General features: G+C 34.7%; 1 pseudogene; it reads right to left on the bottom strand.

Moving 5' to 3' along the window:
- Nucleotides 1-30753: 30753 nt before the first annotated feature.
- Nucleotides 30754-38559, bottom strand: LOC139901047 (scarecrow-like protein 3; annotated as a pseudogene).
- Between the last annotated feature and the right edge of the window lie 33530 nt (nucleotides 38560-72089).

Below are 72089 nucleotides of genomic sequence, written 5' to 3'. Positions count from 1 at the left end.
TATTTTGTCAAATGTTTTCTTCATTATGCCACTTGTTGGATTCTGAGAAGTCAAAATCCAAATATGAAATTGAATAAAAAATGTTATTCTGTGGTGAACGGATTCGTATATCAGTGGTTGTAAATAGGATAGTAAATGATTGTTGAATCAGATTCGAAGAATGTACAATGTAAATTATTAATATGAAATCTAAATATTCCTCGGGTATTACCTACCCGTTAAAATATTTTCACCATTAACAGTTTGTACAATAAAATTTTTAATTACAATCTTTATGAAAATATATATACATATATATTTTCTTCAGACGTAATCATGGATTTAATGAGTCAATGTGATATTAAACTCATCAGATTTACGGCTAGAACTAGAGTACATAATCTCTAAAACATTAGAGATTACATAATCGCCATGAAGGACGAAGATAGTTTATGTAGAACGATTCGTAGAACGATGATTATGCTCGAGGTATAGATTGCGATATTGAGGCATGTGATGTTGGTGGTATTGGTGGTGTTGGTGCTGATGCTGGTAGTGCTGTTGATATCGGTGATGTTGCTGAAGCTGGTAATTTTTGCACCACGTTTTCCAAATTAATTACTCGAGCGTGAAGTTCGTTGACTTCTTTGATTACTCCGGAATGATTGTGGGTAAGAACGAATGAATAAATAAGGTTGGGGATTTTAGATATCATATAATCATTGCTAGATATCCTGGAAATGAGGGTAAATATGATGTTTCGGACTGGTTCGCTAATAAGTGCTTCAGGTTCATTGTCAATAGGTAAATTCGGTTGGTGAAAAGGATCGCCTTCTTCGCGTCTCCATTGATTAAGTCAACTATGAACTCATCAAATGAATTGGGGATGGATGATTGGTTGATTCATTCTGATGACACCGCTTTCGGGGCTTAGGTGAATATCCATGTCGGAATAGCTGTCGGAATAACTATCGGCATAGCTATCGTAATCTGAGGGACTCGAACTGGTTGAGGGATTCATCTCGTACGATCAGATGAAGGATTTTCGATAAGAAATAGATTATAGGATGTAGATTAGTACCCTGCAATACATAATTTACATATGCATATATAATACTAAAATCCCATAAGTTACGGAGGAATCTACGGAAACTATTAGGCAAAGGTAACAATAATAGATACGCTAAGATATGAATTTATCTATACACTGTCTATGCAATAGAGGCATTAAGACGTGTCTAGACTAAGAATGATAAGCAGATAATTTTCGACACAAAATGATAAGCAAAACTTTTTGACATGCAGACCAGGTCGAAGTCCAGACTCACTAATGCATCCTAACGACTACTAGTTAGACACACTAATGCAAGACCTGGTTCGCTACGACTGCCGCTCTGATACCAACTGAAAGTACCTGTCCTAATCCATCCGGAAGAAGTCCATATCAATTATAAATGATTCACAACAGTTGATTACATCGCGAGGTACTTGACCTCTATATGATACATTTTACAAACATTGCATTCGTTTTTAAAAAGACAATCTTTCATTACATTGAAAGTTGACGACGTGCATACCCTTTCATAATATATCTAACTATAATTGACTTAATAATAATCTTGATGAACTCAACGAATCGAATGCAACGTCTTTTGAAATATGTCATGAATGACTCCAAGTAATATCTCAAAGATGAGCAAATGCACATCGGAAGATTTCTTTCATACCTGAGAATAAACATGCTTTAAAGTGTCAACCAAAAGGTTGGTGAGTTCATTAGTTTAACATAAATAATCATATCATAATTTTAATAGACCACAAGATTTCATATTTCCATTTCTCATAAACATACGTCCCATGCATAGAGACAAAAATATCATTCATATGGATTGAACACCTGGTAATCGACATTCACAATATGTATATAAGAATATCCCCATCATTCCGGGATCCTCCTTCGGACATGATATAAATTTCAAAGTACTAAAGCATCCGGTACTTTGGATGGGGCTTGTTGGGCCTGATAGATCTATCTTTAGAGTTCGCGTCAATTAGGGTGTCTGTTCCCTAATTCTTAGATTACCAGACTTAATAAAAAAGGGCATATTCGATTTCGATCATTCAACCATATAATGTAGTTTTGATTACTTGTGTCTATTTCGTAAAACAGTTGTAAAAGTTGCGCATGTATTCTCAGCCCAAAACTATAAAAGGTAAAAAGTAAATGAAACTCACCTAATGTAATTTGTAGTAAAAATACATATGACGACATTAAACAACTGAACAATGTAGGGTTGGCCTCGGATTCACGAACCTATATCATTTATATGTATATTAATACATATAATTGAAATCGAACAAGTTTATATATTATATCTTAAATTATATACTATATTTAATTAGTTTGTGTATATATTCATAATGATTAATATTTATATAGTTACATTAATATATACATATTTATATATATAATTATTTAATGTTATATTTAAAAATCGATATTTTGTTATTTGTATGTATTTTATATGCAATTAATATTAATAGGTTTGATATATATAGTTATGTAAAAATTTTAATATAATCATAGTATATGTAACTAGCATATTTCATGTACAAAATATTTATCAGTTAAAAAAGAAGTTTTTTTTTATATTAATAATGATAATATTAATACTCATATTACATAATAATAATACTTATTTTGATAATGATATTAGTAATAACAATAATAATAATAATAGTAATAATACCTTAAATGATAAAATTACCAATACTAACTATATTAATAATATTTGTAAGACTAATAATAATAATAATAATAATAGTCATGGTAATATTACTTATTAATAACTAAAATAATAATAATGGTAATCGTACAATAATTCTAATATAGTACCTACAACAATTAAAATAACAATAACATTTATAATAACAAATACAGTGACAACAACAACAACAACAACAACAACATAATAATAATAATAATAATAATAATAATAATAATAATAATAATAATAATAATAATAATAATAATAATAATAATAATAATAATAATAATAATAATAATAATGAGTGAAAAGCTACCTCACAAGATTTTTCCCAAAAAGAATAAAACTGTCCACTCCCAGACTCGAACCCCCGACCTCCCGTTCATGCACAATCACACTAACCAACTGAGCCGTCCAGCCTTTCTGCTTTAAACCCCATCCGACATCTTTTTAACCCTTATTTATTTCTGTTTCTTTTACCTTCTTCACCATTTTAATCGACCAAAACAGTTTTGAATTTCCAACAATGATTCAGATATTTTAAAAAAAACTTAAATAATCAAAAGTAGTTGTTTGTATTAAGAGGAAAACGTAAAAGAAATAAAAAAAATTAAAACTGCTACTGCAGTCTCGACACAAAAACAAAAAAAATAAATTTTGATATTGAATTAGAGATCGTTTTAACTAAAACTTAATTCATGAAATAAGTTTCAAAACTCCATTAGAAACTATATGTGCACTCAATTGAATCTGAAACATTAAAATAACAGCGAATTTCGCGAAGAACACAAGGGTTGACTTTTTTTTTACAGAAAATTTGACTCACAAATTGGAACACGATAGGAAAAATTGAACCTTTAAACTTTCCAGAAAGTTTTAATGGAAGATTTATGACAACACTGCATTAACACAATTTAAATTTGATTACGAATTTGTTGATTTTGAAATATGAACAAGGAATAGGGCAGGGCCTGTTTTATTCTTACTTTTAATTAAATTTTCGGATGTTTGAAAGCTGTAAAAGGGTAGTCGTAATTTTTAATTGATAAGATGGGTTTGTTGTTAATTCGTAACACTGAATTTCCTCACTTAAGTAATCCAAATTGCTCGACAATTTTATTATTAAAGTCAGAGACAGAAAAAAAATAATAAAAAAATATAAAAGGTGAAATAGATTGTTAACTGCTTTTGGATATATATGATATGGGAATCATTCTATTACAGATTCTAAAGACAGAATCCAAATTTACCTATAGAATGACAATGATATTAATGGAGTACGAATTCATTTATTTATTTATATATTTTTTTTATAAAACATAATTATATATATACTGTATTTATTTATATAATTTGTATATCTGTTTTCTATATTTATATATCTGAAATTTGTATATGTTGATGTATATATCTGGTTATATATATATAAAGCAGATTTTATGTACATGTATATATTTATTTTTCTGTATATTACTTAATCTTATTAATTAGCAATTTTAACTATAATAATAATAATACTATTAATATAATAATAATATTAATAAAATTGATAATAATAAATATTATAAAATTTATCATAATAAGATTATTAGTAATTATAATAATGCTAATGGTATTAATAATAATATATATATTAAATTTCATATATAACAAAATACAAATGATGATACTAATATTGAAAGTGGTAATAATATTACCTTAGTATCTATGTTTTAAATTTATAATTCAAACTAATATCTTAATTATGTAATCTGATATATTGTATAACACATATACTGAATATTTAATATTTACACATTCTATACGTATATTAGTATATAACAGTGTTTGCTTATTAGTTATATTATGTAAATATGAATACATTAATAATGTTCTATATATATAATTATTATATATCTAGTTACTATATTATATTATTTCGTAATAAAAGTAAGTATTATAGATTTTAACACATATCATTTATATCTCATATATATATATATATATATATATATATATATATATATATATATATATATATATATATATATAATAATTATGTATAGAAATCGTATATGTTTATATATATAGATTCTTCTTAATAATAACCTTATTATATTATATTATTTTTCATATTTAATTCTACTGTTTAATTTATATTTAATTTATTTAACATTATTATTTATACACATATACTTATATTTATATATACATATTTATTAACAACAATTGTTCGTGAATCGACGAGATTAGTCAAAGGTCAATAGTATACATGAACACATTTCAAAGTTTTTGAGACATCAATATTACAGACTTTGCTTATCGTGTCAGAACATATATAAGACTAAGTTTAAATTTGGTCGGAAATTCTCGGGTCATCACAGAAGCGGAGCAGGCCATCCAGTCCATCTCGATCCCCTTAATAGACGCTTTCGCTGCGGATCCCAATATGCCAATTGATGGGTTCCTCAAGGAGGATTTTTAGGTTTCGCTTGTAACCGTTTGCGCCGTAAGTCCTATGCTTAGGCAGGCAATTGTAAATACAATATTTGGGCCCTAAGTCCCATGTTGGGCAGGCACTTGAAACGATTTATTTGTAATAACTTAGTTTATATTATATATTATTGTGTTATGCATGCGTTATTTTATTAATTGTTTATATATCGCGAATCAAAACAAAAGATGAACCGCATGCCCATGCGCATAGTTAACCAAAATTCAAGCGCGTACGCAGGTACTGCGTAAAATAAACCAACATTTTAGCAATTTTACCTTTAACAGTTTAGACTCAAAAGCTACTGCGTTATTACTTTGTTATGTGCTAGAGGTGCACTTTAGCTGTATGGTAAGCAACGCAACTAAAAACAAACCAATGCTTTTACACTAAAGAGTTCCTCAAGCAAACCAATGCGAGAGTAATTACGCACAAGTAAACCAATGCTTGTATTTGTAAGTCGACTTGGCAGCCATCTAGTCTGAGTGGCGCTTGGCTAAGGGAAAGACAATTCCCTTCGCCTGCCGTTAATGTCTAGCCTTGTAACCAAACAGGCTTCTGCCGCACGGGGGCTAGAGGTCACCCCTTAAGTAGGCAGGAACCGCATACAAAAAAGAGAAATACACAACAAAAGTATGCGCGAGTAAATATTTTACTTAGTATTAATCATGATTACAACCGCGACACATCCAAACGGACGGAAAATACGTAGAAAAAATAATGTGCTAAAATAAATTGGAGTGATCAGGTCCATCCAGCTACATATAACATTTTTTTAACAACGTCGCGTGCCAAGTGCGTTTCACAGGTTTTCCATCTAATGTCTCGAGATGGTATGCCCCGGTGTTGCTTGCTTTTGCTACCTTGTATGGACCTTCCCAACGGGGGCCCAGTTTCCCAGTATCCTCCACATGACTTGCGTCATTCTGACGCTAAACTAAGTCCCCGCACTTATAAGAGCGTGAACGCACGTGCTGATTGTAGTATTTTGCAATTTTCTGCTTATTATTGGCTTCGTTCACTGCAGCAGAGAGTCTGCGTTCTTCAAGCAGATTAAGATTTTCACGTAAAGCTTCTGAGTTATTTTGCTCGTCTAAATTCTGTATGCGGAACGTTGGCACACTAATTTCTGCGGGTACAACAGCTTCTGATCCATAGACCAAACTGAACGGAGTCTCACCAGTGTCGCTTTGGGTGTTGTTCTATGCGCCCACAAATCCTTTGGTAGTTCGTCCACCCAACCAATGCGACCATGACCCAATCTAGCTTTAATTCCAGCTACTATATCCCGGTTGGTGACTTCGCACTGGCCATTCGCCTGCTGATGCGCAACGGAAGTAAAAGTTTGCTTAATATTAAGCTCCGCACACTAACTACGAAAAGGATCCCCCGCAAACTGCGTACCGTTATCACTAACGATTTCATTTGGTATGCTGAATCTACAAACAATGTCTTCCCATACAAAATTTCGTACCCTTTTTCCTGAAATTGTTGCCATTGGTCGTGCTTCAACCCACTTCGTGAAATAGTCAATTGCAACAATCAAAAATTTGATATTTCTAGCGTGAGCAGAGTATGCGTAAGATACTGATGTAAATAGCATATGGTATATGTGACGACCCGGAAATTTCCGATCAAATTTAAACTAAATCTTTGTATGATTTCGACACGATAAGCAAAGCCTGTTAGGTTTAGTCTCAAAAACTTTGAACTGATTCATCTATTCATTTGACCTTCGACTGCTCTCGACGATTTACGAACCATTATTTGTAATATATATATATATATATATATATATATATATATATATATATATATATATATATATATATATATATATATATATATATAAGTAAATATAAATAATTATGCATAAGAATATTAATAAACTATTATTTACAATATACAATTTGTTATAAATAAATAAATAAGTAAATTAATATAAGATATATTAAAATTATTATAAGAGTGAATATATAAAGTATGTTGTATATATATAAGAAATTTTGAAGTTATTTAGCAAACGATCATTGGTCATTTAATTGATAGTAAACGAATTAAAAAGGAACTTATATTATTTTAAAATAAACGGTGATACGAAAATGAGTTCTATAAATTTTAGGCTTACTAAAATTATATTTATGACCTAGTTATTAAATTTGAACACTTTTTATTTTTCACCCATAAATGAGAGGGACAGTTGAGGTAATTTCTCTTTAACAAGTTAATGATTGAATTTTATACCATAATGACCCAAATAAATAAAGATATTTAATGTAAAAATTTGGGATTTTTCTGAAAACTTTTATCCGCCACTAATTTCGCACGATACACAATCCGTTAAAACTGATAGAAATTAAAATCACGTACTTAATAATTCGCAACATAATTGAGATTTGTTGTGATTTTTGGACCCACACATCTTAACTTCTACACAAACATAATCTATGAATGATCATCTCACTTTATAACTTATAGTGCTCGTTTTCCTCAAACTAACTACCAACTCCACTAAATCACGAATCAAATACATAATTTCAATGCTTACTATTCTATTTCCTTTCACAAGTTTATACTTCTTATTGATATTATATTTAACTTTACTTCATCAATCAAACCAACTGATCGATATAGGTAGACATATATACATACTGAGATGTACAACTAGAAAACAAACCCATTTATATTTCATTTCTATTTTTAACCAACACCCACAAACACTTATCGTTCTCTCTATTATCAATATGCTTGAAACACCATTCCATGTAAAACTATAGTCTTCACCACCTTGTTCACCTACAAACCGTGGGCACCTTCCACCCTTGCTTCGGCAACCATGGCCACCATTCACTAACCAAGTCACCTCTTTCAAATTCCATCACCATCACCTAGAATCACCAAGACTACCACAACCACCACACCTTGATAACTCTTGCTATATTTTTTCTTTGTTTGTCATGAACACCATGGAAAACTCGTCATTTTGGAACCCATCATTTAACTACTTCTCCTACTCCTTCTTTCTTTCTCTTTTCGTGAACTCAACATCATACCCATCATAATTGCTGTGTATTTAACAGCTACATTGTGCTTGTCTTCTGTTAGATCGAGACTTAAACCATACCATGAAACTTCTGATTTGCTGCTACGTTTACTTCTCTTTCTAAAACGCGAAAGTAATAATAGAGGAGATGATGAACAGCATTTAACGGATACTGCTACGTTTTTTTTTGTTTTAGTCCCGTACAAACAAAACCCAACATCACACAAATAACCAAACTCCATCGGAGAAAAAGGATGCTACAACTTCATTTTTTTTCTTTTGTTTTTCGTTCACTGTTACGAAGTGTATGAATTGAAGATGGGATGAAATGAATGAATGATGATGAGGATCATACGTGTTACAGTAGAAAGACGATGATGAAAATGATGGCGGATAATGATGGTAACGAGGATGATATTGCTCGACGATGAAAATCTTTGATGATGACCGTTGATGGCGGTTATGAATGTAAGTATGATTATGATTTTGATTATGATAATTATAATAATAGATGATGATGATGATGATGATGATGTTAACGTATGATGATAGAAGAGAGTAGGAATGATGATAGGTAAAGATGATGATGGAAAGATAATTTTGGGTTTTAGGAAGGGGAATATAGAGTAAGTGGTTAAGTAAATTTTATGTTTGAGTTAAAACAGGAAACAGATGGCAGAGCAGTGGTTTATAGTGTTGGATTTAACCTAGAGGTCCTGGGTTCGAACCCAGGCCACAACAATTTTTTTTATAAAAAAAAGTATCAAGAGAAGCTATGGGCCGTGATCTGTTATGATTGCTGGGCCGTATATAGTGTGATGATTGGGCCGAGACTAGAAATTCTGTTGGGCCGAGAGGATCCATGTAGTTGTTGGGCCAAAATAAAAGGAAATTGGGTTAAATATAGAACAGGTGTAATTAAATTCAGGAAATCCGAAATGGAGAAATGGGTTGAGGGTGTTTGCGTTATTCGAGAGATCTTGGGTTCGAGTCTCGTTTGAAGCACTTCTTTTTACTAAATGCTTTTGAGGGTATACACATTTTATTATTATTTATCATTTATTTAATTTTTATTATGATTATTGTTATTATTATTTTTATTACAAAAATAACACAAAATATTATTATTATCATTAATATTAGTATTAGTATCAAGTTATTATTATTATTATTATTATTATTATTATTATTATTATTATTATTATTATTATTATTATTATTATTATTATTATTATTATTATCATTATCATTATCATTATTATTATTGTTATTATTAATAAAAATTTATATCATAATCGTTAGTATTATCATTAAACGTTACTAGTATCATAATTACAAACATTAGTATTATTATTATTATCTTTATCATTAATATTAAAAATTATCATTATTATTATTAATGTTAGAATTATCATAATTATTATCATAATTAGAATTATTTTTATCATTATTATTAATAGTATTATTAATATATCAAATGAAGATTTTTCTATATAAAATATATTTATGACATAAATCCTAATCATATTAATACTTTCGTAATAAATATTAATTATCTATATAAGGATAAATATATCTAATTATGTTATTAATAAAACACATAATATAAATAACAAATAAAATCACTAATAATATATATAATTGTTCGATTACCATTACATGTATTAATATACATGATTGAATATAGGTTCGTGAATCCGAGATCAACCCTACAATTGTTCAATGTCGTATTATGTATTTTTACTACAAAATACAATATGTGAGTTCATTTGATTCCCTTCAACTCTTTACATTTTTGGGACTGAGAATACATGCGCTACTTTTACAACTGCTTTATTAAATGCTTTTGAAATACATTTTGAACTGGGAATACATGAAATGCTTTTATAAATGTTTGACAAGATAGACACAAGCAAAACATTCCTCGAATGAATTATGTGGACATGATAATTGCCACCATTGAATTATGTGGACGTGATAATTGCCACAATTGATATGAATATTTTCCACTGATTATTATTGCTTGGTAACCTAAGAATTAGAATCGGGTATGGCCCTAATTCACGCGAATCCTAAAGGTAGCTACCGGGTTTAACACCCCCACCCAGAATGTTCACTAGACGGAAGGGCTAGTGGGCGTGGTGTTTAGTACTTCGAAGTTTATATGATTATTATACAGATGAGATGTTCTGTTTTGGGGATATTATTTATGCGCATTATATGTTAAGGTCAATTACCAAGCCAAGCTATGAAAGAAAAGTGAATGTTATGTATCGAGAGAATGATTTTTATACACAGGTTATGTGTATTATATTTTGTACACGAGATATGTGTTCGGTTACAAAGATTTATGAAAAAGGATTTCGTACACGTGAAAGGTGTACTGTATTTAAAAGATATTGCATGTACATTACAGGTGGGATAGGATTCGGGCCCATTTGTACGATGCAGCACTTAAATCTTGTGGTCTATCAAAATGATGAATTTTATTGTTTTATGATAAACTTATGAACTCACCAACCTTTTGGTTGACACTTTAAAGCATGTTTATTCTCAGGTATTAAAAGAAATATTTCGCTGTGAATTTGCTCATATTATATGGAGTCGTTCATGGCATATAGAGGTCAGAACCTCACAATGGTACCAACTGTTGAAGACTTCGTCCAGATGGATTGGGACGGGGCATTTCAGTATACAATAAATGATAATATTACCTCGGCCTTTTGGAAATGGTCCAACTATGTCAATTGCCCATTTGCAGAATGGCCATGGTAAGGAGACTGGTATCATTGGATGCGCAGGTGCCCTGCTGATAGGTGCATGTATTTGGCAAGATTCGCATTGCTTAACTATGCGCGCGGTATATGCGTACATAGTGGGCCAATAATAACCTAGCCGCATAATTTTTGACACAATAGACCTGTGCCCCGAATGAAGAGCGCATGCACCTTCCTGCACCTCGCGTATAACATCCTCTGCCTCTTTCAGACCTATGCACCTTAAGTGCGGCCCTAAATAATTTTTTCGATATAGGACGTCACCCTCAAGGGCGTATAGTGGTGCCTTGGTGCGGACTTTCTTTGCATCAACGGAATCCGCAGGTGAGGTGCCATCCCGCAGGAAAGTAAGAATAGGTGTCATCCATGTTGAGCTGGATTCCTCAACAGGTGCCACTAAAGGCATCATAACAATGGATTTCGCATGCAGTTCTTCTATAAGAATTTTCTTCCCCAGATGATCATAGGCCAAAGAAGCCAATTTGCTGAGTGTATCCGCCTTCTTATTTTGCCCCCGCATGACGTGGGAGATTTGAAAAGCCTCAAACTGGTCAGCGAGGTTATGAACAAGCGATAAATACTGCTGCATGGCTATGTCATGCGCTTCAAAGTCTCCACTGACTTGACTGCATACCAGCTTTGAATCCACATAAGCGTGCAGAATTTTAACATTTAATTTATGCGCAATACGCATACCTGCTAACAAAGCCTCGTATTTTGCTTCGTTGTTCGTAACAGCAAAATTAAACCGCAGCGCATATGTATGCTCTTCGCCATCTGGCCAGTTAAAATTACACCTGCACCCGCACCAGCTGCGCTGCAGGCACTATCGGTGTATAATTCCCATGGTGACAAAGGTGGCACAGGCGTATCCTGATGCTCTGCTGATGCCTCAACATCCGCAGGTAACTCTGCTAGGTAATCCGCAAGTATTTGACCCTTAACCGCGCTTCGCGAAGAAAAATTTATTTCTTGTTCTCCTAACTCAACTGCCCATTTAGCCATTCGGCCAGAAATCTCAGGCTTGTATAACACCTGAAAGAAAAATGATTGCGTTAGTCAATGCGGTAGCCCCGGACATTGTCGCAAATTAGACATTTACCAACCTGCTTGATCGGTTGATCAGTTAGAACCACAATTGGATATGCTTGAAAGTACCGGCGCAGACGCCGCGTCGTGTGAACTAGCGCATACACTAGCTTTTCTATTGGTGAATAGTTTACTTCGCATGATATCAGCCTCTTGCTAACGAAGTAGACCGGCATTTGCGTCTGAGAAAACCTCAGCGTTATGTTTCTGCGAAATAAATAATGCATGTAAATAAAAGTGGATTACCTTTCCGCGATCTGCGATAAGAACCGAGCTGATAGCCTCTTTCGATGCCGCAAGGTACAGCGTAAGCATTTCTCCTGATACTGGCCCGGTGAGTGTTGGTAGTTCAGCGAGCACCTTCTTCATCTCCTGAAAGGCTGATTCTGCTTCCTGAGTCCATACGAAGTCCTTTTTCTTCAAGCAATTCTTCAAAGTATTGAAGAATGGCAACTGTCATTCTGCAGCTTTTGATAAAAACCGCGTGATTGCCGCAAGTTTTCCAGTTAGACTCTGCACATCTTTCTTTGTCCTTGGAGATGGTAAACTATCAATGGCCTCAATCTTTTTGGGATTCGCCTTGATTCCTCGCGCCGTTACTACATGACCTAGAAACTTGCCCTCCTCTTCCCCAAAACTGCATTTGAGCGGGTTAAGCTTCATGTTAATCCTGCGTAGAGACGCAAACATTTCTAGGATGTCCGCAAGCATTTCTTATTCGGTGTTACTTTTAATTACCAAGTCGTCGACGTATGCTTCAAGATTTCTACCAATTTGGTGCTTGAAGGCTGCGTCAATTACGCGTTGATAAGTTGCCCCTGCATTCTTTAATTCGAAAGGCATCTTCATATAACAATAAATACCCTGCAGCGTATGAAAAGCAGTTTTGTCTTCATCTTTCACAGCCATTAAAATTTGGTGATAACCCTTGTATGCATCTAGAAAACACTTTTACCGGAAACTTGACAACAACTCCACCTTCCAGTCTATCTCCGGGAGAGGGTAGTTGTCCTTGGGACATGCTTTATTAATGTCTTTAAAATCAACACACATCCGCCAATTACCGTCAGCCTTTTTCACCAACACTGGATTAGCGACCCATGTCTGATACCACATTTCCCGCAGAATGTTGGCTTTGACAAGGTTATCTACTTCTGCGCATAACCAATCACTGTGCTCAAGAGCCATATGTCGCTTCTTTTGTCTAACGGGTGTGAGTGATGGATTAACATTCAACTTATGTTCCGCAATATCATGCGGAACCCCAGTCATGTCTGATTCTTGCCATGCGAAAACATCTGCATTTGCGGATAATATTCCATGTAACTTATGAAATGTCCCGTTCTTATTGATTAAAAACGTTCCATATTAATTGATTTCGTTGCGAGGTTTTGACCTCTATATGAGACGTTTTTCAAAGACTGCATTCATTTTTAAAACAAACCATAACCTTTATTTCATAAATAAAGGTTTAAAAAGCTTTACGTAGATTATCAAATAATGATAATCTAAAATATCCTGTTTACACACGACCATTACATAATGGTTTACAATACAAATATGTTACATCGAAATCAGTTTCTTGAATGCAGTTTTTACACAATATCATACAAACATGGACTCCAAATCTTGTCCTTATTTTAGTATGCAACAGCGGAAGCTCTTAATATTCACCTGAGAATAAACATGCTTTAAACGTCAACAAAAATGTTGGTGAGTTATAGGTTTAACCTATATATATCAAATCGTAACAATAGACCACAAGATTTCATATTTCAATACACATCCCATACATAGAGATAAAAATCATTCATATGGTGAACACCTGGTAACCGACAATAACAAGATGCATATATAAGAATATCCCCATCATTCCGGGACACCCTTCGGATATGATATAAATTTCGAAGTACTAAAGCATCCGGTACTTTGGATGGGGTTTGTTAGGCCCAATAGATCTATCTTTAGGATTCGCGTCAATTAGGGTGTCTGTTCCCTAATTCTTAGATTACCAGACTTAATAAAAAGGGGCATATTCGATTTCGATAATTCAACCATAGAATGTAGTTTCACGTACTTGTGTCTATTTTGTAAATCATTTATAAAACCTGCATGTATTCTCATCCCAAAAATATTAGATTTTAAAAGTGGGACTATAACTCACTTTCACAGATTTTTACTTCGTCGGGAAGTAAGACTTGGCCACTGTTGATTCACGAACCTATAACAATATATACATATATATTAAAGTATGTTCAAAATATATTTACAACACTTTTAATATATTTTGATGTTTTAAGTTTATTAAGTCAGCTGTCCTCGTTAGTAACCTATAACTAGTTGTCCACAGTTAGATGTACAGAAATAAATCTATAAATATTATCTTGAATCAATCCACAACCCAGTGTATACGTATCTCAGTATTGATCACAACTCAAACTATATATATTTTGGAATCAACCTCAACCCTGTATAGCTAACTCCAACATTCACATATAGAGTGTCTATGGTTGTTCCGAAATATATATAGATGTGTCGACATGATAGGTCGAAACATTGTATACGTGTCTATGGTATCTCAAGATTACATAATATACAATACAAGTTGATTAAGTTATGGTTGGAATAGATTTGTTACCAATTTTCACGTAGCTAAAATGAGAAAAATTATCCAATCTTGTTTTACCCATAACTTCTTCATTTTAAATCCGTTTTGAGTGAATCAAATTGCTATGATTTCATATTGAACTCTATTTTATGAATCTAAACAGAAAAAGTATAGGTTTATAGTCGGAAAAATAAGTTACAAGTCGTTTTTGTAAAGGTAGTCATTTCAGTCGAAAGAACGACGTCTAGATGACCATTTTAGAAAACATACTTCCACTTTGAGTTTAACCATAATTTTTGGATATAGTTTCATGTTCATAATAAAAATCATTTTCTCAGAATAACAACTTTTAAATCAAAGTTTATCATAGTTTTTAATTAACTAACCCAAAACAGCCCGCGGTGTTACTACGACGGCGTAAATCCGGTTTTACGGTGTTTTTCGTGTTTCCAGGTTTTAAATCATTAAGTTAGCATATCATATAGATATAGAACATGTGTTTAGTTGATTTTAAAAGTCAAGTTAGAAGGATTAACTTTTGTTTGCGAACAAGTTTAGAATTAACTAAACTATGTTCTAGTGATTACAAGTTTAAACCTTCGAATAAGATAGCTTTATATGTATGAATCGAATGATGTTATGAACATCATTACTACCTTAATTTCCTTGGATAAACCTACTGGAAAAGAGAAAAATGGATCTAGCTTCAATGGATCCTTGGATGGCTCGAAGTTCTTGAAGCAGAATCATGACACGAAAACAAGTTCAAGTAAGATCATCACTTGAAATAAGATTGTTATAGTTATAGAAATTGAACCAAAGTTTGAATATGATTATTACCTTGTATTAGAATGATAACCTACTATAATAAACAAAGATTTCTTGAGGTTGGATGATCACCTTACAAGATTGGAAGTGAGCTAGCAAACTTGAAAGTATTCTTGATTTTATGAAACTAGAACTTTTGGAATTTATGAAGAACACTTAAAACTTGAAGATAGAACTTGAGAGAGATCAATTAGATGAAGAAAATTGAAGAATGAAAGTGTTTGTAGGTGTTTTTGGTCGTTGGTGTATGGATTAGATATAAAGGATATGTAATTTTGTTTTCATGTAAATAAGTCATGAATGATTACTCATATTTTTGTAATTTTATGAGATATTTCATGCTAGTTGCCAAATGATGGTTCCCACATGTGTTAGGTGACTCACATGGGCTGCTAAGAGCTGATCATTGGAGTGTATATACCAATAGTACATACATCTAAAAGCTGTGTATTGTACGAGTACGAATACGGGTGCATACGAGTAGAATTGTTGATGAAACTGAACGAGGATGTAATTGTAAGCATTTTTGTTAAGTAGAAGTATTTTGATAAGTGTATTGAAGTCTTTCAAAAGTGTATAAATACATATTAAAACACTACATGTATATACATTTTAACTGAGTCGTTAAGTCATCGTTAGTCGTTACATGTAAGTGTTGTTTTGAAACCTTTAGGTTAACGATCTTGTTAAATGTTGTTAACCCAATGTTTATAATATCAAATGAGATTTTAAATTATTATATTATCATGATATTATCATGTATGAATATCTCTTAATATGATATATATACATTAAATGTCTTTACAACGATAATCGTTACATATATGTCTCGTTTAAAAATCATTAAGTTAGTAGTCTTGTTTTTACATATGTAGTTCATTGTTAATATACTTTATGATATGTTTTCTTATCATAGTATCATGTTAACTATATATATATATATATCCATATATATGTCATCATATAGTTTTTACAAGTTTTAACGTTCGTGAATCACCGATCAACTTGGGTGGTCAATTGTCTATATGAAACATATTTCAATTAATCAAGTCTTAACAAGTTTGATTGCTTAACATGTTGGAAACATTTAATCATGTAAATATCAATCTCAATTAATATATATAAACATGGAAAAGTTCGGGTCACTACAGTACCTACCCGTTAAATAAATTTCGTCCCGAAATTTTAAGCTGTTGAAGGTGTTGACGAATCTTCTGGAAATAGATGCGGGTATTTCTTCTTCATCTGATCTTCACGCTCCCAGGTGAACTCGGGTCCTCTACGAGCATTCCATCGAACCTTAACAATTGGTATCTTGTTTTGCTTAAGTCTTTTAACCTCACGATCCATTATTTCGACGGGTTCTTCGATGAATTGAAGTTTTTCGTTGATTTGGATTTCATCTAACGGAATAGTGAGATCTTCTTTAGCAAAACATTTCTTTAAATTCGAGACGTGGAAAGTGTTATGTACAGCCGCGAGTTGTTGAGGTAACTCTAGTCGGTAAGCTACTGGTCCGACACGATCAATAATCTTGAATGGTCCAATATACCTTGGATTTAATTTCCCTCGTTTACCAAATCGAACAACGCCTTTCCAAGGTGCAACTTTAAGCATGACCATCTCTCCAATTTCAAATTCTATATCTTTTCTTTTAATGTCAGCGTAGCTCTTTTGTCGACTTTGGGCGGTTTTCAACCGTTGTTGAATTTGGATGATCTTCTCGGTAGTTTCTTGTATAATCTCCGGACCCGTAATCTGTCTATCCCCCACTTCACTCCAACAAATCGGAGACCTGCACTTTCTACCATAAAGTGCTTCAAACGGCGCCATCTCAATGCTTGAATGGTAGCTGTTGTTGTAGGAAAATTCTGCTAACGGTAGATGTCGATCCCAACTGTTTCCGAAATCAATAACACATGCTCGTAGCATGTCTTCAAGCATTTGTATCGTCCTTTCGCTCTGCCCATCAGTTTGTGGATGATAGGCAGTACTCATGTCTAGACAAGTTCCTAATGCTTGCTGTAATGTCTGCCAGAATCTTGAAATAAATCTGCCATCCCTATCAGAGATAATAGAGATTGGTATTCCATGTCTGGAGACGACTTCCTTCAAATACAGTCGTGCTAACTTCTCCATCTTGTCATCTTCTCTTATTGGTAGGAAGTGTGCTGATTTGGTGAGACGATCAACTATTACCCAAATAGTATCAAAACCACTTGCAGTCCTTGGCAATTTAGTGATGAAATCCATGGTAATGTTTTTCCATTTCCATTCTGGGATTTCGGGTTGTTGAAGTAGACCTGATGGTTTCTGATGCTCAGCTTTGACCTTAGAACACGTCAAACATTCTCCTACGTATTTAGCAACATCCGCTTTCATACCCGGCCACCAAAAATGTTTCTTGAGATCCTTGTACATCTTCCCCGTTCCAGGATGTATTGAGTATCTGGTTTTATGAGCTTCTCTAAGTACCATTTCTCTCATATCTCCAAATTTTGGTACCCAAATCCTTTCAGCCCTATACCGGGTTCCGTCTTCCCGAATATTAAGATGCTTCTCCGATCCTTTGGGTATTTCATCCTTTAAATTTCCCTCTTTTAAAACTCCTCGTTGCGCCTCCTTTATTTGAGTAGTAATGTTATTATGAATCATTATATTCATAGATTTTACTCGAATGGGTTCTCTGTCCTTCCTGCTCAAGGCATCGGCTACCACATTTGCCTTCCCCGGGTGGTAACGAATCTCAAAGTCGTAATCATTCAATAATTCAATCCACCTACGCTGCCTCATATTCAGTTGTTTCTGATTAAATATGTGTTGAAGACTTTTGTGGTCGGTATATATAATACTTTTGACCCCATATAAGTAGTGCCTCCAAGTCTTTAATGCAAAAACAACCGCGCCTAATTCCAAATCATGCGTCGTATAATTTTGTTCGTGAATCTTCAATTGTCTAGACGCATAAGCAATCACCTTCGTTCGTTGCATTAATACACAACCGAGACCTTGCTTTGATGCATCACAATAAATCACAAAATCATCATTCCCTTCAGGCAATGACAATATAGGTGCCGTAGTTAGCTTTTTCTTCAATAACTGAAACGCTTTCTCTTGTTCATCATTCCATTCAAATTTCTTCCCTTTATGCGTTAATGCAGTCAAGGGTTTTGCTATTCTGGAAAAGTCTTGGATGAACCTTCTGTAGTAACCAGCTAGTCCTAAAAACTGGCGTATGTGTTTTGGAGTTTTCGGGGTTTCCCACTTTTCAACAGTTTCTATCTTTGCCGGATCCACCTTAATACCTTCTTTGTTCACTATGTGACCGAGGAATTGAACTTCTTCCAACCAAAATGCACACTTTGAAAACTTAGCGTACAATTCTTCCTTCCTCAATACTTCTAACACCTTTCTCAAATGTTCACCGTGTTCTTGGTCATTCTTTGAGTAAATAAGTATGTCATCAATGAAAACAATGACAAACTTGTCAAGGTATGGTCCACACACTCGGTTCATAAGGTCCATGAACACAGCTGGTGCATTAGTTAAACCAAACGGCATGACCATAAACTCGTAATGACCGTAACGTGTTCTGAAAGCAGTCTTTGGAATATCATCTTCTTTCACCCGCATTTGATGATACCCGGAACGTAAGTCAATCTTTGAATAAACAGACGAGCCTTGTAGTTGATCAAATAAGTCGTCGATTCTCGGTAGTGGGTAGCGGTTCTTGATGGTAAGTTTGTTCAACTCTCGGTAGTCGATACACAACCTGAATGTACCATCTTTCTTCTTGACAAACAAAACAGGAGCTCCCCACGGTGATGTGCTTGGTCGAATGAAACCACGCTCTAAAAGTTCTTGTAATTGGCTTTGCAGTTCTTTCATCTCGCTGGGTGCGAGTCTGTAAGGAGCACGAGCTATTGGTGCAGCTCCTGGTACAAGATCTATTTGAAATTCAACGGATCGATGTGGGGGTAATCCCGGTAATTCTTTCGGAAATACATCGGGAAATTCTTTTGCAATGGGAACATCATTGATGCTCTTTTATTCAGTTTGTACTTTCTCGACGTGTGCTAGAACAGCATAGCAACCTTTTCTTATTAGTTTTTGTGCCTTCAAATTACTAATAAGATGTAGCTTTGTGTTGCCCTTTTCTCCGTACACCATTAAGGGTTTTCCTTTTTCTCGTATAATGCGAATTGCATTTTTGTAACAAACGATCTCCGCTTTCACTTCTTTCAACCAGTCCATACCGATTATCACATCAAAACTCCCTAACTCTACTGGTATCAAATCAATCTTAAATGTTTCGCTAACCAGTTTAATTTCTCGATTCTGACATATATTATCTGCTGAAATTAATTTACCATTTGCTAATTCGAGTAAAAATTTACTATCCAAAGGCGTCAATGGACAACTTAATTTAGCACAAAAATCTCTACTCATATAGCTTCTATCCGCACCCGAATCAAATAAAACGTAAGCAGATTTATTGTCAATAAGAAACGTACCCGTAACAAGCTCCGGGTCTTCCTATGCCTCTACCGCATTAATATTGAAAACTCTTCCACGGCCTTGTCCATTCGTGTTCTCCTGGTTCGGGCAATTTCTAATAATGTGGCCTGGTTTTCCACATTTATAACAAACTACATTGGCATAACTTGCTCCGACACTACTTGCTCCGCCATTACTCGTTCCGACACCATTTGTTCCTTTCGTTCTATTAACCCCTGGTCCGTAGACCTCACACTTCGCCGCGCTATGACCATTTCTTTTACACTTGTTGTAAAATTTGGTGCAGAACCCCGAGTGATTCTTTTCACACCTTTGGCATAGCTGCTTCTGATTGTTGTTGTTGTTGCGGTTATTATTGTTGTTGGGATGATTGCTGTAGTTGCTGTTGTTGTTGTTGTTGTTGTTGTTGTTGTTGTTGGGCCGTTTGTTGTAGTTGCGATTGATGTTGCGATTGTTGGGATAATTGTTGCGATTATTGTTGTAATTGCTGTTGTTGTTGTATTGGTGATTCTTATCACCGTTTTCCTCCCACTTTCTTTTGACTTGCTTCACATTGGCCTCTTCGGCAGTCTGTTCTTTAATTCTTTCTTCAATCTGGTTCACTAGTTTGTGAGCCATTCTACATGCCTGTTGTATGGAGGCGGGCTCGTGTGAACTTATATCTTCTTGGATTCTTTCCGGTAATCCTTTCACAAACGCGTCGATCTTCTCTTCCTCATCTTCGAATGCTCCCGGACACAATAGGCACAATTCTGTGAATCGTCTTTCGTACGTGGTAATATCAAATCCTTGGGTTCGTAACCCTCTAAGTTCTGTCTTGAGCTTATTGACCTCGGTTCTGGGACGGTACTTCTCGTTCATCAAGTGCTTGAATGCTGACCACGGTAGTGCGTACGCATCATCTTGTCCCACTTGCTCTAGATAGGTATTCCACCATGTTAACGCAGAACCTGTGAAGGTATGCGTAGCGTACTTCACTTTGTCCTCTTCAGTACACTTACTTATGGCAAACACCGATTCAACCTTCTCGGTCCACCGTTTCAATCCGATCGGTCCTTCGGTTCCATCAAATTCCAAAGGTTTGCAGGCAGTGAATTCTTTGTAGGTGCATCCTACACGATTTCCTGTACTGCTAGATCCAAGGTTATTGTTGGTATGTAGCGCAGCCTGTACTGCGGCTATGTTTGAAGCTAGAAAAGTACGGAATTCCTCTTCATTCATATTCACGGTGTGTCGAGTAGTCGGTGCCATTTCCTTCAAAATAGTTAAATGGAACAAGTTAATCATACAGAATATTAAGAGTAGTTAATAGTATTTCGTAGCATAATATGAACTCATTTATAAAAGCTTTTTCTTCATATTAGCGTTTTATAAGTTTAAATTCGGGTAGTACCTACCCGTTAAGTTCATACTTAGTAGCTAATATACAATTCAACTACTACAATTCTATATGAAAAACTGATTGTAATAATATTTCGCGTTCAAACTTTTATACAATATTTTACAAACTTACAATACCGTTTATTTTACATAAAGCATGAAATATAGCACACAATAACTTTGATACAAGATAGTTGTGAAGACAATTCTAGCTAGTACACAAGTCGTTCGGCAAAGGCAATAAAGACACGTAATTCATACGTCCAGAAACAAGTCATGCATTCTGGTTTTACTAGGACTACTTCCCATCCTTGGACTTGTGCAACATAACCGTTATGGCCGTTGATAAGACAGCGTGTTGTAACGTCATCAAAGGGACGAGGGTTACGTAATGTCCAACAGTCCCGTAATAATCTAAAAACCTCATTTCTTACCCCAATTACCGACTCCGTCACTTGTGGAAACGTTTTGTTTAATAGTTGTAGCCCGATGTTCTTGTTCTCACTTTGGTGAGAAGCGAACATTACTAATCCGTAAGCATAACATGCTTCTTTATGTTGCATGTTAGCCGCTTTTTCTAAATCACGAAGTCCAATATTCGGATATATTGAGTCAAAATAATTTCTTAACCCGTTGCGTAAAATAGCATTTGGGTTCCCCGCAATATATGCGTCAAAGTAAACACATCGTAACTTATGGGTTTCCCAATGTGATATCCCCCATCTTTCAAACGAAAGTCTCTTATAAACCAAGACATTCTTGGAACGTTCTTCGAATGTCTTACAAACTGATCTCGCCTTAAATAGTTGTGCCGAAGAATTCTGGCCGACTCTAGACAAGATTTCATCAATCATGTCTCCGGGTAGGTCTCTTAAAATATTGGGTTGTCTATCCATTTTGTGTTTTTAAACTGTAAAATAGACAAGAGTTAGTTTCATAAAAAAATACTTATTAATACAAGCAATTTTTACATATATCATAAAGCATAAGAACACTATATTACATATATTACACCACACGAATACAACTATCTTATTCCGACTCGCTCGTTTCTCCTTCTTCAGTTTTGGTTCGTTTTGCCAAGTTTCTAGGGATATATGATGTTCCCCTAATACGAGCCGTCGTTGTCCACATTGGTTTAGAAAAACCTGGTGGTTTAGAGGTTCCCGGGTCATTGTTACAACTTAAGGACTTCGGGGGTTGACGATACATATAGAGTTCATCGGGGTTGGAATTAGATTTCTCTATTTTTATGCCCTTTCCCTTATTATTTTCTTTTGCCTTTTTAAATTCAGTTGGGGTAATTTCTATAACATCATCGGAATTCTCGTCGGAATCCGATTCATCGGAGAATTGGTAATCCACCCAATATTTTGCTTCCTTGGCGGAAACACCATTGACCATAATTAACTTTGGTCGGTTGGTTGAGGATTTTCTTTAACCGTTTTATTATTTCCCCCACCGGTTCTATTTCTTCATCCGGTTCCGATTCTTCTTCCGGTTCCGATTCTTCTTCCGGTTCCGACTCTTCTTCCGGTTCCTCTTCGGGAACTTGTGAATCAGTCCACAAATCATTCCAATTTACATTTGACTCTTCATTATTATTAGGTGAGTCAATGGGACTTGTTCTAGAGGTAGACATCTATCACATAATATCAAACACGTTAAGAGATTAATATATCACATAATATTCATATGTTAAAAATATATAGTTTCCAACAAAAATGTTAAGCAATCATTTTTAAAGAAAACACGGTCGAAGTCCAGACTCACTAATGCATCCTAACAAACTCGATAAGACACACTAATGCAAATTTTCTGGTTCTCTAAGACCAACGCTCTGATACCAACTGAAATGTCCCGTTCTTATTGATTAAAAACGTTCCATATTAATTGATTTCGTTGTGAGGTTTTGACCTCTATATGAGACGTTTTTCAAAGACTGCATTCATTTTTAAAACAAACCATAACCTTTATTTCATAAATAAAGGTTTAAAAAGCTTTACGTAGATTATCAAATAATGATAATCTAAAATATCCTGTTTACACACGACCATTACATAATGGTTTACAATACAAATATGTTACATCGAAATCAGTTTCTTGAATGCAGTTTTTACACAATATCATACAAACATGGACTCCAAATCTTGTCCTTATTTTAGTATGCAACAGCGGAAGCTCTTAATATTCACCTGAGAATAAACATGCTTTAAACGTCAACAAAAATGTTGGTGAGTTATAGGTTTAACCTATATATATCAAATCGTAACAATAGACCACAAGATTTCATATTTCAATACACATCCCATACATAGAGATAAAAATCATTCATATGGTGAACACCTGGTAACCGACAATAACAAGATGCATATATAAGAATATCCCCATCATTCCGGGACACCCTTCGGATATGATATAAATTTCGAAGTACTAAAGCATCCGGTACTTTGGATGGGGTTTGTTAGGCCCAATAGATCTATCTTTAGGATTCGCGTGAATTAGGGTGTCTGTTCCCTAATTCTTAGATTACCAGACTTAATAAAAAGGGGCATATTCGATTTCGATAATTCAACCATAGAATGTAGTTTCACGTACTTGTGTCTATTTTGTAAATCATTTATAAAACCTGCATGTATTCTCATCCCAAAAATATTAGATTTTAAAAGTGGGACTATAACTCACTTTCACAGATTTTTACTTCGTTGGGAAGTAAGACTTGGCCACTGTTGATTCACGAACCTATAACAATATATACATATATATTAAAGTATGTTCAAAATATATTTACAACACTTTTAATATATTTTGATGTTTTAAGTTTATTAAGTCAGCTGTCCTCGTTAGTAACCTATAACTAGTTGTCCACAGTTAGATGTACAGAAATAAATCGATAAATATTATCTTGAATCAATCCACGACCCAGTGTATACGTATCTCAGTATTGATCACAACTCAAACTATATATATTTTGGAATCAACCTCAACCCTGTATAGCTAACTCCAACATTCACATATAGAGTGTCTATGGTTGTTCCGAAATATATATAGATGTGTCGACATGATAGGTCGAAACATTGTATACGTGTCTATGGTATCTCAAGATTACATAATATACAATACAAGTTGATTAAGTTATGGTTGGAATAGATTTGTTACCAATTTTCACGTAGCTAAAATGAGAAAAATTATCCAATCTTGTTTTACCCATAACTTCTTCATTTTAAATCCGTTTTGAGTGAATCAAATTGCTATGATTTCATATTGAACTCTATTTTATGAATCTAAACAGAAAAAGTATAGGTTTATAGTCGGAAAAATAAGTTACAAGTCGTTTTTGTAAAGGTAGTCATTTCAGTCGAAAGAACGACGTCTAGATGACCATTTTAGAAAATATACTTCCACTTTGAGTTTAACCATAATTTTTGGATATAGTTTCATGTTCATAATAAAAATCATTTTCTCAGAATAACAACTTTTAAATCAAAGTTTATCATAGTTTTTAATTAACTAACCCAAAACAGCCCGCGGTGTTACTACGACGGCGTAAATCCGGTTTTACGGTGTTTTTCGTGTTTCCAGGTTTTAAATCATTAAGTTAGCATATCATATAGATATAGAATATGTTTTTAGTTGATTTTAAAAGTCAAGTTAGAAGGATTAACTTTTGTTTGCGAACAAATTTAGAATTAACTAAACTATGTTCTAGTGATTACAAGTTTAAACCTTCGAATAAGATAGCTTTATATGTATGAATCGAATGATGTTATGAACATCATTACTACCTTAATTTCCTTGGATAAACCTACTGGAAAAGAGAAAAATGGATCTAGCTTCAATGGATCCTTGGATGGCTCGAAGTTCTTGAAGCAGAATCATGACACGAAAACAAGTTCAAGTAAGATCATCACTTGAAATAAGATTGTTATAGTTATAGAAATTGAACCAAAGTTTGAATATGATTATTACCTTGTATTAGAATGATAACCTACTGTAAGAAACAAAGATTTCTTGAGGTTGGATGATCACCTTACAAGATTGGAAGTGAGCTAGCAAACTTGAAAGTATTCTTGATTTTATGAAACTAGAACTTTTGGAATTTATGAAGAACACTTAGAACTTGAAGATAGAACTTGAGAGAGATCAATTAGATGAAGAAAATTGAAGAATTAAAGTGTTTGTAGGTGTTTTTGGTCGTTGGTGTATGGATTAGATATAAAGGATATGTAATTTTGTTTTCATGTAAATAAGTCATGAATGATTACTCATATTTTTGTAATTTTATGAGATATTTCATGCTAGTTGCCAAATGATGGTTCCCACATGTGTTAGGTGACTCACATGGGCTGCTAAGAGCTGATCATTGGAGTGTATATACCAATAGTACATACATCTAAAAGCTGTGTATTGTACGAGTACGAATACGGGTGCATACGAGTAGAATTGTTGATGAAACTGAACGAGGATGTAATTGTAAGCATTTTTGTTAAGTAGAAGTATTTTGATAAGTGTATTGAAGTCTTTCAAAAGTGTATAAATACATATTAAAACACTACATGTATATACATTTTAACTGAGTCGTTAAGTCATCGTTAGTCGTTACATGTAAGTGTTGTTTTGAAACCTTTAGGTTAACGATCTTGTTAAATGTTGTTAACCCAATGTTTATAATATCAAATGAGATTTTAAATTATTATATTATCATGATATTATCATGTATGAATATCTCTTAATATGATATATATACATTAAATGTCTTTACAACGATAATCGTTACATATATGTCTCGTTTAAAAATCATTAAGTTAGTAGTCTTGTTTTTACATATGTAGTTCATTGTTAATATACTTTATGATATGTTTTCTTATCATAGTATCATGTTAACTATATATATATATATATCCATATATATGTCATCATATAGTTTTTACAAGTTTTAACGTTCGTGAATCACCGATCAACTTGGGTGGTCAATTGTCTATATGAAACATATTTCAATTAATCAAGTCTTAACAAGTTTGATTGCTTAACATGTTGGAAACATTTAATCATGTAAATATCAATCTCAATTAATATATATAAACATGGAAAAGTTCGGGTCACTACAACTTAGCCTTGGTTTCAGCTAAAAAGCCTGCGCCGATTTTGATACGCTTGTCCGGATGCAATTGATTAGCTATGACCGCACTGCTTGCAAGTTATTCTCCCATGCTGGGAATGTCTACGGGCACAACTAAACCACACAACCCTGTTGTTTGATGTGACGCAATTGTGGCAACCCCTCCCTTCGTAGGAGACTTAATCAAGCCATGCACCACCGATGGTATAATGTTAAAACGTCGTATGAAATTTCTCCCAAGCAGCGCATTGTACCGTGAAGTTGAACGAACTACATAAAAGTCAACTAACTCCTGTCTGATTAACTGCGGATTCTTATCATCTGCGAGCTCTACTATTAGCTCTATCCGGCCTAGCGGCCATGAGCTTTCTTCGAAGAACCCAGATAACGTAATATCAGACTGGCGTAACTGCGCTTTAACTTCTGCAGGGAGGAAACGATTGCAATGCTCGTACATAATGTCAACGCCACTCCCGGTGTCAACATGCATGCATTTAATTTGTACTCCGCAAGTAGGGATGCGACACTTAATGATAATGGGCTCGTTAACTGTGTCGATTGACATTACAGGAGGAAATGTGATTGGGAGAAGTTCCCAGTCCTGGTGATCATTGTACTTTCTCCGCTGGCTAACTTTCTCTGCGTCGACCATATTAATGGTTAAGTCAGCGTTTTTTGTTTTATCAACTTTTTGCCATGCGAAAGTTTTAGCCTTCGACCCCTCCTCTGCGGATTTTCCCTTGTCCTTCTTAGGTGGTTTTAGGTGATCCAATTTACCTGCGCGCAGTGCCTCAAGCACTCGTTCCATCAAGTTTTTACATCGATTAGTGTCATGACCGTAATCATCATGGAATTCACAATACTTTGTTTTATCCCGCTTACCAAATTCTGCAAGCGGAGTTGGAACCGCAAAGGTCACGCACACTGGTTCAGTTGCCAAAATTTCCTTTAGTGTTTTAGACAAACTTTTTAGTAGCGCATAGTTCTGATTATTGATGTCGTGCTGGTTACTGTTTCGATAATTGCCACTTGATTTTACTTTATCATTTCTGATAGGACCATCGCTAGGATACCTTCCGCGAGAGTTACTTCCGCGGTTTTGATCGCACGATCGATCATCATCGTCTTTCCTTTCATTGCGCGAGCTGGTAGTGGGAATATTGTTATCTTCTCCACTCCGCATATAATCATGGCATTCTTTAAGTGCTTCAGCATAAGTTGTTGGAACCGTATGGCCCAAACGCTTGACCAACGTTGGGTGACGATCTGAGTTTATACCATGTATGAGTCCGAAAATCTGTTGCTCTGGCTTAAGATCTGGTATACGCAGACACTCATTAGTATATCTTGTGAGAAATTCACCCAAAGATTCCTTGGATTTCTGCACAATATCATGACATTCGATATGAGTGCATTTGCGTGGCCTCTGATTCTGATATTGCAGCAAGAACTTCGTCCGCAGATCCATGAACCCGGATATGCTACCTGATGGGAGTTTATTAAACCATTCGCGAGCAATGCCCTGCAGCGTCATGGGAAATATCTGACATGCAACCTGATCTACCCAACCTTGGGTGCGCATTGCGCCTTCAAAACGCTACAGGAAGTCATCTGGATCAGTTAAACCATTATAAGTACCCAGCGTGTGAGGTATCTTTGTCGCTGATGGAAACGAATATGAAGTTATATGCGGAGGAAACTTATCAAAAGTAGTTGGTAGCTCAAAAGGTGGTTTAACAGGGTCACCTTTGAGCCCTGCGAAGAAATGCTTCATCATATCCTGAACAAAATCAGGTTGCGAAAATAGGTGGACCATGTCAGGAGGTGCCGCCTGCATAAATTGGCTTGCAAGATTCGCCCGCCCCTGAATATTTTGCTAAGGTTGCCCCAGCGTTTGCGGATATAACCAAGGCTGATGCGTTGGAAAAGAAGGCAGGCTTGCCAGCGCGGAGTATACGGGTAGCTGAAAAGGTGCCGAAACCTGTGGCGCAGATACCTGCGAGACCTGAGGATATGATATTATAAGTCCAACTATATGCGCAGTGCTTTGCTGTTCTGCGGTTATCGGCGTCTAATGAGAATTGGCATCTGGAATGACACCGAACCCCCAACTATTAAGTAATGCCTGCGCATCCGTAGGAGTCAAAAACTGTGAAATTGGACGCGGTGGTTGCCAAGGTTGCAACAGTGTAAACGATGAATTCTGCTGAATACTCTGTGTCTGCAGAGGGATTGAAACCTTGGTACTATAAATAGGTACCTGGCTGCAGCATACCACGTGCGGGCCTACTGTTTCACCGCTAGTGCCTACCAAGATGACCCTTAGATCCACCGAGGAAAAATCCAACCGGGTCGTTTTAACTGGCGAGTTTGTCTTTGGCGGTGTAATCCCATCTGGATATATCGGCTTATACCTCTGAAAAGGCTCGCCGGATACAGGTGGAGGATATGGCGCGTATCCCGACCCCGTAGTCATAGCTTGTGTCTGCTGATTACCAGACGGCGTGTTTTGATTATCTGTTTGAGTACGCTCCGATGAGTCCCCGGAAGTCATGATACTGTTAAAGAAAAAATTCAGAAAATTTATGAATAATAAGCCTTATAATTCAAAACTTTAAAAGAAAAAACAATTAAACACATCTTGAACGAGTTTGACTCTCAATGAAAGCACCACTTGATCATGCATATTTTTACCACAGGGTTAATATGCCTGTTCAATACGTAAAGGGGGGTTTAAGGATCTTAGAACAAGGCTCTCCAGTCCGGCTACCGTGAATAACCCTGGCCGACATGATGATGACGGCGGGGTAGCCAAGTGATTAAGTCCACCTACGATAACGGTCGTTGATCGGAAGGCCCCATATAAGGCTGTAGGTGCTAGCCACCAAATGACTAACCTGTTAACCTTGAGAAGACGAGAGATGATGTTGGTTACGTAAGATGTGTGGTTAATGATTGTTACGTAACATGGTTGTCCCTTAGAATGATAATTAGGGTTTGTATATATAGGCAAACCCTAATTCTAGAACCATCCGAGATAATGGTAATCCCTTCCATAACCAACTCCCCGAATCACGGATATAATTATGGAAAAGATACTTGAGGACCAAGTAGCCGCCGTACCGGGAACAAAGGCATTCGATACGAATCTGCATGCCGCATACCGCATACAAAGTATACGCATACGCATGCGCGCTAGTGCCCGCATACGTATGTATTGCGCATGTGGGTTGCGGTATCATTAATTTCGAACAACTTAGATCAAACCGGATAACTCCTTGAACTTGCATCGGTTGATCATGAATTCAGTAAGTTGTTTAAGTAGACTACGACTATGACCATCTTTTTCTTTGTTGTTATTTCTTCTTTGTACGTCTCACACCGAACACTAGATACATCCTAAGATAGTTTATTGACCTCATAAGAGGTCCCATTTTTCAAAATTCAATAGAAGTTGAATCCTAGGTGGTGAGGAAAATAGAAGTTGAATCCTAGGTGGTGAAGAAAACGGTCGAAAACGGTTACAAAACAACCTTACATTTTAATAAAAATATGTGTCATCCCTAACATCTTATTAGGGAACACCTTATATGCTCATCCTATCTATTAGGTTTCCAGTTTCTGGACATTACATATAGTTTTTCGGAATTCCACACTTGCAAAGTTAGAACTGGTAAAAATCTATATATCCTTTGATGCAATTTTCCCTTTAATACCAATGTAGATTTTTAATTTTAATAGCTTGTAGTATAAACACACTAATAATAATAATGACTCCCCCAGAGAATTTTTATCTGCCTATTCCTGTGACAAAAACAAATTTCACAAAGGTCAAGCGGGTTCGCCCGTAACTTTTTCATTTTATCTTCCAAACACAATACAATCCAACAGAATCATATATGCGATATGTTCATGTGCCATTCTTGAAGCATTGAGCTTTTCCCAATTTTTTTAAATAAAACTTCTTTGCTGCATCAAAGAAACAACAGATATGTTTGATACTTATAGACGCGAAATAACTCATTTTGTTAAGTAAAATGCTAGAAGAATTAGATTCAATATATAAAACCAACAACTGTTAAATTATCCTCCATGCACCAAAAACCAAAGGAAACATCAACTAACAAAAAGGGGAACTTGAATCTAAAACATTATGATAACACATATAATTTTACCTTCGACACTTCCATGCAGAAACCGAGAAAAGCGGACGATCTTGCCAACATATGACGACACACCTGTTTTCTTCTTTAATCTGACAACCATCACAACTATACCCTTGAAGCAATCTTCGTGCTTGCAATAAAGCATAATAGCTCAAAGGCACACACCCAAATCCAGCCAAATCGAGTATCCGAACCCATTTTTCAAGTTTTTCGTGTCTCTCTTTTCTTTCACCACCTTCGCAAGAGATAATGTTCTTGATTTCTTCACTGAATAACTTTTTTTCTATCTTCAGTCTCTCCATTGAAGTTCTTGGTAATGTGGATTCCAAACAGTCAAACAGCGCAGCGTAAAAATATAACGATTCCGAAAGTCTTTCCATTAGAGCCGAGTTGTTGTGGTTAGAATCTTATTCGGCTACCACCATAACCTTTGGTGATAATCCCCGTAAGACGTAGAGAAATTGTTCTATTTTTGTTGTTGAAGTTATATTAACACTAGATAAAGGGGAAGATGAGGCCGTATCATGACTTGATACATTGAACAGATCTTTTTGAAGAACCCTTTGCAATTGAACAACCCTATTTGAAGTCTTTTTGGATTTAACAAATTCATCAGCATGAGGTGCTAACAATGAATGAAACTGTAAAACCGAGCTAACTGCTAATGCCTCCCCTTTCGATCTTTCTCGGCTCGGTAGGAAACATCTCGGGGCACAAGGTAGAATGCTCCAGAAAACGGTTAGTGCAGCTCTCAATGTCGGTACCCTTAACTTTGAGTTCCCAGAACTCAGCTTCAAGCTTTTGAACGTGACTTCTAGGACAGAACTTATTAACCATCATGCTTTTAAGTTCATCCCATGGGATTGCATTAGCATTATCGATTCCCATAGACTTAGCCTGAGAGGTCCACCAAGTCAAAGCATTGCCAGCTAATGAACTAGTGGCATACTTAACTCGGTCATTGTCCCCGCAATTGTAGACACGGAATATGGACTCTAGTTTCTCGAACCATCGGACCAATTCAACGGCCTCTTCACTTCCCTTGAAAGCGGGAGGGTTGCAGTTTGTAAAGTCCTTGTAAGAACAAGGTTTCGGTTAATTATTAGCATGATTAGGTTGGACGTTGCCTTGGGCGGCAGCGAGTAACTGTTGAAATTGCTCAGTGGTCAACACAATGTTGTTAACGGTAGGTGCAGATGGACGAACCATGATGTCACTACATAAAAGTGAACATAATTTTGATAAGTTGACAAGTTATAAGTTTGAGCAATTACAAGTATGAATAAAGTATTGATATCACATGATATAAATGAAACACTTTATATTATTAGAACGAGGCATTAAATAAGCCTTTATTACACGAGTTGGAAATAGGAATAGTTTAGACAAAGCCTTTACATAGATAAGAAATTGGAAAAATAACTAAGAAATATTAAGATTGAAGTAGTCTTCATATTTCTTCTTCTCGTCCTCAACCTTCTTCATAAACTCCTCAACTTTCTCGTTCTTCGCCTTTTGTTTCTCATGCAGGAACTCGAGATTATCATAGAGATTAGTAACCCTACTATTGACTACATTGCATTCGTAGCCCCTTAGAGCAAGTTGGTGTTTCACATGGTTTTCCTCCACCTTCAATCTAGAGTCGACATTTTCTTTCAAATGAGCGAGAGATTGCTTCCCCCATCGGGCACTTCTTTCACTTTCATACTTCACCAACTTTATCTCTTTCTTTAACTCAGCATTTTCCTCCAAAAGTTTCTTGATCACTAGGTCTTTTTCATCTATTCGAGCCTCGACCCTTGCAACATGGCGAAGCAAACCATCAAAGTTCTTCTCGGTAGTTGTTCGCAGATTCATGATTTCACACATGGCGTTATGGTTATCGTAAGAAGGAGATCGAGCTCTTTTCTTAGACGGGCCATCTTCTTTAAAATCAGCAGGGCATTTCCCCTTGTCTTCAATTCTTGGGGTCGGGTAGTATTCGGGAGACTTAGGTAAAGTATCCGGACTATAGTTTGGTGAGGGAGTACCACCAAAGCCATAAGGTGGGCTTTGGACTGGTTTTTCAGTGGAAGAGTATCCAGTACCTACTTCGATGGTAGGTTTAAAGCGAGCCATTTCTTCAGATGATTTGAAGAGAGTCATTTTGTTTGGTTGATTAACGCTTGAGCTTGACATCCTAACATTAGTAAAGAGACTTTGATTAGCATTTTAAGCCAAGATTATCAAAGCAAAGTTGTTAAGATTATAAGGAAATCCTAAGTGCTTTAAGTCTAAGCCAGGAAAGGTTATAGTTTCCTAGATTGATAAGGCACCCTAGCTAGCAAGTAAGGCACATATAAAGATGCAATCCTGGTTCTCTATAACAGCCTGGTTATACTCTGATAACAATCTATCACACCCCCAGTTAGGGCCTGGGTGAAATGTGACTTAATATCAAATAAACCAACATATTATAATATAAGAACACTACTATATGATAAAACAAACTTTATTGAGTACGCAGCGGAAAATGAAATGTCATTACAAGAATTGAAATTACAATAAAGTAAATGTTTCAAATGCAAGAATAATAAATGCGATAGTTCTTGATCCTAAGTCCAAGTAGCATCACATAAGCAGTAGGTAAGTAAACTTGATCAATCAGCACCCGAGACAAAACATGCTAAAGTGTCAACCAAAAATGGTTGAGTGAAATCATAGGTTTAACAATTATGTTTGACCGTTGTTTTAGACCACAAGATTTTTGTTTATAAAGTTGATCTCGCAGATCAAAAAGTTATGCCATTTCGTGATATTTAGACTAAACGTTTAAGTTTGCCCCAATGACAAGTTGTTCTGTCCTTTTGAGTTTAATTTCATTATTAAGTAATACAAAGACTTAGTCAAATATATCGGGGACGTTACTCCCGATAGGCCTACCCCCAATAATTAAGAATGCATTTAACGAGCAATTAAAAATATCACTGTAGGGACTTGGTTGGACATAGCCAGGTATAGCATAGTTTAACAGTTGGTACTTGTGTCTAAATTGTAAATAGTAAAAGTAGCATGTGTCTCACTCCAAAAAGTTAAATAAATTGCATGCAATAAAAAGTGGGGCTATGAGTTCACCTTAGTAAGTAGAAAGAGATTGTTATTCCTTGGAATAGAAGAGTTGGATGAATTGAGGAGAAAGTCAACCTAATGACATTTGAGAGTAGTTAAATGTTTTCCCCAAATTTAAGATTAAGTTTGCAAGTGTTTAAGTGTAGTTCGTTTTACTAAGTTTCTATTTTAAGTAAGTTTCCACTTTTAGTAAGTTAGTGTTGAACACTAGCGAGTTGTCCTTAATAAGTCTACCACTTATTAAGTGTGAAAGTAACTAAGTGTATGATTACTATAGTCGGGTTTGACATTGTGCACCATACCTAAACATCTATTCCATCGCCGAGTCACCAGAATGACCAATTGTTACCGGTTGGCCCAGGATTTCTTGACCAAAATCTAAGTTTGGCATTTGAGATCCACAAGCGTCCCATAGTGGTACCAAGGATCACCCTAGGCCTTAAGTAGCGTTAACGTTCGATTAATCCTCATGTTATCGTGAATGACTATTGTAATCGCATGTTATACTATAAGTAGTATATTATAAGTGTTAGTAATAGTGTAAGTGTTAAGTAGTAGTATAAGTGTATAAGTGTTAAGTAGTAGTATAAGTAGTATTAGGGTTTTAATTAATTAGAGTAGTTAAGTTTTAATAATAAATAAATCATTAGGGTTTAAGTAATAAATGTTTAATAGTATTAAAGTAGTATTAGGTTTAGGGTTTAGTAAAGTAATGATTAGGTAATGATTATTAGGGTTTAATAAATTAGGGTTAGGTAAATTAGGGTTTTATGTATTTAATATGTATATATGTATATGTATCGTGTATATATATATATATATATATATATATATATATATATATATATATATATAGTTTTTATTATTATTATTATTATTTTATATATATATATGTGTTGATGTATATATATATATATATATATATATATAGTATATATATATATTTTTTCTTTTTACATATATGTATGGTGTATCTATATTTAGTATGTATATATCTTGTTACCTTTTTAAACACTAACAAAATCTTTAACAAATCTCTAGGGTTTTGAAGATCTAACAAAAATCTTTTTTTAAAAAAAAAAATTTCGGCCATATATATATATATATATATATATATATATATATATATATATATATATATATATATATATATATATATATATATATATATATATATTATTTTTTTTACATATATACATGGTGTACCTATTTATAGCATGTATATATGTTGTTTCCCTTTTTAAACATTAACAAATCTTTGATAATCTTTTAGGGTTTTTAAGATCAAACCAAATTTTTTTTTTTTTTACAATCGTGTATGTATATGCATATATATATATATATATATATATATATATATATATATATATATATATATATATATATATATATATATATATATATATATATTTACATGAACAATATGAATATGATTATGAATAAGATCAAGAACATGAATATGATTATGAACATAAACATGAATCAAAAGATAGAATTTAAAAGATTTGGATCTAGGGTTTTTACCTTAATGAATGATGATGAAGATTAACAAGAAAAGATGATGATGACTTGAAGATGATCAAATCAACCCGAATAACAAGAACACCTTGAAGATCCTGATGACCACGAAGAACAAGCTTGAAGATCACTTGAAAACTTTGAAGATGGTGGTGGTGTGATGTCTTGGCCGAAAATCTAAGAGAGAGGAGAGGGAGAGATTGATTTTTGAGAGAGGATAATAGAATGATTTGGTACAAGAATTGCATTAGCCTAGGTCCCTATTTATAGGTGAGGTTAGAAAATTCTAGAATTAGGGTTTAGGTTAAGAGTACTTAAGGAACAAGTTAGGGTTTGTATGGGAGGTGATGGTGGCCGAATTTTTGAGGGCAAAAGGGTCAATTTACCCTTTAAATTTTTGGCTAGGGTTTCATGGAAAGAGTTTGGAACTTTTTCATTTTAGTCCTTGTACTTTAGATTAGCTTAAATGATTCTAAAGTTGTTTAGGATTAATTAGTTACATATATTAAGTTTTACATTTTGTTCATGGAAGTTAATTAACTTAATATTTTTTTTATCTTTTATTAACTTGTCAATTATTGCACAAAGTTAATTAATATGTTTTATAATTCTTATTACTTAACAATTATTGATTAAAGTTTAATTATTAAGTTGTAATTATATTGTTTGGGCATTTAATATTGAAAATATATAGAATTGAAAAATGAGGGTCATTATAAAACTTAACAATTATCACATACTTACAGGCAGCTATAACCCGATCATGCAGTAATCAATAAGTAAATTGACCAGTTCGTTCCACAGAGAGCAGTTTAATCGAGATCTTAAAACTAGTAATTATTCTAGAGATTTAATAAAGATTTGGTTTGTATTTTGGTTCATGCAATCACGTGAAATGGATAAAACGAATTAACAATAAAGATAAAACAGTATCCACTTGAATGATTCACTATTAATATGGATTGTTTTTGCGATTATTACCGATTATTATGTTTCTAATATAGTTGTATGACTTTTCACAAAGTTCTAATCAATCAAAGTTAGTAAACTCACATAAACTCGCTTCAAGAGATTAAACTATATTTGACAGAAACTATTGAGACTCGATTTAGACTAAACTCACATAAAGTCCTAATTATCGCAATCACTTGCGAAAATTTCACTATCATGCAATTCACAAGTCTTTCATTTACCAATTAAATTAATGACACAATCACTTGAAGTCACTTCTCTAATTGTCTAGATCACCTAAATGTTGAAGCATAGATTGCATCTCAAATTTAACTCACATTAAACGATTATCAATCCATGTAATTGAATTAAGAACATAGAACATGAATAAGAGTGGATCTTTAATCAAACAAAATTAATTTCAATCAAAAACATTAAATCCTTAAGATAGAACAATCCAATATTTATAGTTTCACATTCAAGCAAACACTAAACTAATTTAGCCCAGCATATTAAAATAGTAAGAAACGAATAAACAGTAAAAACTAATAGTATTCATGATCACAATGATAAACTGATAATAAAAAAGAGTACCAAACGTTATGATCAACTGATTAGAAGCAAAGAATAAGCAAGCCTTCAATAGTAGGGTTTAGGTCTTCAAAAACCCTTTTGATTCGTAGCTGGAAAACTGCACTCCATTTAGGGTTAAAAACCTCGAATATTTATAGCTGCACAAAAAGTCACTAGTACGAGCCCGCATCGCGACCGCGATAGCCTTATCGCGACCGGGATCCAGCAACAGCATCACGACCGCGATGATCCTGTTACGACCGTGATTCACCAATTATCGAATTCTGTCAATCCCTGCCAACTTATTACGATCGGGACACCTTCTATCACGACAGTGATTCGCTCCAGACTCAGTAAAACTTCATTTTCTCACATCCAAACGTACTTTAAGCTCAAATATCACCATTACTTAGCAAGAAACAACCAAAACATTAACCTGAAGACCTATAGAGCTATATTTATCATTTTAACTCAATTAATCACCAAAGTCTTCATATTTCTTCAAATAAACAACAATAAAGAACCAATATCGTAATGTAAAATATGTATAAGTTGAGCGATATCAAATCCCCCACACTTGAACCTTGCTTGTCCTCAAGCAAGTTTATCTTTAGATAATATAACTAATGTAGAAATAAACAAACTTGGACAAGTCTTCAACAATTAAGAAATCAAGACGTACCGATATCATTCTTCCGAAGCAATAATTCCATATCATGTAGTCTTCAACATAGCAAGCACAAGGTTCAAGTCATTCAACACCGAGTCTATCATAAATAAGGTATACGCCTTCAAAAAATGTGGCCCTCTACTCAACCAACAATGTTATCCCTTTTCCATCTCCATGCCCCCAAAACACCAATAATCCGTTAATTCCAAAATAATCGTCAATTCCAACTTTGGGTTAAGGTGGGTGAGCCAAAGCGTAGGGGACTGGTTACCCCTATCTTTATGGTTAATCCGGGCATAGGATAACCGGCACTCATCAAGCTTTCTATCACAACTCTATGGTTTCTCTCATAGGAGGGCGAAAGCATTGACGGAGGTTCATGAAATTAGGGCCCCACATGGCTAAATAAGAGGTCTATCAATTCCAAAATTTTTGCTCAAAAGGCGGTGTACATACAATCCTTCCTGATTATGGGACAGCCGCATGGGTAGCTACACTGAAGCGAACTACCTTGGGTATAAATTTTTCAGTGGGTCTATTGCACGAAACCTGAAAGACTTTACTTTCAAGCAATAGTATTTTGAAACTCAAATTAACTTGCAAGACTTTACTTACAAGTTTCAGAAGACTTTACTTCCTAGGATCAACATGGGAGGACTCGGTTCTCCCAGAAGTGTTTAAACACTTATTTAATTTATTTACAGTCCTTAGACCCCACTTCCCACGCATCTAGCTTTTATGCTAGTTTTAAGAAAATGTAGGAAGCAGATACTACATTCTCGTATTTTAAAGGGTACCATGGCTTTTGGCCATGTCGTGCGTTACCCTGGTTGGGATGAGTAGGCCCACCACTTCACCACTTCACTTTCACTTAGGCCCGGGCCAAGTCAGTGGGGGGGACCCTGTCGGGCTCCTTCCCCCCAAAAAGAAACTCTACGTGAGAGTTTCCCTTCATACGGCTCGAATCATTCTCAGATGCCCCGAGAGACATCCTTTCCTTGTTTGTTGGGTAGGTTCACGCGCGCGCAAACGAACACCGGCCGCAACAGCAAGAAACTATGACCAATAGAGTCAGACACTTAGCTACATCCGCACGCAAAAGGAATGTGGTTCTGGTTGAGGCTTTCTTTTCCTTATTAGTAAAGGGCGCTAGGGACGTTCACGGAGTCCATGCCTTCCGTAGCACCGAAGGTCATTCTTGGGCGGATCCTGCTCCTAAACATAAGGGATATGGGTCCTGGGGCCGGGCCTACCATATCAAAAGGGTCCTAGAAAAAGAACCCGGACACCTATTTCATTCGACGTTTCGGGGCAGGGGCCCGACCGATTTGACTTACTTTTGCTTTTGGATAACAAGAAGGTGATCTTCTCTGATTTGATCAAATCAAAAGCCTAGTCAGCCACTAACTCAGTGCAGGTCACGTGACCTACAGCTCGGCCTTTGATTTTTGAGGCTTCCTCTACCCACATACAAAGCCATTACTCTTACATAAAAAGACAGCACCGTTGAAGCTCAAGGCTACTCTTCCCACAGTACGATAAATCGATGAAATATATCGTGAAATGAAGTATTAACCAATATCAATATGAAATGATGTAGATTAGGAAGTCTCCTACACAAAATAAGACGGGCATTCAGAAGACTTGACTTCCTTTATGGATGCACTTGAATCATCCTACGATTTGGATTTTTGAAATCCTGGAAGACTTGCTCCCTTATTTTTGACAAAAACCATTCAGAAAGTTCATAAAGTTTTTTAAATTGGTAACAAATGTTCGCGAGGATTTATCTCTCCCTCCATACTTAAGATCATGTAATTCCCTCATTTACATGAAATCAGATAACCAAAGATAAATTCGAGAGAACAATAGTGAAAAGGGGAAAAAAAGAAACCCGGATTTTTAGATCCGAAGATCATGAAGAGATGGTGTACGATGACGCTGAACTTACCGCCAACATAAGAACATCGGCATCCACTCGAACATCAATCACACAATTATCATCTAATGCAATATAAGTCGCTGAACTTAATGACAGTCTTTGAAAATAACAGCATGTGAATCATCATAACCTGCAAATGACATAACAAACCACGCATGTAAGGATAGGGTGGTACCACCACGGTACCGAAATGCCCCATCAAAATAACCAAGTACATAGTGTAAAAATACCAAATACAGTCATCCAAAACAAAAACAAAATAAAAATTAAAATTGTCTTAACAACCACACACGCGCACATGCACACTCGCCATCCACATAAAAAATACTTTAAAATAACCCCCAGAAGGATCCATCACTTGGTCCAGGGTTTTGCGGATCTTGCTACTGTTGAGGCTGCTGCTATTGCTACATTGAAAGCTGGTGGGCGGCTTGAGCCTAGGCAAGAGCTGCATCATAGTCATAAGAAGGGCAAGGTGAGCCTGGGCCTCCTCCGTCAGTCCATCCCGGAGCAACTGGTCGGATGAAGTTCTGTGGGTCATGGCGATAAAGATCGAACGAATGTTGATTCCATTGCACATTTGCCCGGATACTTGCTTGATTATACCAAGTCTGCTCAAAAACCTGGTCAACATGATGACTAAGCAACCTGATCTGCTCATCATAGTACACCCGATCATCCTGACTATGATCATCAACATAACCTCTCATATCCGTAAACTGCCCCTCAGTATGAAGTCTCATCCCACTTAACTGGGTTGTAATGAAATAACAAGTCAACCCAGCACCACTAGAACTATCGCCCTCTGTCATCTCTACATCAGCAGCTGAAGGCACATCCTCCTCCACATCCAGATCAGTGACATCTGCCTCAGACTGAGCATGCTTACCTGTATACTTACAAATCTTCTTCTTCTTTCTCACCAACACCTTACAACCTTCATAAACCTGGGTACCCTGTGCCTTTGTATCCTCATTCTCAATCTTAGTAGGCTGAATATGCCTAACATGAAAAGGTGTCAAAGAAAGACCTAGAAATTCAGCATCAAGGTAACATAAACTCCACCACTTAATGGACTGTTCGGCTTAAGATTGTGACCCTGCCCGCAAAGAGACTTAGCAACACCATAAGGAATATTGACAATCTCTTCATCCCGCAAACAACTAAGATAAAACAAATCAGCGGCGCAAACTTCCTCGGTATTCTGCCATCTCTGATTAATGGTATTCGAAATAAACCGCCGAATGATGCGAAGACGATTGTCTTTGATCAAAGTATAGGAGCTACTACTTGGTTTGTAACTGTGCTTATGAGTCATATTGTACCAAGCTACCTCATGCTGAAATGAATTAGTGAACCGCTTACACCTAGTAAGATAATAACCCAAAGTATCCTCATCCACCTCGGCATCTTCATAAATGGTAAGTGCATTAGCCATGTTCATGATAGTCATGGTGCGCATTTGACCACCCAACTGAAAACTTAACAATACATCATCATATCGAATAACAGTTGGAACAAAATTATCTGTTGAAAAAACTCTAAGCACCACACTTTGTAAATCGGACGATCAAGATGGAAAAACTCATACCAATCATTAAACCCAATACATTCCCCAGGACCTATAATATACTATTGAACCAACATTTCAAGAACCTCCGCAGCTATACCAACCTTCTCAGGAGGTTCCCAATCAGGGTAACGTGTAGACAAGAACTTACGATCCTCAATCTCAATCAAACCATCCATCCATTCTGTATAATTTTCATTAGTACAATCCCAAACCAAATAAGGGTGCAAATCCTTAGGAAGCCGGTGAGCTCTTGGATGAACGGGTGCCATTGGCACACTTTGTGAAGCACTAGTTCATTTAGTTCCCTACAAAATAGCCAACATACAAAAGAAAACAAAATGGGAAAAGAAAAGTGTTAGCGTTAGTTAAAACAAAATGACAGTTCAATTTCCACATTTGCTTTCATGATCACTAGTGTTCTTCATGCTCAAAAACTAAATCAACCCAAAAATCTATATCATCTCATAAACGCACAAAAAATCTATTTCCATAATGCCAATACAATCTTTCATGCACTCATAGAATTAAATAAATCAACGGATAATACATGATATAGCACATTACAATCTCATCATTCAATCTCAATTCAAAAGTCAAACTGAGTCAAACCCAGTCAACTAGCCTAAAATTACCCAAATTGACATGAACCCTAAATATAGAAATCGAGCAATCGAATAATTCATGACAATTAACAACTAACAAACTTAATAACTAGCATAACTAACACCAATTCATAACAAATAACCATCAAAATCAAAATCAAGGCCAAATTCCACATACTCAAGAACCCTAGAATTAAAACTAGCAATTAAAGAACAATAAGCATATGAAACTAGATTCTAGCATGTTATAGAATCATCATACAAAGCAAACTCGGCCTAAATCAAAGCAACTAACACCCCCACACTTGATTTCAACAAAACCCATATGAACACCCAATTAAAATTCAAAATTAGAAGTAATAACACTTAGAAACGATGTTAAAATCATCACCTTAGTCTTAGGAGGCATGATTAAAGATGGATTTGATGTTGATTTAAGTGAAAAATCGATTAGGGTTTAGTGTGGGAGCTCAAAACTTTCGGCGGGTGTGTATGTGTGTGTATTTTTGAAAACAAAACAGCAAATAAAAAGAAAAACGAATTTGGGCTGGGACCCGTATCGCGATCGCGATGGGGTATATCCCGGTCATGATACACCAATACCTGGTACCAGTTTTTCAGACAACCCAAATCGCGGTCGCGATTCAATGTCTTCCGATCGCGATAGACCGTGTATCTGACAACTCAATTTTTGTTAACTAACTGCGGTCGCGATGGGTTTTATCTCGGTCGCGATTAGACGCCCAGCTTCTTTTTTTTCAAAATTTTTTTTACCTTTTATGGTTTTTTCTGTTTTAAAAAATGCATGAAATAAAATAAAAACAAACTTACAAAAATTAATGCATGCAATAGTACATGAACACAAAGTACAAGTGTGATAATTTATTAAAGAGTCTAGCACGTGACTCGTACTCGCGTTGGTTAACTCTTCGGGTATAGAATGATGTCATCATACTTGTCAATAATGACCCCATCAAAATAGAGTTTTAGACGATGACCATTCACCTTAAATGTATTGCAATTCCCGATTAACTCAACATAACCTGTCGGAAATGCTTTCTTTTCCTCATAAGGCCCCGTCCAGCTGGACTTCAACTTCCCGGGAGAAAATTTAAAACGCGAATTGAAAATAAGGACCTTATCCCCCGGGACAAACTCCTTCCTACCTCTTAAACGGGCATCATGCCACCGCGTAGTTTTCTCTTTATATGAGACCAAACTCTCATATGCATCCTGTGACGACCCGAAAATTTCTGACAAAATTTAAACTTAATCTTATTATGATATTCGACACGATAAGCAAAGTCTATATAGTTGTATCTCAAAAGTTTTGAATTGTTTGCATATATTCAATTACCCTTCCACTGCTCTTGACGATTCACGAACCACTATTTATAAATAGAAATGTATACATTTAAATATATATATATATATATATATATATATATATATATATATATATATATATATATATATATATATATATATATATGTGTGTGTGTGTGTGTGTGTGTGTGTGAAATAATAAATTGAAATACTAAGATGATTTAATTGTTGGAGTTATTATTATCAAATAAATTGATACATATAATAATTAGTAAGTAAACATATTTATAAAAATAAATAAAGTATATTAAAAATAAATATTAAATGATTGTAATACTCGTTTAATGTTCCGATTTATATTAAGCAAATTAAATTCAAACTTATGTAATTTTAAAATAAACGGTGACCCAAAAATGACTTATTAAAAATGTATTTAAGAGCTATTTGTTAAATTTTAGAACTTTTTATATTTTACCCAGGATTGGGAGTGGATAGTGAGTTAATTCTTTTTTAATAATTAATGAACAAATTTTATACCATAATGACTTAAATAAATAAAGAAATTTAATTTAAAAATTTGAAATTTATTCGAAGACTTTTATTTGCCACTGATTATCAACGGAGTACAAAATAATACCTTAAATCTGATGTCGACTGGAAATGGACAAATGTCTAATGGCTTTACTGTATGGACACATGTTAATTGAATCTTACACACTACTGTTTTTAAAGTTCCATTATCTCACTTGTGATTTGATTCTTTTGTAAATGGGTTTACTATTGCTTTTGGTTTTATTCTCAACCGAATCTTTACAGATATACATATATATAATATACATAGCATATATTTTTTTTATAAGCATCTGCATATGATATATGCTCACACACCTTTGCAACTCACACATACAAATACACAGAAACCACCACTTCGAACTCAAACACCATTATTAACCAACGGGAATTAGGACTGCCACCATTGTGTTATTTCTTCATGGTTCTTTAGAAGAACACCTCCCTACCATCTCTCTATATATCTCTCTCCTTGAACCATAAGTTACTAATATGATGCATCTACTTTCCGTTTCCTGTTTTCTGTTACAAACAAACGCAAACAAACCACCAAAAGCTTGCTGCAACACAATACATTTACTTTTGTTTTCTTATTACTTGAACGGTACCCAAAATAGTAAACCACCTTCGTGAACCTAACTGCAAATCGCCACCACCACCTACGAACAACCACCAACACCACTTTGATTACCGCCAACCCATCACCCTCCTTCTTCATGATCGAACCAACCTTTCGTTGTTGTTTTTTTGTGGAGCAAAACCATCAAGACATTCACCACAACTCCAAACTATACCCTCCAATTCATGTTTGACTGCTGCTGCAATTTCTTTTCTGTTTCTGGGTCACGCTTGAACACACACACACACACCATGAAACCGACTGTTAGTTACCTTATATTTATTATTATTGTTCGAAGGTGCTGTTAGTTATTCTATTTCTTCTACTTTTTCGTGAAACCACCATATGCACCAACATTAAAAACCTGCCACCGTTGGTCCGATTTGTTGCTCGATTAAAACTCAAGAACACCTCAACGCTACTACTGTTGTATTATTTTTCTGTTTTGTTCTATTAAATAAAAGAAGAAAAATGATTAAGGAGGATACAGTGAAAAATGATTGATGGTGATAGCCACGATATTTTGTTTTCCTGCTGCTTGTCTGTTTCTTTTAACCAAAGACCTCATCCCCACACATCTATCGTTAAATAAAAATAACACATGTTTTTCGGTTTGTGTAAAGTGGGCTTAAGAAGTTGTTGTTGGACTGATTAAATATTGGGTTTAGTTATTTTTACTTGGGCTAGTATGGGATTGGGCTGAGGTGTTGGCCCATCTCACTTACTAAATAAGAATCGATGATAATGATAATTATGGGTATACGATTAGGAGATATGGATATATAAAACTGAGAATGAATGAGGGAGATAATGTTGTAATATTGTTGAATGATGAGTATGATTTAGTTGATGACGATTTACTTTTATGATTATGATGATGGTTTAGTTATGATATTAATGAAGATGACGATAATCAATGTTGATGATTGAGAAGATGAGATGACGTTGATTATGAATGTGAGGATGGTGATGTACGAAGATGAGGATAATCTAGTTATGATGTTAGTTACATGAAGCTTGATGAAATTCGGTGATGATGAAGATGATATGATGTTTGATGATGGTGATGTTACTCACTTCTGTTCCTGTTTTTCTGCTACACCTGTTCGTGATCTGATACACTCCCACATACGATGATGGTGATGAATATGATGATGATAGATAAGATGATGATAAGCGTGAGTTAGTGATGATAATAGATGATGATGTCGATAGGGTTGTAGAAGGCAACAGGTATATACGGGTTAAAATAGTTAATCTTAAGGATTAAATCAAAAACGAATTTACAGTCGAGTGGTTGGGCTTGTGTTCGTTAAGTGAGAGGTCGAGGGTTCGAACCTGGGCAGTAACAGTTTATTTTCTTTTTATGGAAGCTTGCTTATCTCTTAAGGTATTATTATTATTATTATTATTATTATTATTATTATTATTATTATTATTATTATTATTATTATTATTATTATTATTATTATTATTATTATTATTATTATTAACATTTTTAATGTAACTAGTATTATTGAAACTAAATTTTTATAAAAATTATCATATTTATTATTAGAACTATTATTATTATTATTATTATTATTATTATTATTCTCATTATTATTATTATTATTATTATTATTATTATTATTATTATTATTATTATTATTATTATTATTATTATTATTATTATTATTATTATTATTATTATTTTTATTATAATTATCATCATTTTTATCATTATTATTTTTATTAACATTTTTATTATTTCTAACACTAATATTATTATTTTTATCATTATTATTATTAGTATTATTAATATATCAAATAGAGATTTTCTATATAAAAATATATTACCTACATAAAACATAACTATATTAATATGTTTGTAATAAATATTAATTATCTATTTAATGTATATAAAAATAAATATAGTTAATTTAGTTATTAATAAAACGTACAAGTTGCTAAAATAACAATTAATGATAATACCTAAATTTGTTCGATTACCATTATATGTGTTAATAAACATACAAATGATATAGGTTCGTGAATTCGAGGCTAACCCTGCATTGTTCAGTTATGTCGTATGTATTTTTACTACAAAATACAGTATTGTGAGTTTCATTACAACCTTTTTATATATATTTTTGGGACTGAGAATACATGCGCCGATTTTATTAATGTTTTACGAAATAGTCACAAGTGATCAAAAACTACATTCTATGGCTGGATTATGAATATTGAATATCACCCCCTTTTTAGCTTGGTAACCTAATGATTAGGAAACGGATATGGCCTCTAATCGACGCGAATCCTAAAGATAGATCTATGGACCTCGACAAGTCCCATCCGGGGTACGGATGCTTTAGTATTTCGAGATTATTATTATTATACAGACAAGAGGTTCTGTTTGGGGATATTCTATGCATTAAAGTTAAGTCGGTTATCAAACGTTCACCATATGAATGATTTTTAATTCGCGGGTTACACGTGTTATTATGTACTCGGGTTACGTGTACAATTAAATATATGAAATCTTGTGGTCTATTAAAATGATGGAAATGAATATTGATGATAAACTAATGAACTCACCAACCTTTTGATTGACACTTTAAAGCATGTTTATTCTCAGGTATGAAAGAAATCTTCCGCTGTGCATTTGCTCATTCTAGATATATTATTTGGAATCATTCATGACATATTTCAAAAGATGTTACATTCGAGTCATTGAGTTCATCAAGATTATTATCAAATCATTTATAGCTGGATATATTAAGAAGTGGTATGCATGTCGTCAATTTTTGATGTGATGAAAGTTTGTCTTTTAAAAAATGAATGCAATGTTTGTAAAATGTATCATTTAGAGGTCAAGTATCTCTCGATGTAATCATATGTTATTGTATTCGTCCTTATGGATTAGGATGGGTCATCTCATATGGTATCAGAGCGGTGATCTTAGCGAACCAGGTCTTGCATTAGTGTCTAACTGATAGTTGTTTAGATACATTAATAAGTCTGGACTTCGCCGTATCTGCATGTCAAAAGTTTTGCTTATCATTTCGTGTCGAAAATTAACCTGCTTATCATCTTAAGTCTAAGACACATCTTACTGCATTGATTGCATGAATAGTGTATAGACAAAAATTCATATCTTAGTGTATCTGTTAATTCATATCTTAGCGTATCTGTTACTGTAAACTTTGCCTGACATATTCCGTAAATTCCTCTGTAATCTACGAAATCTTTTGATCTCTATATATAGAAATTCTATGTAATTAGAATACCATCCAATATCCGAAATTCATTTCATACCCAAAAACCCTTTATTCAATCGTACAAAATGGAATTTTCCACTAGTTCAAGTCCCTCGAATTCCGATAGCTATTCCGATAGTTATTCCGACAGTTATTCCGACATGGATATTCACCTGAGCTCCGAAAGTAGTGTAACCGGAATGGATCAACAAATCAGTCATCACCAATTCTGGATGAATTGGGGATGGGTTCATAGTCGACTTAATCAATGGAGACGAGAAGAAGGCGATCCTTTCCACCAACCGAATTCACCTCTTGGCGATGAACCTAAAGCACTTACCGACGAACCTATTTGAGACACCATTTCTCTCTCATTTACAGGATATCTCGTCACGATTATATACTACATCAAATTCTAGATTTTATTTATCCGCTCGTCCGAACCGACAATCACCCCGGTGTAATACAAGAAGTCAACGAGCTTCGCGCTCGGGTAGTGGCTTTGGAGAATATGGTGTAAAGGTTACAAGCACCAGCGACAACACCGGCAACAACAGTACCACCATCAACAGCAACATCCGCATCCCATGCCTCAACATCTCATTCTGTACCTCGAGTATAATCATCGTTCTACGTGACGTTCTACATTATTTATCTTCGTTCGACATGATGATTATGTAATCTCTAATATTTTAGAGATTATGTGCTCTAATTCTAACCGAAAAGAAAATGAGTTTAATGTTATATTAACTCATTAAATCCATAATTACATCTGAAGAAAATATATATGTATATATGTTTTCATAAAGATTGTGTCACGACCCTACTTTTTCCGTTATCTTTTTCAGTTAATTATTTAACGACCGTTAACTGTTAGTGTGCCACGTCATTTCTATGACCTATACTATTATTTTTTTTGTAATAATATATATATATATATATATTAATTATTATGTGTTATGTGAATATTTGTATTCATATTTTAATTTATACGTTTCTACGTCTCGCGGATTTCCATCCGGCGAATCTTTTCGGTTTTAAAACCAACGGACGCGTTTTCGGGATTTTTAAATCCTAAATATTTTAAATATGATATTTTACGATCATATTATTATATAGTGTATTTATATTTATTTTTCGTCGCGCGTTTGTTATCTTTCCGGATTTTTAATTGCGCAAATGCGTTTTCGCGTTTCGGGACTCGTTCGGGCTTTCGGGCCATCAGGAAATTAACATTTAACAAAATGGCCCACCATGGGTCCCACCCCATGCCTTTTTCAGCCGACCAGGGGGGAGGGGTATTATTCCCATTTTCTAATTTTCTTTCTTCATTTGTAATTATCACTTTTAATTTCTATCTAAACCTAATTTTGTGCTCTCCTCCTCTCTTCTTCTTTTTTTTTTGGACGACACCACCACCAACCTTCATCATCATCATCATCTAAAATTATAGCTTGGATCAAGGAGTAATTAGTATAAACGCGTTCCTCATTCCGTTCTCTATGCGATAACATCAATCGTTTCTCGATTAGGGTATAAACCCTAACCCTAGAATTTTCAAATTTTCATTTATTTTCTGTATTTTGATGATTATTTAGTAGTATGATGTTTGTGGATTATTGTAATGATGTTTGTATGCATAGATGTACTCATAATTGCATGTTTTCGGTTTATAAAATTCTGGACAGCAGCTATTTCGTGTATTCTGGGTTTGTGACTGATATAAATGTTAAAATAAACTATCTAGATGAGTTCCTCTCATCAAGACATTAATTTTAGACTCCGGATTCATGTCGTTTCGATTCCCGGAGCCCTAGTTATGATCAAATTACTATTTTGTTAAAGATTGAATTGTGATATTGACATGAACCAGGTTTGGTCCGACTTTGTGACCTTCCTTGGAGTCTTTAGGGTGTGTTAGTGTGTTAGGACTGATGCTGGGACGAACTTTCATGTTCGGGTCACCTAAATCCGAGCCACGGTTCACCAGTTTTGACTAAAACACAGTTTTGAGTAAATTGAAGGTCCAAGTGGTGTCATGGCTGATTACCATGACTTGTGGACTGTTCTTGGTGTGTTCTTGGGTGCACCATTGTTTTGGGTGGTTTGAATAGGCGGAGATGCATATAAGGCTCGCCAGAAATCGACACCCGGGGCTCAAGATACGATCCGATGAACTTTTGAATTAAAACTTATGATTAATTCTAAAACTTATGATAAAAATAATGAATTTCATTATTAATTAATTACTTATGATAAAAGAAGTAATTATTATTATTTAAGACTTATGATATAAATATTTATTATATCATTTAATTATTATTTATGATTTAATTAACATTTTAATTTAACTTACGATTAATAATACTTTTATTATTATTGGAAAATACTTATGATAAGTATTAAATTTATTTTATGAGGATATTATTATAAGACTTATAATAAAGATTAAATAATTATTTAATTATTATAAGACTTAATTATTTAATTATGATTTAATTATTAAATACTTATGATTTAATAATTATAATTAGAAACTTATGATATGGTTAATAATTCATTATTAATTAATAATACTTATGATATGATTTAAAAATTTATTATTAATTAATAATACTTATATTATGATTAATATTTAATTAATTAATTAAATACTTATGATATATTAATTATATCACTTCAACTTATATTAACTTTAATAATTCATTTTATTTAATTAAACTTATGTTATGACTTAATTATACACTTTTAACTTTAATTAACATTATAACTTATGTTATTATTATAATTTACACTTTTCAAATTAATGTTGACTATGTTTGACCAAGGTTGACTTTTAAGTTGACTTTCGATTGACTTTGACTTTCAGATGACTTTTGTTGACTTTCTAAATAAGGAAACTTTCCTAACTTAAAAACTTTCTAAAAATAGAACTTTATAATTTTGGAAACTTTCCAGAAATAGAAACTTTCCAAAAATAGAAACTTTCCAAAAATAGAAACTTTCCAAAAATGGAAACCTGCTAAAAATAAAAACTTTCTATAAATAGAAAGTATGTGTCCGTACGATGTTCCAGTCAAACCGATGCTTGCCGAGTATATTGTTCTATGTCTACTTGCAACATGTACAATAGCTATCATACTAAGACTTGACCTAAGTTAGTTATTTATATCGACCTGCTTTATTTATTGGTCGGCGTTGTGATCGTTCCTGATCGCTTTACTCTATTTGCTGTTCGCTTGTTTGTGTGATTTCTTCAGTTGCTTTTAAGGTGAGTTATAGTCCCGTTTTTACATACTTTTCAAAGTATATTTTTGGGATGTGATTACATGCATTTTTATTTACGTTTAGACACAAGTAACAGTTAAATTTAATTATTCATTGTGAGTTAGACAAAAATATTCCCTAGTCTGGTAACTGTAATCATTGGTTTCTACCAGTGATCACGAATCCTACGGATAGATCTATCGGGTTTGACAACCCCATTTCGAGCTGGTCGCGCTAGCAATTTATAATCGGAATGTTTAGTACTTCGTAATTTGTTGTAGATACACTGTCCAAGTGTATATTTTTTTATTGTGTTTGGCAAGGGTAAATAAAGGGTTAAGTGGTTACCAGGTGGCTCATTGATAATGGAATAATGTTTAATGTTTTCTAACATTTTTAAATCTTGTGGTCTAAAGTTTACTTATTATTTAAACCTATAATTCACTCAACCTTTGTGTTGACAGTTTACTTGCATGTTTTCACAGGTACTTGAGTTTTGTGATGCTTCCGCTGTGTTTAGAAGAGTCTGCATGCATTTGGGCAGATTTTATGAAATAATTTATGAAACTTAAGCTTGCATTCTATTTTTGGATAATTTAAACTTGTGGGTTGTTGGCAAGGTTTTGTGTCAACTTTTGGTTTATTACTATGGTTGGTTGTTTTGAAACTACATATTTTGGTTTGTTTCCTTTTTGGGAAACATTTGAAATAAAAGAATGCAACTTTGTTTATTTAATTCATTTAAGTCCGATCAAGCTGTGGGACCAACTTTGAAATAAATGAATTATTATTTAATTCATTTAAGTCACATGTGGTATCAGAGCGTTGGTTGTAAGGAACTAGGCGGTCTTAATGTGGTCAACCCGTGGTTATTAGTGTGCATTAGAGTTTAGTCTACAGCCCGACCTTTTTGCTATAGCATTATTATGCATTTCATTTCGTATAAGTTATATTATTAGCTTTCATATCTTTTTGGTATGTGGTTTACGGTTTTGCTGTTTGCAGATGTCGACTTCGAGCGATAACTCTGTTGCTGCTCCTGCTCCACCGTCTCCTGCTAGACGCCGTGCTAATCAACCAGAGATCGATGATCCTGTTCATTACTATTTTTCTACCATTACTCATATGAACCGGGCTTATAATGAGGTGACACGTATTAATGCCCTTAGTGATTGTTTGCGCACTTTGCCACATAATGAAGTTATGGACGAGATCCGTGCCGACATGGGTAACTTTATCACTTTCAAGCATAGGGTTGAGGATGCGAACCGTAAGCGTGATCGAGAAGTTAATGCTAAGTTCGAGGCTCTCGAGAGCACTGTTCGTGTGTTGAAGGAAGAGTTGGATGTTGTGAAAGGGAAGTTGCGTAAGTGTGAGGATCCTGCTGAGACTCATGCTGGACCAGCTTATCACACCCACTCTAAGCGAATGTGATGTAATTATTCATATTGATTATCTATTTCATCAGACTTAATGTCCTTTTTATACATACATTTTGGGTTATGTACGGCGTTTTGCCGAGGATTTTATTAAGATTTTGTTATGGGATATTTTTCATTATGTATGGATGGTTATTTTTATGACATCTATTATCATTATCATGTTTTATTTCTGATGTTGTGGCTCTTGGCATGTTATATTATGCATAATATATGTTCATGTATGTTAGGTGCTATGTATGTTGTATGATGTTATCATAAAATATGTATGCATGTGATGGTTATTTCTATAACAATCATAACTATCATGTTATTACTCATAGTGTTTGTTAACTATTATTTATGATGGTTAATCTTTTCGTGTTTTGATTTATTCCTTTATGACACTAGTATTATTCTTGGTACTAACGGATGTGTTGTTCTATTTTGAAGATCATGCCTCCAAGAGAGTCCACTGAAGCGCGTATGTAACGCCTGATCAATGAAGGAATTGCTGCTGCTATGGCAGCAAATGCTAATGTTAACGCCAATGCGAACAACAACCAGGTGGGATGCTGCCACAAGACTTTTATGGCTGGTCGACCCCAAGAATTCAGTGGTACGGAAGGACCAATAGGGCTTACTCGTTGGTTCGAGAAGATCGAATCTATTTTCAGGGTCAGTCGGGTCCGTGAAGAGGACAAATTTAGTTTCGCTAGTTGCACTCTCAAGGATAGTGCCTTGACATGGTGGAACAATCTGGTTAGTAGTTTGGGAAGCGATGTAGCTAATGGTTTGGCCTGGAATGATTTTAAGGAAAGATTGATCACCCGCTATAGACCTCGGGGTGAGCTTAAGAAGCTAGAGGTTGAGCTCAAGAATTTGAAAATGCATGGCACCGAGTTAGATGCCTATGAACGAAGGTTTTTTGAGTTAACTTTGCTGTGTCCTAGGGTTTATGCGGATGAGGACCGCAAAATTGAGGCTTACATTGATGGTTTGTCCGAGAAGATTGAACACGGGGTTGAGTCTAGTGAACCCCAGACTATTGAGGCGGCTATGTCTATGGCTCAAAAACTTAATGACAAGGTGTTGAGAAGAAGCAAGACTACAGTTGCTGAAACTAGTGAGGAGGTTGTCAAGAAGGCTGATAATGGGAAACGAAAGTGGGATAACAACCGCAATCAAAACCAAAATCAGCAGAAGAAATAGGATACCTCAGGTGCTAACAATAGAAATCAGCGTGTGTGTCCTCGTTGCTATAAATCTCATGATGGTTATTGCACAGTTACTTGTAAGAGGTGCTCCAAGCAAGGGCACATTGCTAAAGATTGTACAGTGCTTTTACCAGGTTCTGCTACTCCCGCGGCTGGTGGTAATAATAATAATGTTGGTAATAGAGGTGGTAACGGTAGTGGTAATAGGAAATCGAATAATGGAGGTAATCAAAGGGTTTGTTATGAGTGTGGGAAGCCGGGGCATTTCCGAGATGCTTGTATCAACAAGAAGACTGCTGAAACTGAACGCGGCCAAGCGTTCAACATTAATGCTAAGGATGCGGAGGAAGATCCTAAGCTTGTTACTGGTACGTTCTCAGTCAACGATTTATCAGTTTATGTACTATTTGATTCAGGGGCTAATTTAAGTTTCGTGTCGAGTAAATTAAGTCCGAGAATCAAAACGCCGTTAACTCCCTTAGACAATACTTATGTTGTTGAAGTAGCTAATGGTAAAGAACTTACTTCTAAGACTGTACATAGTAAATGTAACATTAATCTGGGTGGTAGTGATTTTGAGATAAACTTGATACCGATTGAACTTGGTAGTTTTGATATTGTTATTGGTATGGATTGGTTATCTGCGAACCGTACTGAGATCGTGTGTTATGATAAGGCTATTCGTATTACTGATGTGATTGGAGAGCCACTGATAGTCTTTGGAGATAAGAAATGCACACAGTTAAATCTTATTAGCTGTATGAAAGTTCGTAAACATCTCCGCAAAGGCTGTCATGCTATTCTTGCTCATGTTATTGATCCTAGTAAGGAAGTGAAGAACGTTGATGACGTTCACATTGTTAGGGATTTTCCCGAGGTGTTTCCCGATGACTTACCTGGCCTTCCGCCGCAACGCGCGGTAGAATTTCAAATTGATCTTGTTCCCGGCGCTGCTCCTGTAGCACGTGCTCCTTATCGTCTTGCGCCTTCTGAACTTCAAGAATTGTCAAGTCAACTCGGTGAGTTGTTAGACAAAGGTTTTATTCGTCCTAGTTCATCCCCTTGGGGAGCTCCCATTCTGTTTGTTAAGAAGAAAGATGGTTCTTTTCGTTTATGCATTGATTATCGTGAACTGAATAAGCTCACTGTTAAAAATCGTTATCCCCTACCGAGAATTGATGATCTGTTCGATCAGCTTCAGGGTTCTTCTATTTATTCAAAAATTGATCTTCGTTCTGGCTATCATCAGTTGCATGTTAAAGAATCTGATGTTTCAAAAATTGCTTTTCGCACCCGTTACGGTCACTTTGAATTTCTTGTTATGCCGTTCGGATTGAAAAATGCACCTGCTGTGTTCATGGACCTCATGAACCATGTGTGTAGACCCTATCTAGACAAGTTCGTTATTGTTTTCATCGACCACATCCTTATCTATTCTAAGAGTGATGAAGCACACGAAGAACACTTGAGGTTAGTGCTTGATTTGTTAAAGAAAGAAGAGTTGTACGCTAAGTTCTCTAAGTGTGCTTTTTGGTTAAGAGAAGTTCAGTTCCTTGGTCATATTGTTAATAAACAGGGAATACAAGTTGATCCTGCTAAAATTAAGCGATTGAAAAGTGGGAAACCCCGAAAACTCCTACTCAGATTCGTCAGTTCTTAGGGTTGGCAGGTTACTATCGAAGGTTCATTCAGGATTTCTCTCGTATTGCGAAACCTCTGACTGCTTTAACGCATAGTATGAGTGGAAGGATGAACAAGAGAATGCTTTTCAGGTTTTGAAGAAGAAGTTGACTACCGCTCCGATTTTGTCACTACCGGAGGGTAATGACGATTTTGTTGTTTATTGTGATGCATCGCGACAAGCTATGGTTGCGTTTTGATGCAACGAAAGAAGGTTATTACGTATGCGTCACGACAGTTGAAGATCCACGAACGGAACTATACAACTCATGATTTAGAGTTGGGGGCTGTTGTTTTTGCGCTTAAAATTTGGAGACACTATCTTTATGGTGTTAAGAGTACTGTGTACACCGATCACAAGAGTCTTCAACATATCCTCGATCAGAAACAGTTGAACATGAGACAACGAAGATGGATTGAGACGTTGAATGATTATAATTGTGACCTTTTGTATCACCCGGGTAAGGCCAATGTTGTGGCTGATGCATTGAGTCGTAAAGAAAGGACTGAACCTCGCAGGGTTAGGGCCTTGAATATGACAGTTAGATCAAACCTCGTTAGGCAGATTCTTGAGGCACAACAAGAAGCCTTAAAGGAGGAGAATTTCGTGAAGGAGAATGTAGAAAAGGTAGCTAAGAAGTTTGAAGTACGAGATGATGGTACTAGGTATTTTGCGAGACGTCTATGGGTTCCGAAATATGGAGGTCTTCGACAACTTGTTTTAGATGAGGCTCATAAGTCTAGATACTCTATTCATCCTGGTTCAGGAAAGATGTATCAGGATCTTAAGGAGTTGTATTGGTGGCATAATTTGAAAGGTGATGTAGCTAAGTATGTGACTAAGTGTTTGACCTGTGCTAAGGTCAAAGCTGAACATCAAAAACCGTCTGGACTTTTGGTGCAACCAGAAATTCCCGAGTGGAAGTGGGAAGGTATCACTATGGATTTTATTACTAAGTTACCAAGAGTTTCGGGTGGCTATGATTCGATTTGGGTGATTGTAGATCGACTCACTAAGTCGGCTCACTTTTTGCCGATTAGGGAAACGGATTCGATGGAGAAACTCACCCGTTTGTATTTGAAAGAGATTGTTTCTAGGCATGGTGTTCCCGTGTCCATTATTTCTGACCGAGACAGTCGATTTGTGTCAAGGTTTTGGCGATCTTTACAGGAAGCCTTGGGTACTAGGTTGGATATGAGCACCGCTTATCATCCTCAAATGGATGGTCAAAGTGAAAGGACCATTCAGACATTAGAAGATATGTTGCGAGCATGCGTCATTGATTTTGGAAATGGGTGGGATAAATATTTGCCGCTAGCTGAGTTTTCTTATAACAACAGTTACCACGCAAGTATTAAAGACGCACCGTTTGAAGCTTTGTACGGTAGGAAATGTATGTCTCCTATTTATTGGAATGAGGTTGGGGATGCTCAACTTACAGGTCCAGAGATTATTCACGAGACTACTGAGAAGATTGTACAAATTAAAGAAAGGTTGAGAACTGCTAGAAGTTGGCAAAAGAGTTATGCCGATAAGGGAAGGAAATATGTTGAATTTCAAGTTGGTGATCGTGTTATGTTAAAGGTTTCGCCTTGGAAGGGGGTAATCCGTTTTGGTAAAAGGGGAAAGTTAAGTCCTCATTTCGTGGGACCTTTTGAGATCATTGAAAGAGTTGGACCGGTGGCTTATCGTTTGAAATTGCCACAAGAACTTAGTGCTGTTCACGATGTTTTCCATATTTCGAATTTAAAGAAGTGCTTGGCTGAATTTAATCAGACTATTCCCTTGGAGGAACTTCAAGTTGATAAGCAATTGCATTTTATTGAGGAGCCTGTTGAAATCATGGACTGAGAGGTTAAGACTCTTAAACAGAGCAGAATTCCTATTGTTCGGGTCAGATGGAACGCTAGACGCGGTCCCGAGTTCACTTGGGAGCGTGAAGACCAGATGAAGCAGAAATACCCGCATTTGTTCTCAGATGCTGAGTCAACCCCTGCGCATGCTTAAATTTCGGGACGAAATTTCCGTAACGGGAAGGTACTGTCACGACCCTACTTTTTCCGTTATCTTTTTCAGTTAATTATTTAACGACCGTTAACTGTTAGTGTGCCACGTCATTTCTATGACCTATATTATTATTATTTTTTGTAATAATATATATATATATATATATATATATATATATATATATATATATATATATATATATATATATATATATATATATATATATATATATTAATTATTATGTGTTATGTGAATATTTGTATTCATATTTTAATTTATACGTTTCTACGTCTCGCGGATTTTCATTCGGCGAATCTTTTCGGTTTTAAAACCAACGGATGCGTTTTTGGGATTTTTAAATCCTAAATATTTTAAATATGATATTTTAAGATCATATTATTATATAGTGTATTTATATTTATTTTTCGTCGCGCGTTTGTTATCTTTCCGGATTTTTAATCGCGTAAGTGCGTTTTCGCGTTTCGGGACTCGTTCGGGCTTTTGGGCCATCAGGAAATTAACATTTAACAGAATGGCCCACCATGGGGCCCACCCCATGCCTTTTTCGGCCGACCAAGGGGGGGGGGAGGTGGTATTACTCCCATTTTCTAATTTTCTTTCTTCATTTGTAATTATCACTTTTAATTTCCATCTAAACCTAATTTTTTGTTCTCTTCCTCTCTTCTTCTTTTTTTTGGGTGACACCACCACCAACCTTCATCATCATCATCATCATCTAAAATTATAGCTTGGATCAAGGAGTAATTAGTATAAACGCGTTCCTCGTTCCGTTCTCTACGCGATAACATCAATCGTTTCTCGATTAGGGTATAAACCCTAACCCTAGAATTTTCAACTTTTCATTTATTTTCTGTATTTTGATGATTATTTAGTAGTATGATGTTTGTGGATTATTGTAATGATGTTTGTATGCATAGATGTACTCATAATTACATGTTTTCGGTTTATAAAATTCTGGACAGCAGCTATTTCGTGTATTCTGGGTTTATGACTGATATAAATGTTAAAATAAACTATCTAGATGAGTTCCTCTCATCAAGACATTAATTTTAGACTCCGGATTCATGTCGTTTCGATTCCCGGAGCCCTAGTTATGATCAAATTACTATTTTGTTAAAGATTGAATTGTGATATTGAAATGAACCAGGTTTGGTCCGACTTTGTGACCTTCCTTGGAGTCTTTAGGGTGTGTTAGTGTGTTAGGACTGATGTTGGGACGACTTTCATGTTCGGGTCACCTAAATCCGAGCCACGGTTCACCCGTTTTGACTAAAACACGGTTTTGAGTAAATTGAAGGTCCAAGTGATGTCATGGCTGATTACCACGACTTGTGGACTGTTCTTGGTGTGTTCTTGGGTGCACCATTGTGTCAGGTGGTTTGAATAGGCGAAGATGCATATAAGGCTCGCCGGAAATCAACACCCGGGGCTCAAGATGCGATCCGATGAACTTTTGAATTAAAACTTATGATTAATTCTAAAACTTATGATAAAAATAATGAATTTCATTATTAATTAATTACTTATGATAAAAGAAGTAATTATTATTATTTAAGACTTATGATATAAATATTTATTATATCATTTAATTATTATTTATGATTTAATTAACATTTTAATTTAACTTACGATTAATAATACTTTTATTATTATTGGAAAATACTTATGATAAGTATTAAATTTATTTTATGAGGATATTATTATAAGACTTATAAGATTAAATAATTATTTATTTATTATAAGACTTAATTATTTAATTATGATTTAATTATTAAATACTTATGATTTAATAATTATAATTAGAAACTTATGATATGGTTAATAATTCATTATTAATTAATAATACTTATGATATGATTTAAAAATTTATTATTAATTAATAATACTTATATTATGATTAATATTTAATTAATTAATTAAATACTTATGATATATTAATTATATCACTTCAACTTATATTAACTTTAATAATTCATTTTATTTAATTAAACTTATGTTTTGACTTAATTATACACTTTTAACTTTAATTAACATTATAACTTATGTTATTATTATAATTTACACTTTTCAAATTAATGTTGACTATGTTTGATCAAGGTTGACTTTTGAGTTGACTTTCGGTTGACTTTGACTTTCAGTTGACTTTTGTTGACTTTCTAAATAAGGAAACTTTCCTAACTTAAAAACTTTCTAAAAATAGAACTTTCTAAATTTGGAAACTTTCCAAAAATAGAAACTTTTCAAAAATAGAAACTTTCCAAAAATGGAAACTTTCCAAAAATGGAAACCTGATAAAAATAGAAACTTTCTATAAATAGAAAGTATGTGTCCGTACGCTGTTCTAGTCAAACCGATGCTTGCCGAGTATTGTTCTATGTCTACTTGCAACATGTACAATAGCTATCATACTAAGACTTGACCTAAGTTAGTTATATATATCGACCTACTTTATTTATAGGTCGGCGTTGTGATCGTTCCTGATCGCTTTACTCTATTTGATGTTCGCTTGTTTGTGTGGTTTCTTCAGTTGCTTTTAAGGTGAGTTATAGTCCTGTTTTTACATACTTTTCAAAGTATATTTTTGGGATGTGATTACATGCATTTTTATTTACGTTTAGACACAAGTAACAGTTAAATTTAATTATTCATTGTGAGTTGGACAAAAATATTCCCTAGTCTGGTAACTGTAATCATTGGTTTCTACCGGTGAACGCGAATCCTACGGATAGATCTATCGGGTTTGACAACCCCATTTCAAGCTGGTCGCGCTAGCAATTTATAATCGGAATGTTTAGTACTTCGTAATTTGTTGTAGATACACTGTCCAAGTGTATATTTTTTTATTGTGTTTGGCAAGGGTAAATAAAGGGTTAAGTGGTTACCAGGTGGCTCATTGATAATGGAATAATGTTTAATGTTTTCTAACATTTTTAAATCTTGTGGTCTAAAGTTTACTTATTATTTAAACCTATAATTCACTCAACCTTTGTGTTAACAGTTTACTTGCATGTTTTCACAGGTACTTGAGTTTTGTGATGCTTCCGCTGTGTTTAGAAGAGTCTGCATGCATTTGGGCAGATTTTATGAAACAATTTATGAAACTTAAGCTTGCATTCTATTTTTGGATAATTTAAACTTGTGGGTTGTTGGCAAGGTTTTGTGTCAACTTTTGGTTTATTACTATGGTTGGTTGTTTTGAAACTACATATTTTGGTTTGTTTCCTTTTTGGGAAACATTTGAAATAAAAGAATGCAACTTTGTTTATTTAATTCATTTAAGTCCGATCAAGCTGTGGGACCAACTGACGGATCCGTTAAGTGTTTTGACGGGGTCGTAATAGATTGTAATTAAAAATTCTTTTGTACAAACTGTTAATGATGAAAATATTTTAACGGGTAGGTAATACCCGAGGAATATTTAGATTTCACATTAATAAATTACACTGTACATTATTCGAAGGTGATTCAATAGTCATTCACTATCCTACTTACAACCACCGATATACGTATCCGTTCACCGTAGAATAACCATTTTCATCCAATTTCATATTTGGATTTTGATTTTACCAGAATCCAACAAGTGGCATAATGAAGAAAACTTTGGACAAAAATAAAATTTGTTACAAATAAACAAATTAACTATGAGAAATTTTGTTAAAAATTCACGCTAACTGTTCCTAGCTAACTGTTCCTAGCTAACTGATTACATTTTATTTATCGCAGTTTAATTATCGCAATTTATATTCTCGCAATTTTATTTATCGTCATTTAATTTCTGTTATTTATTTTACGCACTTTAAATATCGGGATACGTGTGCAAGGTTTTGACATATCATATCGACACATCTAAATATATTATTTAGAATAACTATAGACACTCTATATGTAGTAATGCTTGAGTTAGCTATACAGGGTTGAGGTTGATTCTACAATAATATATATACTTTGAGTTGTGATCGAGTCTGAGACATGTATACAATGGGTCACGATACGTATTAATTAATTCGAATATTATATATTAAACTATATATGAATTATTGGATTACTAATTGTGGACTGCTAACTGTGGACTGCCAACATTGGACAATTAAAATGAATTAAAATATTGATTATAATATATGAAACTAAACAATTCTTCAAGTTTGCCACTTGATTTCATCTTAAACCTCATTTGTATCTTGACGATTACAATCTGCGTTCAAACCTTTTATGATTCTTGAAAACACCTCAATCGAGAGGATGAACCAACCGCACTTCATCTACGAAAGAAAAGATTGATGCATATAGTCATGCACCTAAAAACACTCGGAACCTGAGTAAACGTGTAACACGTAGATGTGCTAACTCCTTTTCCGTTTTTATTACGAAAAATAACTTTGCAATTCCTTTCCAAATTAGCCAATTTTGTCACAGCTCCAGCAAGCCAACTTCGACTTTTCATTCGGATTAGCCTTATTATAACCTTGATATATAAGTTTGCCTTTTATCATCGTTACCGGGGAACCGTTTGTATCACACCACATTAGCAGAAACTTATCAACAACTTCATTACTCATCGGCTTAAGTCTATCTGAAGAACCATTATATTTGTTCATTAAAACTCTATCATATACTCATTCGCATCTTGTAACGAGAATTACCACATCAATTACCGGGAATTAGCAATCAGTATTTTGAAATCTCGCAACATGTCTACATCAACAGTCATATGTATACATATAACATTTACCTCTTGGAATTATGACCTTGAATTCTGAATTTCTGAAAAGCACCCAGTTTACGAATCAGTTCTCTGAATTTTGGAAAGTGCTGATGAAGCAACAAAAACTGTAAACGACTTTAACAGTCGAAAGTTTGATGATAAAGAATAATATGTGGGCGAAGCTTAGAAAAAAAAGTTTTGGAATTGGAAAACGGGTTGAGCAAAACATGAAGGAGGTTGTGGACAAATCACAAAGACTAAACTTGACTTTGAAGAATCCAAATGATTCAGTATCTGCTGAAATCATTAACGAATACCTTGCTCCTTACTCTAAACCCTTGCGGACAATATTCTTCATCATCCTCTGATATTAGAAATTCTAAGATATCATCGTATCTTTCATTATAAATATCCTCGATTTTTCTGAGGATATTTTCATAACTATTCTTATCTGAAATTATTAATCTCTTCACGCTATCTATATTACATCATGAAGGAAACTGTTTAGGTTCTATATTCTGTAAACCTTCAAGTTTAAATAATGAATGTTTTTGAAGTAGTGTTGGGAACTTAAGCATGAGTTAGTATAATATAATGACACTTGATCAACGTGATTATATTACAGTAAGTCATGCTGAGTTTCTAATGGAACGTGATGATTCACAAACCATAACATCATCATGTGCCATGTACACGACTCTTACATTTTACCTAATCTCTAAATAAATCAAGAACATATTTTCTTAATAGTTCTATCTTTTCTCTTGAATTCTGGTAATTTAACCAATCAAGATCGTGCTATTACAATTTATCTCTTAGAACGTTAGTCATGTTCATTCGAAACTTCATACCTACGAATTTTGGACCATTTTTCACTTGACTTAAAGTCGGGAAGAGAAAACAAAAAGATGGAACTCCAAAATACAAAGGAAATGAAGAGGGAAGATTTATAGTAAAATATCCGACTGAATAATCAAAACAGATTATAGCATTTAATCAAAGCGGATCCTAATTCCATTAGTTACCGAAGAATCAAATCTTATATAGATTTCAAAGATTATCTCTAAATTTCTTGAATTTCGGAATTTAACCGTTACCACGTCAAAAGTTAAGACGAATCTTTGATTCCTAATTTCACTCTTTGGTGATAGTTTCACTCGTACTCTTCGAGTAATCGAATTATCTTATCCATATTACTCAACAGTAATAAAACTCCATTTATCAGCTCAAATTCGTCATGAAAACATTTTTAATGTTAGCTATGACGACCACGATAAAATTTCAGGACGAAATTTCTTTAACGGGTAGGTACTGTGACGACCCGAAAATTTTCGACCAAATTTAAACTTAATCTTATTATGATATTCGACACGATAAGCAAAGTCTATATAGTTGTATCTCAAAATTTTTGAACTGTTTGCATATATTCCATTACCCTTCGACTGCTCTTGACGATTCACGAACCACTATTTGTAAATAGAAATGTATACATTTAAAAATATATATATATATATATATATATATATATATATATATATATATATATATATATATATATATATATATATATATATATATATATGTGTGTGTGTGTAAAATAATAAATTGAAATACTAAGATGATTTAATTGTTGGAGTTATTATTATCAAATAAATTAATACATATAATAATTAGTAATTAAACATATCTATAAAAATAAATAGAGTTTATTAAAAATAAATATTAAATGATTGTAATACTCGTTTAATATTCCGATTGATATTAAGAAAATTAAATTCAAACTTATGTAATTTTAAAATAAACGATGACCCAAAAATGAGTTCTATAAATTATAGACTTATTAAAAATGTATTTAAGAGCTGTTTGTTAAATTTTAGAACTTTTTATATTTTACCCAGGATTGGGAGTGGACAGTGAGTTAATTCTTTTTTAATAATTAATGAATAAATTTTATACCATAATGACTTAAATAAATAAAGGAATTTAATTTAAAAATTTGAAATTTATCCGAAGACTTTTATTTGCCACTGATTATCAACGGAGTACAAAATAATACCCTAAATCTGATGTCGACTGGAAATGGACAAATGTCTGATGGCTTTACTATATGGACACATGTTAATTTAATCTTACACACTACTGTTTTTAAAGTTCCATTCTCCCAATTGTGATTTGATTCTTTTGTAAATGGGATTACTATTGCTTTTGGTTTTATTCTCAACCGAATCTTTAAAGATATACATATATAGAATATACATAGCATATATTTTTTTTATAAGCATCTGCATATGATATATGCTCACACACCTTTGCAACTCACACATACAAACACACAGAAACCACCACTTCAAACTCAAACACCATTACCAACCAACGGGAATTGGGACTGCCACCATTGTGCTATTTCTTCATGGTTCTTTAGAAGAACACCACCCTACCATCTCTCTATATATCTCTCTCCTTGAACCATAAGTCACTACTATGATGCATCTACTTTTCGTTTCCTGTTTTCTATTACAAACAAACGCAAACAAATCACCAAAAGCTTGCTGCAACACAATACATTTACTTTTGTTTTCTTATTACTTGAACGGTACCCAAAACAGTAAACCACCTTCGTGAACCTAACTGCAAATCGCCACCACCACCTACGAACAACCACCAACACCACTTTGATCACCCCCAACCCGTCACCCTCCTTCTTCATGATCGAACCAACCTTTCGTTGTTTTTGTTTTATGGAGCAAAACCATCAAGACATTCACCACAACTCCAAACTATAATCTCCAATTCATGTTCGACTGCTGCTGCAATTTCTTTTCTGTTTCTGGGTCACGCTTAAACACACAAACACCATGAAACTGACTGTTAGTTACCTTATATTTATTATTATTGTTCGAAGGTGCTGTTAGTTATTCTATTTCTTCTTCTTTTTCGTGAATCCACCATATGCACCAACATTAAAAACCTGCCACCATTGGTCTGATTTGTTGCTCGATTAAAACTTAAGAACACCTCAAAGCTACTACTGTTGCATTATTTTTCTGTTTTGTTCGATTAAATAAAAGAAGAAAAACAATTAAAGAGGATACAGTGAAAAACGATTGATGGTGATAGCCACGATATTTTGTTTTCATGCTGCTTGTCTGTTTCTTTTAACCAAAGACCCCATCCCCACACATCTCTCGTTAAATCAAAATAACACATGTTTTTGGGTTTGTGTAAAGTGGTCTTAAGAAGTTATAGTTGGACCGATTAAATATTGGGTTTAGTTATTTTTACTTAGGCTAGTATAGTATTGGGCTGAGGTGTTGGCCCATCTCACTTACTAAATAAGAATCGATGATAATGATAGTTATGGGTATACGATTAGGAGATATGGATATATAAAACTGAGATTGAACGAGGGAGATAATGTTGTAATATTGTTGAATGATGATTATTATTTAGTTGATGACGATTTACGTTTATGAATATGATGATGGTTTAGTTATGATATTAATGAAGATGACGATAATCGATGTTGATGATTGAGAAGATGAGATGACGATGATTATGAAGGTGAGGATGGTGATGTACAAAGATGAGGATAATCTAATTATGATGTTAGTTACGGGAAGCTTGATGAAATTTAGTAATGATGAAGATGATATGATGTTTGATGATGGTGATGTTACTCACTTCTGTTCCTGTTTTTCTGCTACACTTGTTCGTGATCTGATACACACCCACATACGATGATGGTGATGAATATGATGATGATAGATAAGATGATGATGATGATAAGAGTGAGTTGGTGATGATAATAGATGATGATGACGATAGGATTGTAGAAGGCAACAGGTATATACGGGTTAAAATAGTTAATCATAAGGATTAAATCAAAAATGAATTTACAGTCAAGTGGTTGGGCTTGTGTTCGTTAAGCGAGAGGTCGAGGGTTCGAACCTGGGCAGTGACAGTTTATTTTCTTTTTACAGTAGAGTGGTTGGGCTTGTGTTCGTTATCATATTTATTATTAGAACTATCATTATTATTATTATTATTATTATTATTATTATTATAATTATCATCATTATCATCATTATTATTTTTATTATCTTTTTTATTATTTCTAACATTAATATTATTATTTTTATCATTATTATTATTAGTATTATTAATATATCAAATAGAGATTTTCTATATAAAAATATATTACCTACATAAAACATAATTATATTAATATGTTTGTAATAAATATTAATTATCTATTTAATGTATATAAAATAAATATAGTTAATTTAGTTATTAATAAAACGTACAAGTTGCTAAAATAACAATTAATGATAATACCTAAATTTGTTCGATTACCATTATATGTGTTAATAAACATACAAATGATATAGGTTCGTGAATTCGAGGCCAACCCTGCATTGTTCAGTTCAGTCGTATGTATTTTTACTACAAAATACATTATTGTGAGTTTCATTACTCCCTTTTTATATATATATTTGGGACTGAGAATACATACACCGATTTTATTAATGTTTTATGAAATAGACACAAGTGATCAAAAACTACATTCTATGGCTGGATTATGAATATTGAATATCACCCCCTTTTTAGCTTGGTAACCTAATGATTAGGAAACGGGTATGGCCCCTAATCGACGCGAATCCTAAAGATAGATCTATGGACCTCGACAAGTCCCATCCGGGGTACGGATGCTTTAGTAATTCGAGATTATTATTATTATACAGATGAGAGGTTCTGTTTGGGGATATTCTATGCATTAAAGTTAAGTCGGTTATCAAGCGTTCACCATATGAATGATTTTTAATTCGCGGGTTACGCGTGTTATTATGTACTCGGGTTACGTGTACAATTAAATATATGAAATCTTGTGGTCTATTAAAATGATGGAAATGAATATTGATGATAAACTAATGAACTCACCAACCTTTTGGTTGACACTTTAAAGCATGTTTATTCTCAGGTATGAAAGAAATCTTCCGCCGTGCATTTGCTCATTCTAGAGATATTATTTGGAATCATTCATGACATATTTCAAAAGACGTTACATTCGAGTCATTGAGTTCATCAAGATTATTATCAAGTCATTTATAGTTGGATATATTAAGAAGTGGTATGCATGCCGTCAATTTTCGATGTGATGAAAGTTTGTCTTTTTAAAAACGAATGCAATGTTTGTAAAATGTATCATTTAGGGGTCAAGTACCTCGCGATGTAATCATATGTTATTTTATTCGTCCTTATGGATTAGGACGGGTCGTCTCACATCCAAACTCAACTCATCCAACTCATTTAAATTCAACATTCTACTCTCGCCCGCTTTTTCTAAATCCATATTACAAATTTTCAACGCCAAATACGCTCTATGTTCCAACTCAACTGGAAGATGGCACGGTTTTCCATAGACAAGTCGAAATGGTATGGTTTGGATAGGCATTTTGAATGCGGTTCGAAAAGCCCACAACGCGTCATCTAATTTGCGTTGCCATATCTTCGGATTATCATTAACCGTTTTTTCGAGAATACATTTTAGAGCATGATTAGTGTGCTCCACTTGCCCGCTCATTTGCGGATGATAAGCGGTGGAGAATCTATGAGTAACACCATACTTTTTAACACCTTTTCGAGAAGGTTATTAGCAAAGTGGGTGCCACGATCCGAAATGAGTGCCTGATATGCCCAAATCATACGGTTTATTTATGCAGTGTCATTAGGTCGCAAAACGTCAATTCAGGATATCAGCAGAAGAAGTTGATTGTTTAATTTATATATGATGAGCCTAAATCTCTTATTCCTTCCTTTGGGTTAGAAAGGGCAAATATGACCTAGGGTCGTTCCTTGAGCGATCGAATTTGAAACGGAGCTTATCTAGATAATCTAGTAATTAAGATGGGTTTGTAAACAATTTAGTATCCAAGACTAGTGCCCAGGTACACCTTGTGTGGAGAGGCAGGATCCTTTTAGTCCCAATAAATTGGCGACTGTTTGGAAAATCCAACAACCAAGTCCAACCGGTTTATTCTAGACACCACTTTATCCGGAATATCAAATTGTGTAAAGGCTATAGTTGGGTTGATTTGATTTATAATTTTAATTAAGATATTAAAGTAATATAATTAAAATAAGCTAGCTAGCATGCAACAGCTAAAGACAGAGAAGTCGTGGTTCACCATGATTTAAGATAACGTAGTGTCGGGATGATTGTGAGGCACTTATTGGATGGATATACCTTGGTGTAAACACTATATTCCCTACTAAGCGGTTTCCCAATTAGCATGTCACGAGGAACTAGGCTTTGAAGATTCGAATTGGATGAACTATGCTCAACTCCCGACGTTTTTATTCGGTTTAAGGATATAAGCAGATCATCTTGGATGCAATGCATACCTTGGGCACACGAATAAAGTAGCATAGCCATATACAAATAATATCCAACCTTTCTTAACCTTAGTGCATCACCCAAATGAGTGGTTATGATTGTGTTTCGAATTCCTTTATGTCAATGGTTTGGTAAAATCTAAGGGTTTGTAGACAAATTAGAACTTCTAATAGTTCTCAGTCATCCTTAAAGATTTATAAGCTTAGTTTGTATTGTAGTACGCTAAACTCCCATTTATGATTTAAACTAGCCCTTACTTAAATCTACCCAATAAATCCCTTAGTTATCCACCATGTACTAGACTTATAGGGGTTCTATAGCTTCTAACCTTGACCATGCTCAAGTGGTCCTATAGTACATCAACACTGTACTCTACTGTTGGACAGTATTTCCTCGAGTCTTATACTCTTGACCAATGTCTTGATCTGGTCCTACGGTACTTCCCCATGTACTTTATAGTATTTCCAATGGGTTCACACCTTGACCAATGTATAAACACAGATAACTAATTACCTTTATAATAGTCGACTTTATAAAAGGCTTTAATCACGTTTATTGGTGGAAGGACGATAATAACGAGGTTTAATATCATAGACAGAAAGCTAGTATGAAACGATAATCATCCCTAACTAATATTATTAAATCATGGCAAACAATCAAGCAATTACTCACACATCATGGCAACAAGCATTTCTAATATTAATAAATCACAACATCAAACAAAAAATATTATAATAAATTAATAAAAGAAAGGATAGATGTTACCAAATAATGTCGGCATAATAACACTTGTATTTCTTCATAATATCCATAGCATTACAATGCTTGATAGCTTCTACTACTAACTACATACTATTCTCCTATTGATCACTAGAGAGCGACAATAGAGTGATAATTATTTTCCTAATCTCTGTACTTTTCTCTCTCTGTAATCTAGAGAGAGAAAGTAGAGAGAGAACTAATCTCCTATAGATCACTAGAGAGCTACTATAGAGAGATATTTAGAGAGAGAAGTGAAGAATGGTGTGTTGAAATGGTGGGATGAAGCCCCCATTTATAGGAAATGTTTGGTGGTAAAATTGTAATTAAATTGCTGAAAACCCTGGCAGGCCGTTTAGCAGGCCATTTGGCAGGCCGTTTGGCAGGCCGTTTGCCAAGGCCGTTTTTGATGCCCATTTGCCAAGGAAAGCCATTTTTGGTGCCCGTTTACTGGCAGGCCGTTTTCCATTATGGCAAGCCGTTTGACAAGCCGTTTGCTGGATCGTAACTTGTCTTTCACCGTTTTCGCTCTAGAATCTTCGTTTTAGCTCCGTTTTTGACTATTCTTGCGCCCACGCGTTCGTAATTGAATATCCTATAACATGAGATTAAGTAATTAAACTTTTCCAAAAATTATAAAATAAATTATTCAAACGCGAGTTAATCATCTTAGCCGATTTTGCTCATTTTTCCTTGTTTTTCATCCGTTTTTAGTGATTCTTGAAACATAGCCTTTGTAATGACATAATCTACCAAATTAACTAACAAAGTGATTATTTTGGTGACAAAGTTTGGAACGTTATGGTTTTAGGGCTCAATATCGGGGGTAAAAACGTGACTTTTTGGTCGATATGAGTGCCTTTGGAATTCCAAAGCGCGAGACTCTTCAAAAAGTTCACCACGACCCATGCATCATTAATGGGTAGAGCTTTAGCCTCTTCCCACTTAGACACATAATCAACGGCTACTAAGATGTATTTGCAGTTGTGGGAACTCGGGAAGGGACCCATAAAATCAATTCCACACACATCAAAAATTTCACAAACTTGGATGCCATTTTGAGGCATCTCATCACGTTTTGTGATAGTTCTCGTCCGTTGACATGCATCACAAGTATGGACAAAAGCATGAGCGTCTTTGAAGATCGAGGGCCAATAAAAACCCGAATCAAAAACTTTTCCTAGCGGTATGATTTAGGCCATAGTGACCACCGGTGGGACCTTGATGACAGTGCTCAAGAATTTGCTGAGCTTCCTTACCGTATACACACCGGCGAATCACTTGACCCGTACAAACTCGAAAAAGATGAGGGTGATCCCAAAAGTAATATTTCAAATTCGCAAAGAATTTCTTCTTTTGCTGATAAGAGAATCCCTTCTGAAGAACATCCGAGGCTAAACAATTTGCGAAGTCCGCAAACCAAGGAACTTCTGAATGGTTATCGACCCGCATTAAAAATTCATCGGGAAACATATCCTTTATATCCGACTCATTGACCTTTTTAAAATTAGGATTCTCAAGTCGTGACAAATGGTCAGCGGCCAAGTTCTCGGCCCCCTTTTTATCGCGAATCTCAATATCGAATTCTTGTAGTAGAAGAACCCAACGAATGAGACGTTGCTTAGTGTCTTGCTTAGCAAAAAGGTACTTAAGGGCCGAGTGGTCGGTATAGACAATAGTCTTGGACAACACTAAATAGGGACGAAATTTATCAAATGCGAAGACAACCGCGAAGAGCTCTTTCTCAGTTGTGGTATAATTAACCTGAGCTCCCGTTAGTGTCCTACTTGCATATTAAATATGACAAAAATAATTATCATGGTGTTGCCCTAGGACGGATCCCAATGCATAATCACTAGCATCGCACATAAGCTCAAAAGGTAAACTGAAATCTGGTGATACAATTACAGGAGCTTGTGTGAGCTTGGTTTTCAGAATAGAGAAGGCGTTTTTACAATCATCATTGAAATCAAATGGAACATCCTTCTCAAGAAGTCGGGTCATGAGGAGGGCGATTTTTAAAAAATCTTCAATGAATCGCCTATAGAAGCCCGCATGACCAAGGAAACTGCGAATGGCCTTCACGTTTTTAACAACCCAACCCGTTAACCTTCTGAAAATGTGCCACAAAAAAAAATTTCTGGAACATTTGATCTGGACGGCGTCCAAAAGCTTGGACAGCGTCCAGCACTTAATACTGGGACGGTGTCCAGCTATCTGGGACGGCGTCCAGATGTACTAAAACATTCTGATCAGTTTACAAACACACGCGGGCGAAAAACCCGCTTCCCGACACTTTTAAACCAAAACACTTTCACAATATATCACAATAGTTTAAACTAAGAGTTTTTCACAATAAAAACCGAGTTTTACGACACCGGGCCCACATCGACCCAAAATACCACAAGTGACTATTTCGACCCATTAGTTTATACAAAAACATAGACCGAGCATGGGATTGGGGACACGCTACCCAATCCTAATCAAATCCAAAAGCAAGTCTTCTAAAGCAACTACGCAAGTCCACTAGTCCCCGCGCTTACCCGAGCCACCGCATCCGTGCAATCTATAAAAATGTAAACAATGAGAGGGTAAGCTAACGCTTAGTGAATGATAATATACTACATACATATATATGTATAAAATGGACACGCCACACAAATATCAAATACCGCATACCGAAGCATCCAAGCATAAAGGCAAGCTAGTCTAAGCATACCGTAAGATCACTAAGCAACGAGCTAAAGATACAACAAAGTGTAAGTTCACCAACGACGATGTGAACAACGCCAATAAGCTATACCCGAAGGGTTAGCTACAACACAACATTACATTAATATATATAACAATATAAAACGAATAAGGTTAACCCCTTAACCCATTACCGAATACCAAACGCCACAATGAAGATTGGCCGAACTACATGAGCCTTAGTAATCCGAAACCACACGAGATTACTATCTTCACAACATCGAGGTTGGCCGAACTACACGAGCCTTAGTAATCCGAAACCACACGAGATTACTACCTCAATAAGATGACCGAACTACACGAGTCACCATGAATCCGAATTACACGAGATTCATTTCCAATAAGATGACCGAACTACACGCGTCATCGTTAATCCGAACTACACGAGATCGACTTCTCCAATTCAAAACCCACGGTCTCGGGATTATAAAAT

The sequence above is a fragment of the Rutidosis leptorrhynchoides genome, chromosome 3, assembly GCF_046630445.1.
Source record: "Rutidosis leptorrhynchoides isolate AG116_Rl617_1_P2 chromosome 3, CSIRO_AGI_Rlap_v1, whole genome shotgun sequence".
Classification (NCBI taxonomy): domain Eukaryota; kingdom Viridiplantae; phylum Streptophyta; class Magnoliopsida; order Asterales; family Asteraceae; genus Rutidosis; species Rutidosis leptorrhynchoides.
Note: the sequence above shows the minus strand (reverse complement) of the source record. Positions and strands in the feature narration are given on the sequence as shown.